General features: G+C 38.7%; 3 protein-coding genes across 3 annotated transcripts; all 3 read left to right on the forward strand.

Annotated features, from left to right (window-relative positions):
- Window positions 1-15,447: 15,447 nt before the first annotated feature.
- LOC140847639 (olfactory receptor 5AN1-like) lies at window positions 15,448-20,460 on the forward strand. The gene is made up of 2 exons (XM_073228356.1): window positions 15,448-15,458; window positions 19,533-20,460. The coding sequence occupies exons 1-2, from the start codon at window positions 15,448-15,450 to the stop codon at window positions 20,458-20,460; spliced, it is 939 nt and encodes a 312-aa protein (XP_073084457.1).
- A 14,346-nt stretch (window positions 20,461-34,806) lies between these two features.
- Window positions 34,807-35,745, forward strand: LOC140847612 (olfactory receptor 5AN1-like). The gene has a single exon (XM_073228325.1). The coding sequence runs from the start codon at window positions 34,807-34,809 to the stop codon at window positions 35,743-35,745; it is 939 nt and encodes a 312-aa protein (XP_073084426.1).
- A 28,200-nt stretch (window positions 35,746-63,945) lies between these two features.
- Window positions 63,946-64,899, forward strand: LOC140847640 (olfactory receptor 5AN1-like). The gene has a single exon (XM_073228357.1). It carries the CDS (start codon window positions 63,946-63,948, stop codon window positions 64,897-64,899), a length of 954 nt encoding a protein of 317 aa, XP_073084458.1.
- The last annotated feature ends 7,190 nt before the right edge of the window (window positions 64,900-72,089 follow it).

Here is a 72,089-nt window from a genome sequence, read left to right on the forward strand (position 1 = left end):
TTCATTCTGGGAGACTTCAACACACCACTCACTCCAAAGGACAGATTCACCAGACAGAAAATAAGTAAGGACACAGAGGCACTGAACAACACTCTAGAACAGATGGACCTAATAGACATCTATAGTACTTTACATCCAAAAGCGACAAGATACACATTCTTCTCAAGTGCACATGGAACATTCTCCAGAATAGACCACATACTAGGCCACAAAAGAGCCTCAGGAGATTCCAAAAGATTGAAATCCTACCAACCAACTTTTCAGACCACAAAGGCATAAAACTAGAAATAAACTGTACAAAGAAAGCAAAAAGGCTCACAAACACATGAAGGCTTAACAAACACGCTCCTAAGTAATCAATGGATCAATGACCAAACCAAAATGGAGATCCAGCAATATATGGAAACAAACAACAACAACACAAAGCCCCAACTACTGTGGGATACAGCAAAAGCCATCTTAAGAGGAAAATATATAGCAATCCAGGCATATTTAAAGAAGGAAGAACAATCCTAAATGAACGGTCTAATATCACAATTATCAAAATTGGAAAAAGAAGAACAAATGAGGCCTAAGGTCAGCAGAAGGAGGGACACAATAAAGATCAGAGAAAATATAAATAAAATTGAGAAGAATAAAATTAGCAAAATTCAATGAAACCAAGAGCTGGTTCTTTGAGAAAACAAACAAAATAGAGAAACCTCTAGCCAGACTTACTAAGAGGAAAACAGAGTCAATAGAAATCAACAGAATCAGAAACGAGAAAGGAAAAATCATGACGGACCCCACAGAAATACAAAGAATTATTAGAGACTACTATGAAAACCTATATGCTAACAAGCTGGGAAACCTAGAAGAAATGGGCACCTTCCTAGAGCAGAAATGAATAGTTCAAAAATTCATATGAAAACGTCAAAGACCGCAAATAGCTAAAGCAATCCTGAGAAGGAAGAATAAAGTGGGGGTGATCTCACTCCCCAACTTCAAGTTCTACTACAAAGCCACAGTAATCAAGACAATTTGGTACTGGCACAAGAACAGAGCCACAGAACAATGGAACAGAATAGAGACTCCAAACATTAACCCAAACATATATGGTCAATTAATATTCGATAAAGGGGCCATGGACATACAATGGGAAATGACTGTCTCTTCAACAGATGTTGCTGGCAAAACTGGACAGCTATGTGTAAGAGAATGAAACTGGATCACTGTCTAGCCCCATACACAAAAGTAAATTCGAAATGGATCAAAAACTTGAATGTAAGTCATGTAACCATAAAACTCTTAGAAAAAAACATAGGCAAAAATCTCTTAGATATAAACATGAGTGACTTCTTCTTGAACATATCTCCCCGGGCAAGGGCAACAAATGCAAAAATGAACAAATGGGTCTATATCAGGCTGAAAAGCTTCTGTACAGCAAAGGACACTATCAATAGAACAAAAAGGCATCCTACAGTATGGGAGAATATATTCGAAAATGACATATCTGATAAAGGGTTGACTTCCAAAATATATAAAGCACTCACACACCTCAACAAACAAAAAGCAAATAACCCAATTAAAAAATGGGCAGAGGAACTGAAAAGACAGTTCTCTAAAGAAGAAATTCAGGTGGCCAACAGAGACATGAAAAGATGCTCCACATCTCTTGTCATCAGAGACATGCAAATTAAAACCTCAATGAGATATCATCTCACACCAGTAAGGATGGCTACCATCCAAAAGACAAACAACAACAAATGTTGGAGAGGTTGTGGAGAAAGGGGAACCCTCCTACATTGCTGGTGGGAATGTAAATTAGTTCAACCGTTGTGGAAAGCAATATGGAGGTTCCTCAAAATGCTCAAAATAGAAATACCATTGGACCCAGGAATTCCACTTCTAGGAATTTACCCTAAGAATACAGCACTGCAGTTTGAAAAAGACAGATGCACCCCTATGTTTATCACAACACTATTTACAATAGCCTAGATATGGAAGCATCCTAAATGTATATCAGTAGATGAATGGATAAAGAGGATGTGGTATATATACACAATGGAATATTACTCACCCATAAGAAAAAAACAAATCCTACCTTTTCCAACAACATGGATGGAGGTAGAGGGTATTATGCTCAGTGAAATAAGCCAGGGGGAGAAAGACAAGTACCATATGATTTCACTCATATGTTGAGTATAACAACAAAAGAAAACTGAAGGAACAAAACAGCAGTAGAAGCACAGAACCCAAGAATGGACTAATAGTTACCAAAGGGAAAGGGAGTGGGGAGGATGGGTGGGAAGGGAGGGATAAGGGCGGGATGAAAAGAAAGAGGGCATTACGGTTAGCATGTATAGTGTTGGGGGGCACAGGGAGGGCTGTGCAACACAGAGAAGACAAGTAGTGATTTTACAGCGTCTTACTATGTTGAAGGACAGTGACTGTTAAGGGGGATGTGGTGGGTACTTGGTGAAGAGGGGAGCCTAGTATAATGTCCTTCATGTAGTTTTAGATTAATGATACCATAAACCCCCTCTAGAAACAGACCTTACTGAATAGGGACAAGTGACTTGCCTGATATGTAATTCACTTATGGGGATAAAAGTGTCCACCAAGGTTAGGAAAATAATGCACGAATGAAATGAGAATTTCAACCAACAGTTACTAAGTAGAAGACATTATCAAATAGAATCACATAGATGCAGAATAAGATTTCAAAAATTCAAAACAAATTCAAGAGCATATGGGATAAACTAGAAAAATACTCAATGAAATTGAAGATAGGTCAATGCAATTCATCCTTTTAGATGATCAAAAAGAATAAAGAATGAAAAAAGTGAAGGTAACTTAAGGGACTTAGGGAAACCATCAAACAAACACATCAATATTTACATTCTAGAAGTCTCAGAAAGTGAAGAGAAAGTAAAATGGATGAAAGCTTATTTCAGTAAGTAATGGTTGGAAATATCCCCGACCTGGAGTAAAAACAGACATCCAGAGCTAGGAATCTCAGAGTACTCCAAATAATGTAAATCCAAGAAGAACCATACCACAATGTATTATAAATAAAATATAGTAATATAAAAACAAGGCATCTTAAAACAGAAAGACAAAAACAACTTGTTATGTACAAGAGTACCTGTGGAAGACTATCAGTAAATTTACCAGCAGAAATTTTCCAGGCCTAGGAAGGTGACACAATATATTCAATGTGGTGCTAAATACCTGCCATCCAAGAACATTATTATTACCTGGATAAGCTGTCCTTCATAGTTGAAGGAGAGGTAGAGAGTTTTCCAGACAAGGAATTCTAAAGATTTCATTATAAGTAGACTGGTTTTGAAAGACATTCTAAATGGACTTCTTCACATAGAAGTGAAAACTTGCCAATTAGTAATAGGAACCATATGAAAATGTAACTCTCACTGGAAAGGTTAAACTAGTTAACTTCAGATACACTAATGTTATTGCAGTTGTATGTCCCTTATAAATCTAGTATCAAAAATGAAAGACAAAAGTAGAAACACAACTGTAATCATAAAAATCTGTTAGTGGATACAGAAGATAAAAAAAGATGTAGGTTTTTCCATCAAAAACATAAACTATCAAGCCAGAAGGGTAACACTGTAGTTTTAGTATGTGTTAGAGCTCAAGTTGTTTTCAGCTTCTATTTGACTGTTTTAACTATAATAGATGTTTTATATAAGCCTCATGATAACAAAGAGTCAAAATCTCTAGTAAATACACAAAGAAAAAAGAATTTAAGCGTACCCGTAGAGTAAGTCACCAAGGAAGAGAGCAACAAGAGAAGAAAGGAGCCAAATGATTACAAAATAGCCCGAAAACAATGAAAAAAATGACAATTGCAAGTCCACACCTCTCAATAATACTTTAAATGTAACAGGACTTTCTTCAGTGAAACACATTGAATGTATGAATATATGGAAAAACAAAGCCCAACTGTGTGCTGCTTATTAAAGACTCATTACAGTTTTGGAATCACACATACACTGGAGGTGATGGGATGAAAAAAGAAACTGCATGTGAATGGAGACCAAAATAACCAGAGGTAGCTATAATTACATCAGAATAAATAGACTTTTAGGCAGAGATTGAGAAGAGGCAAAGAAGTTTATTATATAATAATAGTAAAGTGGTCAATCCAACAGGAGAATATAAGATTTTAAGTATTTATGTCTCCTATAGAGGAGCACCTAGATACAGAAGATAAGTCTTAACAGAGATGAAGGGAGAGCTAGACAGCAATACAATAAGAGCAGAGAGCTTCATTACCTCACTTTCTACAATGGATCGATCATCCAGATGGACTGCCAGCAATGAAACACAGGACTTAAATCACATGTTAGGACAAATGGACTTAATAGATATTTACAGACATTTCATCTAAAGGAAGCAGCATAGACATTGTTCTAGAGTCATTTGGAAGCTTCTCCAGGATAGATCATATGTTAGGGCACAAGACAGATCTTAATCTATCTTTAAGAAGATTGAAATCATATCAAGCATCATTTCCAACCACAATGGTAAGAAAGTAGGATTCAAGTAAATAAAGAAAATTGGAAGATTCATAATATGTAGAGATTAAGCAGGAGGCTATTGAACACCAGGATGTCAGAGAAGTATAAAAAGAGATACAAAGTAATATCCTAGTTGAATGAAATGGAAATACAACATACCAAAGTTTATGGGATGCAGCAAAACAGTTCCAGCAGGAAATTCATAATGATGAATACCTGCATTAAGAAGAAAGGTCATTCAAACAACCTAACATTAAGAGAAGACAAGTAGTGATTCTACACCATTTTGCTATGCTGATGGACAGTGACTGTAAAGGCGTCTTCTTGGGGGGACCTGGTATAGGGGAGAGCCTAGTAAACATAATATTCTTCATGTAATTGTAGATTAATGATAACAAGAAAAAGGAAAGAAAAGGGGGATTACTCCCTGATAGGATAAAACTAACTGTAAATCAATGATTAAAGCATGCTTTAAATATCCTTAATTTTGATCATTTAAAGGGTGTCATATGATCAGATATGGAAGTACATTTTTTTCATAATATTCCATTCTCTTAAAAAAAAAAGCAGTTCCTGTGTAGTGATCTCCAATAAGTTCTTCACAATGATATAAAGGGCATATCGAAGTGTGGGCAAAGGGTTTGTTTGTGTTTATACAGAGTATCAAAGCTTAATTTGGCTACCCAGAAAATGAATTAAGATACGATATGAAGAAGAACTTCCAACATCAACATTCTCTGGAAGAGTCATTCCAGAAGATGAACATCAAAAACTTCAATGAAGATTCCGGCACTGCTGCAGTTGTAGCTGCATTCATCCCACCGGTTCCTGGACTTGCTATTGGAATGAAGAAGGAGATATCTAAGCTGGCCTGTCCATACAGTAAAATTACAAATTTGACTGGATCTATACTGTCAGAACTCAACCAAGAATTAGGAGAAGTGCAAGTTGCAGTGCTCCAAAATCTTGCGACTACAGACCATCTACTGTTAGAAGAACATATGGGATGTGAACAGTTCCCAGGAATGTGTTGTTTTAATTTGCCTGATTTTTCTCAAACTATTGAAATTCAGTTAGACAATATCCATCATATCATTGGTAAGTTTTCACAAATGCCTAGGTGTGCCTAACTGGTTTTCTTGGTTTCACTGGAGATGCCTGGTAATTGTATGTCTGCTTTGGTTATGTAGCTGTATTCCTATTATGTTAATGTATGTGTGCAATTTAATAAGTAGTTTAAAACCTATACATGCTCATGTTACTCTACAAAAAGATATGTCAAAGAAATAATCAATCTTCCCATGTTTTCTTCTGCCTGCTACTTCTATAGCTTTTCTTCTTCCTTCCTAATTACAACCCTTAAGTAGAATTCGTGCCTCATAATGAAATTCCTGAGTATCATAATTCTTCCAAGTGGTAAAGATACCTCAAGACAAATGCTGGGCATAAAAGCCACAGGGCATAAATCTGCAAAGAAGTAAAAAGCTAACCTTTTCAAACAATATTGCTTCTCTCTCACTTATCAACTTTACATTTCCCTGTATGGCCCTGGAAGATGACTGGTTAGCCAGAGACGAGTAAGATTCCTCAAGGGAGGAACAACCTAAGACAGGCACAGTCACAGGGGGGCCATCAGGTGAAAAATTGGGGATCAACAGAGGTGAGGCTTAGAACCCCCCCCCCCCATATTGAGAGAAATCTTCTGCATCCGTGGATGCTTTGTTGCCCTTGTCTAGCTTGGATTGATACTTAGTCTATAGGCACACACCTGATCATCTACATTTGCCCTCTTACAGCACTAAACTATATTTTCTTCCTTTATCTTGCATCTACCTACCACTTCAGCATTTTATTAAAAATAATAATAATAATAACAACAATAATATGGGAGAAATGTGGGATTCACATATAAATCAAGTATAAAAATCAAACGAATATTCATATTTGACCTGATTGTTTATAGTTTATAATGCGTGATCAAAACTGAAAGTTTCTGTGATGACTGCCCTTGTACTGTTCATCTGGAATTCACTATGTAAGAATTTGTTCACCATGTAAGAACTTGTTCGTTATGCTTCAGAAGATTGGAGACTGTTGAGAACTAGGCTTGGGGTTGATTAATGATTGTGCATTGAGTCCCCTATACAGAATTTTGTTTTTGTTAACAACCATTTGATCAATAAATATGAGAGGTGCCCTGTCAAAAAAAAAAAAAAAAGAAAAAAAACAACCTAACATTATAATGCATTTAACTAGTACTAAGTAGTAGAAGGAAGGAAATAACAAAGATCAGCATGGAAATATATATAAACAAATTATAGGAGATTAGAAAAGATTAATGAATATAAGGATGTGGCTTTTAGAATGATAAGCAAACCAGACAAACATTTAGTTTTAGTCATCATGAAAAAAAAAGACCGGACTGTAATACATAAAATCATAAATGAAATGGGAGACATTACAACTAATACCACAGAAATACAAAGCATAAAAAGAGACAACCATGAACAACCATAAACCAACAAACAGGTCCATCTAGGATAAGTGGACAAATGGTAAAAACATTCAATTCACCAGGACTGAATCCTGAAGAAACAAATCTCAACAGATCAATTAGTAAGAAGACTGAGTCAGAAATCAAAAACTTCGTAGAAGCCACAAAGTATCTGGAACTAAATGGCTTCACTGGTTAAGTTCTACCAAACATTTAAAGAAGAATTAATTGCAATGCTTCTCTAACTCTTTCTAAAAGTAGAAGAAGAAGTAACACTTCTAAACCCATTTTATAAGGGCAGCATTTAAATGACACCAAAAACGGACATGGACAGTAATAGAAAAGAAAGAAAAGTTCAATATCCCAGTGAACATTGGTGCAAAAATCCTCATATAAATATTGGCAAACTGAATTCAGTAATACATTAAAAGGTCATATACCATGATCAGATACAGTACATTGCCCCCCATGACTTATTTATAACTGAAAGTTCGTACCTTTTGAGTTCATTTAAATAAACTCCCCTTAAAATTATAAACAATATTTGTGGGAATGATATTAAGTAGATACTGTAACTCAAGGCTTAGCCATGCACCATATGTTGGAAAAGATTCCAATTCAGAACATCAAAATTATATCTAGCATTAATGGAAGACATGCTGTGTATGACACCCTCCAATAAGTGCTGTGTAATCATTATCTAATTTGATTATCTCCATGAAGAGCAGTAATGAAGTAGCTACTACTATCAGCTCTACGTTATATGTGCCAGTACTGAGGTCAGGAGGGGTAAATTTGCTCATGGTCACAAACCAGCAAGTGGATAGTCAAAATTCAATGCATTGCGGCTGATGCCAATGCTCATGTTGGACCATCAAAAGTCATGATTCTGTCATGAATTAATTTTACTGTACTCATTATTGAGTGGATTTTCTCACTTTTGCCTAGGAAATAATGCCATGTCTGCCCTACAGGTTTGGTGTGATGATTGATTAAGATCAGATATTTGAGAAAATGTGCTTGTGTGTGTGTGTGTGTGTGTGTGTGTGTGTGTGTGTGTGTGTGTGCGTGTGTGTGTGTGTGTGTAATGGGAGTGTTTTATAAATTTTTATAAACAGTGAGGTATCCACAGATCTACTTTACTGTGGTGAAGCTGTTTTACCAGCTAGCTGTGTCATGTTCATGGAATATTTTATCTCTTCTTGTTTCAGATTCCTCATCTGGAAATTGAAGGTATCAGACTAGCTGATCCCTTGGTACATAGCAGGTCTTCTGACCCAACATTCATTAAAAAAATAGTTACTATCATGAGATCATGATAGGACCACGGGGTACTGGGTGATGGTATCAGAAGGGACGTGAAAAAGTGGGGCATGAGATTAGCTGGGAGAAAACCTCCATGACAGCCATGTCTCCAGAGAGCAAGAACCTGGGGACTTTCCTTCCTCTGACTGTCTTTTCTAATGACACCTCTGCCCTTAACAACACATTTGAGAGGAATCCCAGGTGTGGGCATCTCTCTCGCTGTGAGTGGACAGCCAGTTTATAGACTAAAGCTCCTGTCTTGCAGTGTAATCTGAGAAAACCCTTTTGGAAAAGAAATAAGCAGTTTCAACCTTTGGCGAGAATTCTGTGTACTTGAGGGATCTGGGTCAAGGTGAGAGGGCGAGATTAGCGGGCTCAGTGGATTCCATGTCCTCTCAATAGCCGTGGGATCCTCCTGGTAGGACTGTGCGGACGAGGTTTGTGGTCCTCAGTGTCCCCGTTTGTCAGTCTCCCTCCCCCTCGACCCCACACCCTCCACTTAGGGCTCTTCCTTGGGTTTTCTCCTTATCCATGTTGTCTGTCCTTCTGTGGAAAGACTAACCTCTTATCTAACATTTCAGGTATTACTCTGGGGCGAGAGGCAGGTGTTGAGCTCTAGTTCTTCAATTTCTTATTTATTTAGTTTTGTTTTGGTATCATTTATCTACAATTACAAGAGCAACATTATGGTTACTAGACTCCCCCCATCATCAAGTCCCCCCCACAAACCCCATTACAGTCACTGTCCATCAGCGTAGTAAGATGCTGTAGAGTCTCTACTTGTCTTCTCTGTGTTTCACAGCCCTCCCAGTGCCCCCACCTACATTATGGCTGCTAATTGTAATGCCCCCTTTTTTCCGCTTCTCCCTCCCTTCCCTCCCGTCCTCCCCAGTCCGTTCCCTTTTGGTAACTGTTGTCCATTCTTGGGTTCTGTGTGTCTGCTACTGTTTCATTGCTTCAGTTTTTTCCTTGTTCATATACTCCACATATGAGTGAACTCATTTGATTCTTGTCTTTTTCCACCTGGCTGATTTCACTGAGCATAATGCCCTCTAGCTCCATCCATGTTGTTGCCAATGGTAGACTCTTAAGGATGTGATCTTGAACTCTGTTGCCTTCTGTTTTTTGTCCTTTAATAGGGGGAAATAAGATCATCTAGAAGCTAATAGACAGGGTCTCTAAAGGATAAGAAAATTTAGAAGGTAGTAAATGAAGACTTAATCAAAAATAATAATTTACTGAATTATAGGGGAATATCCTAAACTGGAACATTCTTGTCTGTTTCCCAACTTTAACCATCACAAAGACCCTTTTAATGTGATTTTTCCCTGGAGGATTATTCTGTTTTTATAATAATGACAATTAACTTGGTGTCCATTTAAATTTATACCTTTGATTCATAATTTCTGAGTAGGGAATGACAAGCTAGTCGCTACATAATCATATGACAGGGAACTCATGTATAATTTCATTCCTCTGAAATATTGCAAATAGTTCTGTTTTTTCATCTTTGAAAAACCTGGCATAGTACGGAGGCACTAGCTGGGTGACACAATCTCAGAGATGCTGCACCTGAGCACAGGTAGTGTTGCCCTCTTTTACCTTCTTTTACTTCTGTTTCCTTCATTCAGCGACATCCCAACTTAACACTACTTTACTCTGCACAACCTTAAAAACTGACTATGTCCTTAGTTGATAAGAATGGAAGAGTTTTGTATAGTTTTGTTCTATATCCACAAAGTAAAATTCCCAGCATATTGACATCAGTCATCTTTTCTACTCCAATGAATTAGTCAACACTTGGACAAAAATTAATCAAAGAGAGTGATTATATTTTGAATGTTTCCCCTTTTTCTCTAGCTTACCTTATTTTAAGAACATATGTTTTCAGGGTCAACTTTATCATGAGTAATAAAACAACCCACCGCTCCTCACTCTTTGTGGACCCCTGATGCCTTAGACAGAGGGCATTTAGTTGTGGCTGCCTCTGCTCCCAGAATGTAATAAGAAGGTGAAGAATTTTAGTGCAAGTGCTTAATCAAAGTTTGAATTATTTTTACGGATTTGATCTGTTATGTTAGTGTTTTTGGAAATGGTACGTGTGGCAGTCTATATTTTGAAAACATTTTCATTGAATCTTACTCCTCTTGTATAAAACATTTGACAAATGACTTGGCAGCATTCTATTCAAAAAGTAGGAGAAATATTTCCAAAGTCAATAGAAATGAAGCAAAGTAAGATATTTTTACTTCCACATCCAAAACAGCTTCAAAGAACCATTTATTAGTATACTCAATATGTATTTACTGTTAAATGCAATTATCAGTAATATTAGTAAACCAGAGTCATATTAAATAAACCAGGTCCACTAGGCCATGTACTGTACCTCATCAGTATTATCATTTCAGCTGCGTTGGTGCTGGTCGAGCACAGAAAGTGGCATCAGGAGTTGATGATCCATCTGAGTGTGAGATAATGGAGCAATACAAGATGGAAACAAAGATGATCATTTATTAACAATATTATTGATATTGTGCTAGAGACATCCTCTTCAGTAATAACTATATGAAGAGCTCCTGATGCTTCAGTGTTAGTTCTGCCTTATTTTTCCTTCATAGGGAGGAAAGACAATAGGAATGATAATTGCTTACGTTTATTTAGCCCTTATTGTTTTAAGCCCTTTACGGCATTGAATCCATGCAGCAACCCTATGAGGCGCTAAGCACTACAGCCCTGCTTATACATGAGGCAGCTGTAGCACAGAGAGGGTAATAACTTTCTAAGAGTGCTATGCCAGGAATTAAAAGCCAGGAATGTGTGAAGTCTTCCCTCTGATCCTTTCTCCATCATTTCCCATCTCACTCTCCCTCTGTCTCTCTGTGCTGACTATTAAAGATTGTGGATTTACATATACTAATAGATTTTCTACTTATAAATAAAGGAGTTGTAGACAATGGAAAATACAAGTATAGAGAAGAAAATAAAAATCATAACACTCATTATTTTGGTATTTGTAATTCGTTCATGGGTGTGTGTATGTGTGTGTGTGTGTGTGAGAGAGAGAGAGAGAGAGAGAGAGAGATTGTATAAGCAATTGTTTCCTCTAGTCAGGTGGGACTATTTTGTGCCATCATCAGCAGTATATGACAATGCATAACCTTTATTGATTTATGCTATTTGTACTAAAGTCATTATTACATTGTCCATTTCATGTTTTGTTACTGTTTTCCCTATTCAGCAACTATATTTCAAGAGTGTTTTACATGAGTGGGTTTTTCTGCTCTAACCTGATTTTAAATCGCTAAATCTTATTTTGTTCTATATTTTCTGTTCTGGTGTTTTATTTCAGATATATCATTCCCATCCAAGATTATGTAAATGCTTACCAAGTCTTTATCCTTCTCTATCAGTTGAAATATAACTTAAAAAAAACTACTAAGTTTATGACATATTCAATTTTTACTAATATTTACCATTTTTTCTGAAATTTCAGATATTATTATGGCACTTTTCTAATTTTACAAGAATCATGAATTATCCATCTTTATTAAGCTTTTTAATACTTGAACGTACAAGACTTTTTATTTATTTTTTAAATACTTTCATATTTCATTTCTTCCATTTTTTAAAAAATGATACTATACTTGACATACAGTATATTAGTTTCAGGTGTGCAGCATAGGGATTCAACAGTTTTACGCTTTATGAAATTCTTACCATGATAAATGTGTTTACCACCTGTCACCATATGATTATTGACTCTATTCACTATGCAGTACTTTTCATACCATGAATTATTTATTCTGTAATTGAAAGTTTGTGCCTCTTTATCCCATCACTCATTTCACCTAATCTCCCACCGCTTATGTCAACCACCAGGTTGTCTTCTGTATTTATGGTCCATTCCTGGTTTGTGTTTTGCTTGTTTGTTCATTTCAAATACTTTTCATATTAACCTTTGTCAAAGTTTTCTTGGCTATTCTCAGTGATTCACCCTTTCACCTCAAGGAAGTAAGAAAAGTTATGGAACAGAACCAACAGGTTCTATCTATTATGAATCTGTTAGTAAGTTCTAGGCAGCTGAGTGTATCAACAAAAAATATGAAATAAACCTATCAAGTACTTGGGCATTGAAATTACCCACTTGGACTCTTTCTCTGCATCAAGGCCCGTCATAGCGTGATGTTGGTTGTCAGCTGACGTAAGGAGACTCAAACTCAAGCAAGCCTGATATGAAATCATTTACCTGGCTTGTACTTCATGGCCTCAGGTGATTTGACATGCTTCTGTCCGAGGTCAGAATCTACGTCTGCCTCTAGGTTCTGATGCCTGAGGCTGCCTGCAAGGCTGATGATCTCTCGGGAAACTCCCCAGATTGACCCATAAAGCTCTAGTACTCCTGGCATTCCTATCAATAGGGACAACAGTCACTCATGGTTATCTGTAAGCAATCAATGATAATAATAGCCAACACCTATCAAAACAGTTACTAGGTACTAGACTGTGTGCTGAGCATTTGTATGAAGTTTCTCCTGTAACCCTCCCAGGAACAGGATGGTTCTGGATCTCTCATTGTTCTCACTTATTGTAAGTGGTCAGTGTTAGTGTGTTTAAGCCATTGGGACCGGTACACAGAGCAAGAGGGTATCAGAAGGAAAACTCGAACGTCTTAATCTCTAACTACATTCCAATGCTATTCCTTATGTATCAAAATACTCTAAATGATAATATATTGGGGTCAACAGTGAGCTATACCAGCCTCCCTTTTGTGTACTTTCTATGAAGGCTTCCCTAGTACACATATTCTATAACTTCATTGGTCACACATGCTGTGCCCCAACAAAATATTATCAGAGTTATAAACTGTGATATAATTTCCTGACCAATTTGGAGATCAAATTCTAAATACATTTACACAAGTTTGAGAAATTATTACTAAACGGGTAAATGTGGGTAAAATTCCAATATTCCAGAATCTCTCACTTGGCCTCAGTGCCTCTCCATATCAATAGGTGTTACCAAGGGGTGGAGAGAAGTACTTCATTTCCAGATCACTAGATGACTTCAGAGGAGGTGGAGAGTGAGCGCACACATGGACCAGAGAGGTTTGGTGGGGCCGGGCAGCTGGGTCATGAGAGACATGGGCCACCACAATTAGACGGCCGCTTGGAAGCTATAAACAGGTTTCTTCCACTTCATTTCTCTCTTTTACTGATTCTGGCTTCAAAGATTATTTCCCCCTGGCTTGGAACATGTATTCCCCCTGGAGTTTTCATGGTGGTAGTTGGCAGGAACTTTGAAACAGTAATGTGTATTCATGGGTGTGATACTTGGGCAGGCTGCCCCTAGAGATGTTGGGGAGAGACGCAGAACCCATTGTGAATGGTGGGGAGGCCCCTTAGCTGTGGAGGGTGCAGCTTCACCTGAAGCCACATCTATGGGCCTTCCACATGGGAAGCCCCTAGTAGGGACCTGGTATAGAGGGAAACACCTTCTAAACAGGTGGTGCCTTCTCCAGAAATGGGGAAGAGTTGAGACACCAGAAGCTGTGGAATTAGTCCTCCATGAGATGGAGATAGAAGACTGCTTAGAGGCCCTAAGTGGTTGTGTGGTGGCTGGGATTGTGTGATGTTTGTTTCTCAAGATATTGGAAAGGTTATTGAGGAGAGAGGCACACTTAGGCATTGCTTGGAGGAGCTGGACGATGACCTATGGGACGCCCTTAAGAAAGAGAGACACTTCTTGGGCAGTCAGGTTGTGCTCCTGAAACACACGTTATCAGCGAGGGAGGAGGCAGCAGGAGAACCTGTGGTGCAGGGGGCCATGGGGGTGTGGGAGGAAGGAGTGATGTCCTCAGTTGTTGAGACAGATCAAAGCAGCAGGAGCCTGGGGAGGGTAAGTGGGTTGGAATGAGGGCAGAATTGTTGCCAAGGACACCACCAAAGGCACTAGCCCCTCCTGTATTGAAGGCCCACCTGGTGTTATTAAGTAAATAAAATGCAATAACTGTGTGCTCCTCAGAGGGAGGAGTGGCCCCCTCCCCAGGTTGTGGAGCACTGCATGCTCAGCCCCTGTACCCAGGATGAGCTGGTGGACGTGAGTGTCTGTTACAGGCAGAAGCCCTCGGAACCTCTGCCTACATAGCCTGTATATATCTGGGTTTTGAGGATGGAAAACATTGTTATGTTGGGTTCTGAAATGAGTAGACTCGCTTCCCTGATGACTCATCCTTCTCTATCTCAGTGGTTGCAAACTGCCTGTCACATCTCAGGGAATCAGGCACATCTGGATTGGCTGACAGCAGCCATCAGGGCACTTTGGCCTAATCAGGGTTACTTACCATACTTACCCACTAGCTGGGTAACATATGCAGAGCTCCAGCAGGTACAATGGGAGCTGCGCATGAAAAATATCATCTATAGTATGGACCCCCAGGGCCCTGATGAGGAGTTGTTCACTGTAGGAATGATAAATCTGGTGCTCCACACAGCTTCCCCATCTCTCTTTGGGTCCCTAGTGACTATTCTTGCCGCCGCCCCCCACCCCTGTAGCGCAACCCATAAGTGAGGTTAGCTGTACTTTAGCAGATATGGGGAAGGTTGAAAATAAGAGCATGGAACGAAGTTCGGGCTATGACTGAAAGGAGAGGTGGAAAGCGCCCCGTGAAAGTCTCAAGGACACAGGTATTGGTTGGTTTGATAAAGGCAGGGGTAGTGAAAGAAAAATTTGATGGGCAGCCCAAAGGAATCTTGTTAGAACTGTGGCACCAATTAAAGCCAGAGAAGCAGTTTCAGCTGCTGAGGTCCATGACATGAATCCAGAGGCAATGCCCCATGTCCGGCCTGGGTCCTTACAAGACGTGCTGGGGGACAGTACTCAGGCTCTGCCAGGGCCCTTTTCCCCACAGGAGGAGGACTGGGCATTACGGTTTGACTGCGTATGGTGGGGTCAAGGCTCCCACCTTGGGGGACATGGTGGGGCCTGGAGGCCACATGTAGAAATAGCAATTCATTGGTTCCCCATGAATTTACAATATACTCTGGTGCTGGTGGACACAGGAGCTGAATATTCTCTGATTTAAGGGGAAACCAGAGCATTTTCCTGAGGCCCCTGTGCTGATAGATGGCTATGGGGTAAGGCAATTAGAGTGATGAAAGCCCAAATCCCTTTGGATTTAGGGTGTGAACCCCAAAGGAGTGTACTCTGTACATTTCCCCCATCCCTGAATATATTTTGGGGGTGGATATCCTTTAGGGCCTATGGTTACAGACCACTGCAGGTCAGCTCAGACTGAGGGAACATGTGGTAAAGGCAGTTCTGTGGGGACATGCTAAGCACCCACCTGCAGCTCTGCCTGTACCTTAACAGATGACAAATAGTAAGCAGTATACATTGACTGGGTTTCACAAGGAAACTGGGGGAACTCTACAGGAGTTGAAGAAGGGGGGCTTCATAAAGTTCCCTCATAGACCTTTTAATTCCCCACTGTGGCCGTGGAAATGCCGGACAGCTCATGGCATATGACCTTGGATTACAGGGAATTGAGTAAAGTTAAACTGCCTTTGCATGCTGCTGCCCCTCTATAGCAGCCTTTATGGACACACTGTCATGAAATAGGGACATATCATTATGTTGTTTACCTTGATAATGCTTTCTTCTCTATTGACATAGCACAGGAAGTCAGAAATAGTTTTCCTTCATGTGGGAAGGACAGCAGTGGGGATTCACTCTCCTTCCATGGGGATACCTCCACAGTCCCACCATTTGTCATGGGCTTGTAGCCCAGGACTGGGCCACATGGAAGAGAGCATAAACTGTCCAGCTGTATCACTACATTGATAATATTATGCTCATGTCTGATTCTCTTGAAGATTTAGAAGGAGGAGTTCCTAGACAGCTGTAACTGGAGAAAGGATGGGCTGTGAACAGCACCAAGGTTAAGGAACCTTCTTAGATAGTAAATTTCTTAAAGGTGTATATAGTTGGGTAAAACCAAAGTTATCCCACAAGCAGTCACAGAAAAGTTCCATGCTTTCTCTACCCCTGCAACTGTGGCAGTATTACAAGAGGTTTGGGGATCTTTGGGCTACTGGAGAGGGTTTCTCCCACACTTGGCACAAATTCTGAAGCCCTTATACTGGTTGGTACAAAAAGTCTTCAGGTGGGACCGGGATGAAACCTGTGGAGCTGCTCTTACTGCTTCTAAGTGAGCGATCAAGGCTGTACTGGCCTTGAGTGTAATGGACTCATCAAGGCCCTGTGAGCTAGATGTTCATGTAACCAAATATGGCTGTGGATGGGGCATTTGGCAGTGGCTTGAATGGAAACACCAACCTATTGGATTCTCTTCACAAGTATGGAAAGGAGCAGAGGCCCAGTACACCTTGATAGAGAAGCAACTGGCTGCTGTGTACCACACTTGGCTAGCTGTGGAGGCCATCAATGGAACAACTCTGATGAAAGTAATAACTACCTGTCCCATTGCAGGGTGGGTGCAAGACTGGAACTAAAGGCTGTGGAGTGGTGTGGTACAGACACCTACAATGGCCAAATGGGACACATAATTAGAGCAGTGTAGCACACTTTCCACTAGCCCCTGATATGGAGAATTCTGATGCTTGTCTGGGCATATGATAGTAGCCATTGGTATCCAAGAGTCCTCTTCTGGAGGGAAAAGCCCTGTACTTGAAGATGCTTGGTACCCAAATTGCTCCAGTCTCAGGCAACCCCTTAAGTGGAGGGCTGTGTCTTTCCATCCTAAGACTGAGACAGTATGGATGGAGGATGGAGAGGGGAATAGCAGCCAATGGGGTGATGTGTGGGCCGTATGGCTAGTGATCAGCCAGGAGCATTCCCCCATAGTTGTCTGCACTGACAGCTGGGTCGTCTACCAGGGTTGACTGTGTGGCTACTGCCATGGTCCTGTGCCAACTGGATGGTTGGTCACATGCCCCCTTGAGGGCAAGAGTTGTGGCAAGACTTATGGGCCTCTTGTCAGACCAAGACAGTTACTGAATACGATGTGACTGATTATTTGCCTTTGGCATTCCCAGGGAATGATTAAGGAGACACATTGGCCCAGATGTGTTTGTTGGCTAGAAGGAAAGCCTGCCACTGATGTTGTCCAATGGTTACATCAGTGTTTGTTCCATGTGGGGCAAAAGATTATGTGGGATGTATGCTATGACTTGTGTGGACACAGCTACTGGACTGTTGATTGATCTTCCTGCACATCGTGCAGATCAGCAAACCACCAAGGAGGCCTAGAGCATCTCTGCGGCCTTAGGCTGGCTGCAGGTCACTGAGAATGATCAAGGCACCCACTTTAGTGGACATGCATTTCAAGAATGTGTGCAGTAGTTAGGGATAAAGTGACAGTTTAATGTACCATATAACCATACAATGGCAGGGTTGATAGGGAGGTACAATGGTTTTTCAAAGTCTGGCCCAAGTTCATACAACAATAGTCTATGGTGCTGGTCAGTGCACTTACAGGCAGTGCTATGTCATTTGAATGAGAAGCCCCAAAAAGGAGCCTTGAGGTCTGTGGACATGCTAACACACATTGCTGCCTCTCCTGTAAAACTGTATGTGCAAACTAAAGGGGAGTTATTGAAGCCAGGATATGGCCAGCAGAGCAACATCCTGCTGCCATCCCTACTGCACTAAACCCTAGAGACTCTGTTGAGTGGATGTGATTCTGGACATTTCAACATATGGATCAACGATGGTTGGCCTTTCTGGCACCTTGGTGAAAAGGCCTGGAAGCTGGCCTCCTGTGTGTTCCTGGAGTAACAGCAGAGTGACCCCCAAAGATCACATAGTGCACCCAAAACACCCGGGAGGTAAGAGCATCTTACAGGGAAGTTTTGTTTTATCATTATGCCCAGTGCATACACCTCCCAGAGCCCTGTACAGTGACCCATCTGTAACCCTCACAGGGAGGGGGTGTAAGTGTGGTGTACTAGACCAGGACGAGATCCCTTTCCTGACACTGTCCTGTCACGGGACCACTCTCTTGCATGCATCCTCCTGATGGACAAGACTTTCCCAGGCGGGTGTCATTCAAACATGTATCCTATTGCCCTTAAGGTTATTTTCTTCTATAGTTCCTGTGTCCGTGACCGACTTACTGGCTGCAGCTGCTGAGTGATAATTACTCTGAACTCCCTACCTGTTCAGCTACTGGCTCCTGTGGGAAGGGCAAGCCAGGGACTTAATCTGTATGGAACTTTGAACCTAGCTGAATCCTTGAGGATTATCTTGTTTTTATTGCCGCTGTTATTGTACGTTATTAGTCTGGTTACAGTGCTCTAGTTTTCTAGCACACTGGCTGTTACCGATGATGGGGAGCAAGTAGATTGTGAGGTGAGATTTCTGGAAGGGTGTACTGTGTATAACATTGCAATATATCCAGAATGTCTGGCTCGGCCTTAGTGCATTTCCATATCAATAGGTGTTTCCAGGGTGTGGAGAGAAGTGTTCCATCTTCAGATCACTAGGTGATTACAACGGGTGTGGATAGTGAGCACATACCTGGACTGGAGTGGTTAGGTGAGGACTGGCACCCGGGTCACGAGAGACACGGGTGAGCAGAAGTTATAAGCAATAAACAGGTTTATCCCATTTTATTTCTCCCTTTGAGTGGTGTTGGCTTCAAAGGTTATTTGCCTCAGGTAGGCAACATATTTCCCCTTGGAGGTACAGTAAATGTTTTTCTTATGGATACTGGAAAAAATTTTTTAAGAATTTATCAGTATGACCATGGAGAACAGAAGGGCTCTTACAAATTTAACCTGGATTGATGCCACATATGCTTTTCTTACCAGAAAGCAAGTTTTACAATGCATAAAAAGAGGTTTTTTTTAAAAAAACATATTTTCATCACTTATTTCAATGTATAATAATCACAGAATTTCTATTCTTTAAAATATTCTTCATCAAATTTTTAAATACCTCTTTCAATTCTCATGGAAACTCATGTTTTAGTTGAGAACTTGATGCACTGTACAGGTACTCCTAGATAATGTGAGATAAAAGCTGCTGTGTTTCCACCAGAGCAGTGAGCATTTCCCTTTTTCTGGTGCTCAGTGGAGGAAAAAGGTGGCACATGTGAGAATTGTAATGCTACCACATTTGACTTGAGTCAGCAATGAATTGTGTTGTCTCTTTTCTGATCTTAGGAGCAGAAAGGCTATGTTTAGGAGAGGAAATATTACAGAGATCACCTACTTCATCCTCTTGGGGTTTTCAGATTTTCCCAGAATCAAAGCAGTGCTCTTTGTTGTGTTCCTGGTGATCTACGTTACAACTCTGGCTTGGAACCTGAGCCTCATCATCTTAATAAGGATGGATTCCCACCTCCACACACCCATGTACTTCTTCCTCAGCAACCTGTCCTTCCTAGACATCAGCTATGTGACCTCCACAGCCCCCAAGATGCTCTCTGACTTCTTCCTGGAACAACATACTATCACCGTTGTGGGTTGTGCTGTTCAGTACTTCTTCTCTGCAACCATGGGAGTGAGTGAGTCTTGTCTCATGACAGCCATGGCCTATGACCGCTATGCTGCCATTTGTAATCCACTTCTCTACTCATCAATCATGTCACCCACCCTCTGTGTTGGGATGGTGCTGGGATCCTATGTGGCTGGACTCTCTGCTTCTTCATCCCAGCTGTATGTCATTCTTCAACTCCACTTTTGCGGACCTAATGTCATCCAGCACTTCTTCTGTGACATGCCCCAACTGTTAGTCCTGTCCTGCTCTGACACTTTCTCTGCCAAGCTCCTACTTGCTATCTTAACAATGATCTTTGGGATAATAAATGCCCTTGTTGTCATGATATCCTACGTCTATATTGTCATCTCCATCATGAAGATCACTACAGCTAAAGGCAGGTCCAAGGCTTTCAACACCTGTGCTTCTCACCTGACAGCAGTTTCCTTCTTCTATATCTCAAGTAGCTTTGTCTATTTGATGTCCATCTCTGGTGGGTCTTCTACTTTTGACAGATTCACATCAGTCTTCTACACAGTGGTGATTCCCATGTTGAATCCCTTGATTTACAGTCTGAGGAACAAGGAAATCAAAGATGCCTTGAAGAGGTTGCAGAAGAAGGGAGGCCATTACTGAGTTCACTGATTCTGACATTTTTTAACATATTATTCCTTCAGAATCATCTTAACCCGCAATACTGAACATATGAATCAACCATTACAAATTTCACACTGCCTTCAGACACAGAAGGTTTTATTTGACATAAGTTATACACCAAAATGTACCAATACATGGTACAGATCCACACACACATAAGATTTTTAAGTCTTGGAGCTTCATTACTTTCAGTCTATACGAGGAATGGTCTCATTTTTTATTAATCCTTCCACGTGTATTTGTGAAACATCAAGGTTTAAAAACTTTTGGCCGCTTCTTGATTCTGAAACTGAACCCTGAGAAAAACCTGGCACAGGCTCCAGGAGTGTAAAATCCCTGTCTGATAATTATTCTAATGGAACTACATGATGGTGATTAATGTTTTTTTCTGTGTCTGTTCCGATTTGGAGTAAACAGAGATAGGGTTTGGGCATTAGGACAGAAAGAAAGCTATAAAATTGATCTGATTATGCCTCCTGGAAACAGCAGCCTCAGACAGCTAATATTTGTGTAAGGCCTCTTTCAGTGCTAACCATCTAATACATTTTTGTTCATATCCTCATGTCTACCAGCTCTAGTCTATGGAAGGAGGAAATTCCAACCATATAATATCCCAACAGAATCATAAAGTTGCATAAACCAAAGGATGTGGACACTGCAGTGCCATTTACTTATGAGTCTAGTGATTTAGTTTCTGGCATTTAGTTTCCAGTGGGGGTCTTTGATTGAGATATTTTCAAATTCCATGTCACAGCCAATAGTTGTTTCTGAGAGTTTGCATTCAAACCTCTCTTTCTTTCCTGTATTAAATTCAGAAAATTTACCTTGTTTTAAATAGTCAATGGTTCATCTTATCAAATATATTCTGATATGTCAGCACCGGTTCATGTTTGGTAAGGGGAGCCTTGTGTGAGAGTTCATTGTTATCACAGAGCTACTGAATATTCAATATTGCCAAAAAGAAGAATAAATAGGGTAAACTGGTATACATCTTCTCTTATTGTCCATGTTCTTCATTTTATGTTTTAATGTTTTATGTTTAAAAGGGGTGATATAATAGATGGCGTAGAATGGTTAGAGTTACTTTAATTCTGATATGTTCCTGAAGCCCTTAAATACCAAGGAAGAAAATAGACAGTAGGATAGGCAGGGTTCTCACCTCCGGCCGGGTTATATAAAGCTTCTAGTCTTCGTGGTCTGTTAAAAAGAATAACATATTTAATAGCACTGACTATTGATGTGCCTGATTGATATTGGACTTGAATAAGCTTATACGAAACAGATGTCATTACAATACATACTATCTTTGGCAAGTCATTTGCTCTTAATGTTGTTTTGGGTCTCAGTTTGATGAGTGATATGAGTTATTTTATTTAATAAAGGAATATAAGTGAAGAAGTATTTGAAGGTTTTACCAAATCTTTCATGAGCTTCCACATGGGCAGAATTGAGAGAAGTGAAATTTTTGCACCACTGGGAAAGTATGTGAGGGCTTTCACCCAGCCATGGAGAGAATGCAGTGTGAATAAATCTGTAGGCCCATGCTCTCTGAAGAACTGCTTCTTAAAAATGTATAAAAATGTGTGACAAGTCTGTCTGTAAGGGTTCTTGAGGTCTTGCTCATGAGACAGAACTCTGTGAGGTTTATAGTAGCATATGGAATATAATTACTATGCAGAGCATTAGATCTCCAGATTTATTTGTCTTTGAGTTCAAGTGTGTATACTTTAATAGCATCTCCTCAATTCTCTTGTTCTCAAGCTGCTTGTAACCACCATTTTATTCTCTACGTCTGTGATTATGACTTTTAAGATTCCACATATTAATGATATTGTACATTAGACACATTATTCTCTGGCTTATCTCACCTGGCATAATGATCCCAAATTCCATCCATGTTGTCAGAAATTATAGGATTTCCTTACTCTCATAGCCCTGTAATACTCCACTGTTTGTATCTGCTGTGTCTTCTTCACCCATCATCCACTGACAGGCACTTTAGTTTTTTCTGCATCATGGCTCTCGTGAATAATGCTCAGTAAGCATGTGGGTGTGGATATCTTTTAGTATCCTGTTTTTATTTCCACTATATATATAGACCAAAGCAGAATTGCTCTGTCATAAGGCATTCCCATTGCTGCCCTTTGAGTAAACTCTACACTACTTTTAATAGTGGCTAAAAGAATTTAAATTCCCGAAAGGAGTATATAAGGGCTTATTTTCTACACGTCCTCACCAACGCGTGCCAACCCTTGTCTTCTTGATGATGCCATTCTGAAGGTGTGAGGTGGGTTTCATTTTGGTTTTTTGCATTTCCCACGTTGTTTGTGTTGTTCAGCACATTTGTTATATATGGCTTTTACTATCTTGAGGTATGTTCCTTTATTATCCAATTTTTTGATTGATTTAATAATGAAAGTGTTGTATTCTGTTAATAATTTTTCAACTTCTTTTCAGATGATCGTATGATATTTGTCTTTCTATTAATGCAGTGTATCAAAGTTAATCATTTTTATATATTGAACCATGCTTGCATCTCAGGAATGAATTATTCTTGATCATGATGTATGATATTTTTGATGTGTTGTTGAAATACATTTATTAATATTTTGTTAAGAGTTTTTGCATCTACACCATCAGAGCCATTGGTGTGTAGTTCTGAGTTCTCCCAGCTTCTCTTTGAGTAGTAAAGAAGTTGGACCCAATAGCCAGTGTCCCAACTTTCAAGAGTCTGAGGGATGAAACCCAAAAACATCGAGTTCTGAAATCCAACTGGACTTAAATCCAGGAGACCCACAGATTGGAGCATAGCGACATTTCTCCCCGATTTTCTCCCAGGTCTTAGTAAAGGGACAGCATTCAGAAACATCCAACTTCCAGCATCTCAATGGAAAAGATCTATTTGCTTATTGTAAAAGCTGCAGACCATGTGTGAGGCTTCTAATTTAACACACACCTACAGACAGATTGCCAGCCCTGCTGGAGACCAGGGAGGTCTGCAAGTGTCATCTTCACATTTTCATACTTTCCCACTCCAGGTCACCAGTCTCTCCTGGGAAGGAGCCTGTGCACACACCTGGTGCCCAAGTTTTTGTGATTGCTGCTCAGAGGTACATCCCATGTCAGCCTGGCCCTGTTGGTCATTAGCACTTCCACAAGAGTCCCAGGGATTGCAGCCCACAAGAAAATAGTTCTTAACTGATTATCATCCCCAGAGATTAGTGCAGAGGATATAGAAAGAAACATCCAAGTCTAGTATTTCTCCAAAATAAATCTATTTCTGTTCCTTCAAAATGCTTCCTGAGTGTCTGGTACCAGTCACCCTGCATCTAGTTCTTGAAAGAGATCCTCCATTTCAGGTCACTAACAGTTCTTCTTATGCCATGAACTTCAAGAAGCTACTGGGAAGAACAAAGGTTCCTGGGAAACCACAAAGGACTGAGAGATAACTATGAGGTAGGGCCTGGATGGATGATAACTTACATCTACACAAGATAGCATTTGTGGACTACAGGAGGTGGCTCTTTTATTTATTTATGGAACCCAACACAGAGAGTTAAGAAAAATGAAGAAACAGAGCAAACAAACAACGAAAAAAAAGAAGATAAAACTCTAGAAATAGACTTTACTGAAATAGGGAGAAGTGACTGTCCTGATAACCAGTTCACTTATGAAGATAAAGGTATTCCCCAAGGTTAGGAAAATAATGTATGAACAAAATGAGAATTTCAGCAAAGAGTTGCAAAATAAAAGAAATAGAATCACATAGATGCATAGTAAACTGAAAAATTCAAAATAGATTCAATAGCTTATTGGATGAAGTAGAAAAATACTCAATGAAATTGAAGCTAGGTCAATGCAGTTCATCCTTGTAGAAGAGCAAAAGAATAAAGAATGGAAAAAGTGAAGATAGCTTAAGGGACTCATGGGACACCATCAAACAAACACATCAATATTTGCATTCTAGAAGTCTCAGAGGGGAAGAGAAAGTGAAATGGGTGAAAGCTTATTTCAAGAACTAATGGTTGAAAATATCCCTGACCTGGGGAAAAAACAGACATCCAGATCTAGGAATCTCAGAGTACTCAAAATAATGTAAATTCCAAAAAGAACCAAACCAAAATGTATTATAAATAAAACATAAAAATATTAAAACAAGGAATCTTAAAACAGAAAGAGAAAAACAACCTGTTATGTACAAGAGTACCTGTGGAAGACTATCAGTAAATTTTCCAGCAGAAATTTTGCAGGCCTAGGAGAGAATAGTACAATATATTCAATGTGTTGAGAAATATGCCATCCTAGAACAGTCTACAGGATAAGCTGTCCTTCACAGTTGAAGGAGAGATAGAGAGTTTTCCAGACAATGAACCCTAAAGATTTCATTAACAGTCTATTTATTGGTTTTGCAAGAGATTCTAAATGAACTTCTTCACGTAGAAATGAAAACTTGCCAGTGATTAATATGAACCATATGAAAATGTAACTATCACTGGAAAGGTAAAACTAGTTATGTTCAGATACACTAATGTCATTGTAGTGGTATGTACCTTATAAATCCAGTATGAAGAGTGAAAGACAAAATTAAGACACAACTATAAGCACAAAAGTTTGTTACTGGATAGACATGATAAAAAAAGATGTAAGTTTTTGCATCAAAAAGATAAAATGTGGAGTCAGAAGGGTAACACTGTAGTTTTAGTGTGTGTTAGAGCTTAAGTTGTTTGCAGCTTCTAATTGACTGTTATAACTATAACAGATGTTTTATATAAGCCTCATCATAACAAAGAGCCAAAACCTCTAGGAAATACACAAAGAGAAAAGAATTTAAGCATAGCAGTAGAGAAAATCATTAAATCACTGAGGAAGAGAGCAAAAAGAGAAGAAAAGAATGGAAGGATCACAAAACAGCCAGAAATCAATGAGCAAAGTGACAATGGTAAGTCCACACCTCTCAATAATACTTTACATGTACCAGGACTTTCTCCAGTGAAACACATTGAATGTCTGAATATATGAAAAAACAAAACCCAACTCTGTGCTGCTTAACAAAGACTCATTACAGCCTTGGAGGCACAGATAGACGGGAGGCGAAGGGATAAGCAAAGAAACTGCATGGAAATGGAGACCAAAGAGAGAGAAGATAGCTATAGTTACAACAGAAAGGACAGACTTCTAGGCAGAGACTGAGAAGAGACAAGAAGGGTATAATATAATAATAATAAAGTGGTCCATCCAGCAGGAGGATATAGCATTTGTCAGTATTTATGTCCCCTATAGAGGAGCACTTAAATAAAGAAGACAGATATTAACAGAGATGAAGGGAGAGCTAGACAGCAATACAATAAGAGCAGAGAGCTTCATCACCCCACTTTCAACAATAGATCGATCATCCAGATGGACTGCCAGCAATGGAACATTGGAGTTAAGCCACATGTTAGGACAGATGGACTTACAGATATTTACAAGCATTTCATCTAAAGGAGGCAGCATAGACATTGTTCTAGAGTGATTTGGAAGCTTCTCCAGGATAGACCATATGTTAGGCCACAAAACAGACCTTGATATATTTAAGAAGATTGAGATCCTATCAAGTATCCTTTCCAACCACAATGGTAAGAATTCAAGTAGAAAAAAAAGCTGAAAGATTCATAATATGAGGTGATTTAACAATATGCTATTGCACATCAGGGGGTCATAGAAGTCATCAAAAGAGACAGAAAGTAATGTCCTAGTTGAATGAAACAGAAATATAACATACCAAAGTTTACGGAATGCAGCAAAGCCATTCTAGATAGGAAGTTCATAATGATGAATACCTCCATTAAGAAGGAAAGTCATTAAAACAACCTAAGATTATAATGTATGTAACTAGAACTAAGTAGTAGAAGGAAGGAAATAACAAAGATCAGAGTAGAAGTACATATAATCAAACTGAAGGATAGTAGGAAACATTAATGAAACTAAGCACTACCTTTTTAAACTGATAAACAAAACAGGCAAACATTTAACTATACTCATCAACAGAAAAAAATACAGGACTGAAATACATAAATTTATAAATGAACGAAAAGACATTCAAAGTGATACCACAGAAATACAAAGCACAATAAGAGACTACCAGGAACAATTATAAACCAACAAACAGGTCCAGCTAGAAGAAATGGACAAATGGTAGAAACACAGAGTTCACCAAGACTGAATCATGAGGAAATAAAAAACCTCAACAAACCAATTAGCAAGAAGATTGAATCAGTCATCAAAAACTTCCTACCAGAATTTCAGAACCAAATGGCTTCACTGGTGGAGTCTATGAAACATTTAAAGAAGAATTATTGAGAATCCTTCTCAAATTCTCCCAAAAAGTAGAAGAGGATGTAACACTTCTATACCCTTTTTATGAGGGCAGCATTTAAATGATACCAAAAATGGACATGGACACTAATATAAAGGAAAGAAAAGTTCAATATCTGAATGAATATAGGTGCAAAAGTCCTCATAAAAATATTGGCAAACTGAATTCAACAATTCTTTAAAAGGTCATACACCATGATGGAATACAGTACATTGCAACCCATGACTTATTTATAACTAAAAGTTTATACTTTTTGACTCCATTCAAATGAGCACCATTAAAAAAAATGAACCAGGCAATAATTGTAGGAATGATGTTTTATTGATATATTAACTGAGGGATTAGCAATACAGCATTAATATATTGGAAAGAATTCCAATTCAGAATGCCAAAATTATATCTACTATTAATAGGAGGCATGCTGTGTGTGACACACTCCAATAAGTGCTGTGTAATCATTATCTAATTTGATTATCTCTATGAAGAGCAGTAATGAAGTAGCCACTACTATCAGCTCTACTTTATAGGTGCCAGTAGTGAGGCAGGAGAGGTTAATTTGCTCAAGGTCACAAACCAGCAAGTGGAAAGCCAGAATTCCACCCACCTTGTCTGATACCAATGTTCATATTGGAACCATCAAAAGTCACATTTCTGTCATGAATTAATTTTATTGTATCCCTTATTGCCTCAGTTTCCTCACTTATGCTTAGAAAATAAGGCCATGTCTGCCCTACAGGTTTGCTGTGATGATTAATTAAGATCAGGTACTGGAAAAAATGTGCGTGTGTGTGTGTGTGTGTGTGTGTGTGTGTGTGTGTGTGTGTGTGTGTAATGGGGGTGCTTTATAAACAGTGAGGTACCCACAGATCTGCTTCACTGTTCTGAAGCTGTTTTACCAGCTCGCTGGCTGTGTCACGATCGTGGGATATTTCATCTCCTCTTGCTTCAGGTTCCCCATCTGGAAACTTAAGGTATCAAACTAGATGATCCCTAGATACACAGCAGATCTACTGACCCCACATTCGTTAAAACAAAATCTACCATCATGAGATCATGAGAGGATCACGGGGAACTGGGTGATTATATCAGAAGGCACGGGACAAATTGGAGCATGAGATTAGCTGGGACAAAACTGCCCTGACAACTATGTCTCCGGAGAGCAAGTACCTGTGGGCTTTTCTCCCTCTAACTGTCTTTTTTCCTGGCACCTGAACAACACATTTAAGAGGACCCTCGGGTGTGGGCATCTCTCTCACTGTGAGTGGACAGCCAGTTTATAGACTAAAGCTCCTGTCTTGGAGGGTAATAGGGCTCACTGAGAAACCCCTTTTGGAATAGAAATAAGCAGTTTCAACCTTTGGTGAGAACTGTGTGTTCCTGAGGGATCTGGGTCAAGGTGAGAGGGTGAGATTAGAGGGCTCATTGGATTCCGTGCTGTCTTGATAGCCGTGGGATCCTCCCGGTTGGACTGTGCGGACGAGGTTTGTGGTCCTCAGTGTCCCCGTTCCTCAGTCTCCTTCCCCCTCGCCCCCACACCCTCCACTTAGGGCTCTTCCTGGGGTTTTCTCCTTATCCATGTTGTCTGTCCTTCAGTGAAAAGATTAATAACCTCTTACCTAACATTTCAGCTGTTACTCTGGGGTGAGAGGCAGGGGTTGAGCTCTAGGTCTTCAGTTTCTTAAGGACGTGATCTTGAACTCTCTTGCCTCTGTTTTTTCACCTGTTAACTGGGATAATAGGATTATCTGGAATATAATAGGCAATACCTCTAAATGCTAACAAATTTTAGAAGTTAGTAAATGAGGACTTAATAAAAATTAATAATTTACTAAATTATAGGGGGATATCCTAAGTTTAAATATGTTTGTTTCCTAACTTTATCCATCCCAAAGACCCTTTTAATATGATTTTTCCTTTGAGGGTACTGCTTTTATAATAATGAAAACTTTATTGCCATTTAAATTTTAGCTTTGATACATAATTTCTGAGTAGGGAAAGACAAGTTAGTTACTACATAATGATATGACAGAGTATTCTGGTATAATTTCATTTCTTTGAAATATTGCAAATAGTTCTCTGTTGTCATCTTTGAGGAGCCTGATATGAAGGCAGTGGCTGGTTGACACAGTCTCAGAGACGCCCCACCGAGCACAGGTAGTGGTGCCCTCTTTCACCTTCTTTTACTTGTATTTTCCCCATTCAGCGACATCCCGTCTTTCTTAACCCCACAGTATACTCTCCACAACCTTGTAAACTATGTCCTAAAGAGAGAAGGCTGGAAAAGTTTGTATTAACTCTATCCACATAGTAAAATCTCCAGCATATGTACATCAGTCATCTTTTGTATTCCAACTTTTCATGAGTTAGTGAACACATGGAAAAAATTAATCGAATAGAGTGATTATATTTAGAATGTTTCCCCCCTGTTTTTGGCTTACCAGATTTTAAACTTATGTTTTCAGGGTCAGTTTTATCATAAAGAAGTAAAACAACCCACCACTCCTCACTCTTTTTGGGCCCCTGATGGGTTAGACAGAATGCATTTAGTTGTGGCTGCCTCTGTTCCCGGAATGTAATAAAGTGAGGAATTTTAGTGCAACCTCTTGATCAAAGCTTGAGTTATTTTCACAGATTTGATCTATTATGTTAGTATTTTTGGAGATGGTATGTGTGGCAGTGCATGTTTCCAAAACATTTTCATTGAAACGAACTCCTCTTGGATAAAACATTTGAGAAATGACATGGCAGCACTCTATTCAAAGAGTAGCAGAAAGATTTCAAAGAGTAGCAGAAAGATTTCCAAGTCCATATAAACACAGTTGAGATGACGCAAAGCAGGATATTTTTACTTCCACATCCAAAACAGCTACAATGAATAATTTATTAGTATAGTCAATATGTATTTACTGTTAAATGCAATTACTAATGTGTTAGTATAGCCAGATTCTTGTTAAATAAACCAGCTCCACTAGGCCATGTACTGTACCTCATCAGTATTATCATTTCAGCTGCATTGGGTGGTGGTGGAACATAAAAAGTAGCATTAGGAGTTGATAATCCATCTGAGTGGGAGATAATGGAGCAATACACGATGAAAACAAAGATGATCATTCATCAACAATATTCTTGTGTTAGAGAACATCTGTTTCAGTAATAATTATATGAAGAGTCCCTGATGCTTCAGTATTAGCTCTGCCTTATTTTTCTTTCACAGAGAGGAAAGACTGTGGGAATGATAATTGCTAACATTTATTTAGGTCTTACTGTTTTAAACCCTTGATGCTCTTCAATCCTTGCAGCAACCCCATGAGGTGGTAAGCACTATAGCCCCGTGTATACATGAGGCCACTGGAGCACAGAGCGGGTAATAACTGGCTAAGAGTCCTATACCAGGAAATAAAAGTCAGGAAAGTCTGAAGTCTTCCCTCTCATTCTTTCTCCATCACTTTCCCGCTCTCTCACTCTCCTTCTGTCTCTCTGTGCTAACGATTAAGGATTATGGATTTGTGTATCTTAATAGATTTTCTAATTATAAATGTAGGAGTTGAAGAAAATTGAAAATACAAGTATAAAGAATACCAAAATCATACCACTCATTTTGGTATTTGTAATTGGTTCATGGGTGTGTGTGTTAGAGAGAGATTATGTAAAGCGTTTTTTTTCTTCTAGTGAGGTGGAAGTATTTTGTGCAATCATCAGCAATATACGACAATGTGTATCCTTCATTAACTTATGCTTTTTATATAAAAGACATTACTACATTGTCTTTTTTTTTGAGAGGGCATCTCTCATATTTATTGATCAAATGGTTGTTAACAACAATAAAATTCTGTATAGAGGACTCAATGCTCAATGTACAATCATTAATCCACCCCAAGCATAATTCTCGTCAGTCTCCAATCTTCTGAAGCATAATGAACAAGTTCTTACATGGTGAACAAGTTCTTACATAGTGAATAAGTTCTTACATGGTGAACAGTACAAGGGCATTCATCACAGAAACTTTCTGTTTTGATCACATATTATGAACTATAAACAATCAGGTCAAATATGAATATTCGTTTGATTTTTATACTTGATTTATATGTGAATCCCACATTTCTCACTTATTATTATTATTATTAATTTTTAATAAAATGCTGAAGTAGTAGGTAGATGCAAGATAAAGGTAGAAAACATAGTTTAGTGCTGTAAGAGAGCAAATGTAGATGATCAGGTGGGTGCCTGTAGACTAAGTGTTAATCCAAGCTAGACAAGGGCAATAAAACATCCACGGATGCAGAAGATTTCTCTTAAAACAGGGGGGTGAGGTTCTAAGCCTCACCTCTGTTGATCCCCAATTTCTCACCTGATGGCTCCCCTACGACTGTGCCTGTCTTTGGTTGTTCCTCCCTTGAAGAATCTTACCCGTCTCTGGCTAACCAGTCATCTTCCAGGGCCATACAGGGTAATGTAAAGTTGGTAAGTGAGAGAGAAGCCTTATTGTTTGAAAAGGTTAGCTTTCTACTTCTTTGCATATTGATGCCCTGTGGCTTCTATGCCCAGCATTTGTCTTGAGGTATCTTTACCACTTGGAGGAATTATGATTCTCGGTATACTCTATATGAGGCACGAATTCTATTTAAGGTTGTAATTAGGAAGGAAGAAGAAAAGCTATGGAAGTAGCAGATGGAAGATAACATGGGAAGATTGATTATTTCTTTGACATATCTTCTTGTAGAGTAACTTCAGCATGTATAGGTTTAAAACTACTAATTAAATTGTGTACACACTTTAACTTAATAGGAATACAGTTACATAACCAAAGCAGACCTATAATTACCAGCCACCTCCAGTGAAACCAAGAAAACCAGTTAGGCACCTTAGGCATTTGTGAAAACTTATCTATGATATGGTGGATATTGTCCAGCTGAACTTGAACAGTCTGTGAGAAATCAGACAAATTAAAACAACCCATTCCTGGGGACTGTTCACATCCCATATGTTCTTTTAACAGTAGATAGTCTGTAGTTGTAAGGTTTTGGAGCGCTACAACTTGCACTTCTCCTAATTCTTGGTTGAGTTCCAACAGTATATATTCAGTCAAATTTGTTGTTTTACTGTATGCACAGGCCAGCTTAGATATCTCCTTCTTCATTCCAATGGCAAGTCCAGGAACCGGTGGGATGAATGCAGCTACAACTGCAGCATCGCCTGGATCTTTGTTGAGGTTTCTTGATGATCATCTTCTGGTATGACTCTTCCAGAGAGTGCTGATGCTGGAAGTTCTTCTTCATATCGTATCTTAGTTCATTTTCTGGGTCGCCAAATTAGGCTTTGATCCTCTGTATAAACACAAACAGACCCTTTGCCCACACTTTGATATTCCCTTTATACCATTGTGTAGAACTCATTGGAGGTCACAACACAGGAAATGCTTTTTCTTAAAAAGAAAGGAATATTATCATAAAAATGTACCTCCATAGCCAATCATCTGACACCCTTTAAGTGATCAAAATTAAGGATATTTAAAGCATGCATTAATCATTGGTTTACAGTTATTTTTATCCTGTCAGGGAGTAATTCCCCTTTTATTTCTTTTTTTTTGTTATCATTAATCTACACTTACATGAAGAATATTATGTTTACTAGGCTCTCCCCTCTACCAGGTCCCCCCTTTAAACCACTTTACAGTCACTGTTCATCAGCATAGCAAAATGTTGTAGAATCACTACTTGTCTTCTCTGTGTTGTACAGCTTTCCTCTTTCTCCCACCCCCCAACATTGTCTTTTTTTATTGTTTTGGAACTCTTTTTTTCCCAATTCAGCAACTGTGTTTCAAGGGTATTTTACTTAAGTGGATTTTTCTGCTGTAACCATATTTTAAATTGTTAAATAGTATTTTTTCTTTATGTTTTCTGTTTTGGTGTTATATTTCAGATAGATCATTCCCATCCCAAGATTACTTAAAAGCAAAATAAGTGTTTATCCTTCGCTATCAACTGAAATAATAACTTAAAAGGGAGTTCTAGTTTTATTGTATTTTCAATTTTTACTAATATTTCCATTTTTCCACAATTTCCGTGTGTTCTTATGATGCTTTTCTACTTCTACAAGAATTATAAATTGTTCATGTTTATTAAACTTTTTAGTATCTGAAAGTACAAGGCTTTTTATTTACTTCTTCAATTTTTATATTTAAACCTTTTTCATTTTTAAAAATTATAGTATAGTAGACATACACTATATTAGTTTCAGGTGTGCAGCATAGGGATACAATTTTATGCATTATGAAATCATACCACTGTAAATGTAGTTACCATTTGTCACCATACAGTTATTGACTCTATTCCCTATGCTGTACTTTTTATCCCATAAATTATTTATTATACAATTGGAAGTTTGTTCCTCTATCCCATCACCTATTTCATCCATTCCCCTACCCCAACCTTTTACGACAACCACCAGTTTGTTCTCTGTATTTATGGTCCATTCTGATTTGGGTTTTGCTTGTTTGCTCATTTCAAGTCCTTTTCCTTATTAATCTTTGTCAAAAATTTTCTTGGCTATTCTCAATGATTAACTCTTTCATTTCAAGGAAGGTCAGAAAATTTATGTATCATAACCAAGAGGTTATATCTATTGTGAATCTGTTACTAAGTTCTAACCAGCTGACTGTATCAACAAAAAAATATTAAAAAGAACTATGAAGAACTTGAGAATTGAAATTTTCCACATGGACTCTTTGTCTGCACCAAGACGTGTCATAGCGTGATGTTTCTTGTCAACTGACCCAAGTGGACTCAAACTCAAACAAGCCTGATATGAAGTCCTTCACTGGCTTGTATCTTCATGGCCCCAGGAGATTTGCTTCTACCTGAGGTCTGAATGTATGTCTGCCTAGAAGTAATGATGCCTGACTGCCTAGAAGGCTGGTGATCTCTCAGGAAATTCGCTAAATGGATCCATAAAACTCTAGCAGCCCTGGCATTCCTATCCAGGGGTACAACTGTAATTCATGGTTACCTGTAATCAATTAATGATAATAATAGTAAACACCTATTGAAACAGTTGCTATGTAGTAGATTGAGTGCTGAGCATTTGCATGAATTTCCCTACAGCCCTCCCAGTAACATGATGTTTCAAGGCCTCTTATTGTTCTTATTTATTGTCAGTGGTATATCTTAGTGTGTTTAAGCCACAGGGGCAGGTACATAGAAAAGGAGGGTATCAGAACAAAATCTCCAAAATTTGAACATTGAACTGTAGTCCCATGCTATTGCTCAGGTAGAAAAACACCTTAAGTTAATAATATATTGAGGTCAGTAGTTAGCTATACTAGCCTCCCTTTGGTGTACTTTCTATGAAGACTTCCATAAGAACATTTATTCTATAACTTCTTTGGTCACACATGCTATGCCCTACAAAAATATTATCAGAGTTATAAATTGTGATATGATTTTCAGGCCAGTTAGGAGATGAAATATTCAATACATTTGCAAAAGTTGAGAAATTATTACAAACAAGGTAATCATTTTTCTCATGCATCATGGGATCAATTTTTAAAATTTATCAGGATGCCCATGTGGGACAGAAGGTCTATTACAAATTATTACACTATTATTATCAGAAAGTGCAGTTATATAATGAATAAACAGAAGTCTTGAGAAAACACTTTCATCAATGATCTCCATGTACAATAATCACAGATTTTCTAGTGTTTCTAAAAAATTCTCCATCAAGTGCTTAAATATGTCCTTCAGTTCTCATAGGAATTCATGCCTTAACTGAGAACCTGAAGCACTGAGCAGGTACTCGACAATGTGAGATGAAAAGCAGCAGTGTTTACAGCAAGACAGTGAGCATTTCCCTTTTTCTTGTGCTCCATGGAGGAAAAAACGGGCACTTAGGAGAATTGTAATGCTGCCATTTCCGTTGAGTCAGCGGTGCATTCTCTTGTCTCTTTTTTTGATCTCAGGAGAACTGAGGCTATGATTAGGAGACGAAATATTACAGAGATCACCCACTTCATCCTCTTGGGCTTCTCCGATTTTCCCAGAATCAAAGCAGTGCTCTTTGTTGTGTTCCTGGTGATCTACGTTACAACTCTGACTTGGAACCTGAGCATCATCATCTTAATAAGAATGGATTCCCACCTCCACACACCCATGTACTTCTTCCTCAGCAACCTGTCCTTCCTAGACATCAGCTATGTGACCTCCACAGCCCCCAAGATGCTGTCTGACTTTTTTCAGGAACAGCATACCATCACTCTAGTGGGTTGTGCTGTTCAGTACTTCTTCTTTTCAGCCACAGGACTGACTGAGACTTGTCTCATGACTGCCATGGCCTATGACCGCTATGCTGCCATTTGTAATCCACTTCTCTATTCATCAATCATGTCACCCACCCTCTGTGTTAGGATGGTGCTGGGCTCCTATATGGCTGGCCTCTCTGCTTCCCTATCCCAGTTGTGTGCCATTCTTCAGCTCCACTTCTGTGGTCCTAATGTCATCCACCACTTCTTCTGTGACATGCCCCAGTTGTTAGTCTTGTCCTGCACTGACACTTTCTTTGTTCGACTCTTGGCTGCTGTATTAATAATATTCTATGGAATAATAAATGTCGTGGTTATCATAGTATCCTATGGCTATATCATCATCTCCATCATGAAGATCACTACAGCTAAAGGCAGGTCCAAGGCTTTCAACACCTGTGCTTCTCACCTGACAGCGGTTTCCCTCTTCTATACCTCAGGTATGTTTGTCTATTTGAGGTCCAGCTCTGGTGGTTCTTCCAACTTTGACAGATTTGCATCAGTTTTTTACACAGTGATGATTCCCATGTTGAATCCCTTGATTTACAGTCTGAGGAACAAGGAAATCAAAGATGCCTTGAAGAGGTTGCAGAAGAAGGGAGGGTATTGCTAACTTAACAAATTCTGGTATTTTTGCAGATTCATCCTGTCAGAATCCTCTTAACCCACAATACTGAGGCCATGAATAGACTATAAGAAAATTCATACTGCCTTTGGACAGACAAGGATGATTTGACAGGTTCTATGGCCAAAGGAACAACATCTTACTCAAATCCAGGCAAAGACAATGAGTGTAATTCTTCGAGCTTCTCCAGTTTCCCCCTCCATGAAGAGAGGCTTCATTTATTAATATACCCTAAAATATAGATGAAACATTCAGATTCAGAAACTTCTATTTTTTTCTTTTGAGAATGAGGCCTGTTTAATGACAGCCTTCTGACTGTAAAGGCGAGATACCTGACAGAGGCCCAGGAATGTAGGAACACAGTCTCCCACATGTTCTGATGCAACATAATCCAGACATTATAGTGATCCATGCTTGCTGTGTGTTTCTGACCGGAATGGGAATGAACCATGGCAGATGAAGTGCCTTTGGACAAACAAAGCTATACAGTTGGCCTGGTTGTACCTCCTTGTAGGGAAAAGGAAGATTGCTTAGGTCTGTATTGGGGCAAACTCTGCCAATAAACAGAGCTTGAAGAGACTCTTAAGAGAGTTTGACTCCTCATAATGTGCTCAGATCATGGCCTGTTCAGGGAACATTGGAACAGTCAGTTGTCTTGCAAGGTTGCATGAAATCATAATAAATGAGGCTTTTATAATAATAGTTACAGAAGCTGTTTGTACTAGAGTATAAACAGGAGCCCTAGGGCCACACCATGAAGCCTCACACATGGAGGGGATGCTCTGCCTATCATCATTGTCCCAAAGTGGGTCAGGATGGCTGTTTTCATGGGCTTCCCAGCTGGTGCAACTCAGATGCTGCTGAGTGCATCTGGTGAAGATTTTTATTCTTAGTTGTATTTCCCATTTATCTGCTTGTCTTCATGCTTTGCAGTAAACGTTTCTTTCTTTAATGTATTATTGCATACAATCGCATTTCTGCCTTATCAGATCCTTTGAACCTTATCTTTGGCTAAACACTTCTGGAAACACCAATCTGAGACAGCTAATATTTTTCTAAGGCCTCTTTCAGAACTAACCATGTAACAATGCTTAAGCTCCATCCTCATCACCGCCAGCTGCCATCTAAGGAAGGAGGAGGTGACTTGAATCACAAAGAGGAGTGAAATGAAGAATGTGGTCCCTTCAGTGCCATTTACTTATGATTCCGATGATTTAGTTTCTTGGATCTAGTGTTTAATGAGGATTTCTCATGGGAGATGACACTCAAAATCCACGTCATAGCCAACAGCCATTTCTGTTATTGTGGGACTCAAACATCTCTCTTCCCCATTAAATCTAGAAATGTACCTTGGTTGACATAGCTGATGGTTCGCACTATCAAGTCACTTCTGATATTTCAGTATCTGTTCATTTTTGGTAGGAGGAGACCTATGGGAAATATCATTGTAGTAATAGAGTTACTGCATATTCAGTGTTGCTGAACTAAGAATAAATATGACAAACTGTATATGTTCTTTCCTGTCATCTGTGTTTGGCATTTCTTGTCCTAGAGATTTATGGTTGTATGAGGTGATAATGAATGGAGTAGAATGGTTAGAGTTCATTTAGTACTGATATTTTCCAGAAACCCTCAAGGCTCAGGAGAGGAAATAGTAATGGGATATGTATCATTCGCAGATCTAGGCAATTTCCTCTGTCTGAGGAAGGACACACAACTTTGGGTGATTGTAGTCTGGTTAAAAAAACCTGGAACATGTACAATGATACTTGCTATTAATTTGCCAGATTGGCCAGGCATGAACAAACTGACACAGAACAGATGTCATTACTTTTACATATTATCCTTGGAGATTCATTGGATTCTTACTGTTGTTTTGGGATCTCAGATCTGATGGGCCACATGAATAGCTCTGTTTAATGAAGGACTGTAAGTGAAGAGGTGTTTGAAGGCTTTTCCAAGTCTTCCATGAGACTCCACATGGGCAGGGTCGAAAGAGTGGAATTATTGATCCTCTGGGAAAGTTTGTGAGGGCTTTCCTCCTGACAAGGAAAGAATGTGGTATGAATAAAGGATGTGTGGTCCCTGTGCATGCATAGGCATGCTTTTTGAAGGATTTCTCTTTAAAATGTGTGAGAATGTGTGAGAAACCTGTTTCTAAGCGGCCATGAGGACTTTCTCGGGAGATAGACCTCTGTTAGGTTTATAATACAGTGTCGTTGATTCTAATCACTATGCTGTGCATTCAGTGTCCAGATTTATTCATCTTCTAGTTGCAAGTTAATACCGTTTCATAACATCTCCTCAAGGGTTCTGTCCCCCAGCCCCAGGTAACCACAATTCTACTCTCTATTTCTTTGAATTTGACTTTTAAGAGATTCCACAAATAAGTGACATCATACAGTATTTGCCTTTTTCTGGTTTTATTGCACTTAGCATAATGATCCCAAATTCCATCCATATTGTCACAAATGGTAGCATTTCCTTTGCTCTTGTGGTTCAATTATATTCCACTGTTAGTGTATGCCATGACTTCTTCACCCATTCACACACTGATGGACACTTTTTTTCCGTATCTTGGCTATTGTGAGTAATGCTGCAGTAAACATGGGAGTGCAGATATCTTTCTGATATCATTTTTTCATATGCAGTGGCCATATACACAGACGTGGTATTGTTGGACTGTATGGTTGTACCATTGTAAAAGTTGAATTAACCTCCATGCTAATAGTGACTTAAACCATTTACATTCTCATCACAAAGTGTACATCACCAACCCATGTTATCTCTTGTCTTCTTGATGTTGGCCATTCTAACAAGTGTGAGGTGATATCTCATTTTGTTTATCCTTTAATTTTGCATTTCTCTGATTATTAGTGATGTTGAGCACCTTTTCATATACTTGTCGGCCATTTGGATGTCTTCTTGTAAAAATGTCTGTTCAGTTTCTCTGTCCATCCTTTATTTGGTTTGTTTGTTGTATTATTATTGAGTTGTTTGAGTTTTTTGTATATATTGGCTATCAATGCCTTGTCTGATATATGGTTTGCAGATATTTTCTGCCATTCTCCAGGTTGTCTTTTCATGTTGTTTCTTTTCTGTGCAGGAACATTTTAATTTGATGTCCCACTTGCTGAATTTTGCTTTTGTCGCTTGTTTCTTTTTTGGTGCCATATCCTAAAAAATTATTGCCAAGGTCAATTTCAAGGAGTTCTTTCTCTGTCTTTTCTTCTAGGAATTTTATGCTTTAGGTGTTTCTTTCAAATATTTAATATATTTATGGTTATTGTTTGTGACTGGTGGAAGATGGTGGTCCAATTTCATTATCATGCATGCTTATCCAGTTTTCCAACACCATTTGTTTAAGAGACTACTCTTTCTCCATTGAGTATTTTTGCCTTTCTATTCAAACACTGTTGGACTACACATGCAGGGGTTGACTGTTCGACTCCCTATTTGTTACACTGGGTTATATGTCTATGTTTAAGGTAGGTCATATTGTTTTGATTAGCAAAGCTTTGTAGGACGGTTTTAAATCAGAAGTGTGATGCTTCCAGGTTTGTTCTTTTTCAGAATTGCTTTGGTATTGAGTGTCCTTTGTCGTTTCATGCAAAGTTTAGTATTGTGTTTTCTGTTCTTGTGAATGATGCCATTAGAATTTTCATAGAGATGATGTTGAATGTATAGTTGTTTTTCAGTACTGTGAGTACTTGACAATTATTAACTTAGTTTTGTGATTGCTGCTTAGAAGGTACATTACTCGTCAGCCTGGCTCTTTGGGTCACTGGGGCTTACACTCTTGTGTTCCTGAGGTCTGTAGCCCACAAAGAAACAATTGTTAACTACCATCCCCAGGGATTAGTGCAGAGGGCAAAGAAGGAAACACCCAACCCCAGTATTTCTCCAAAAGAAACCTATGTACATACTTTCAAAATGCGTCCTGAGTGTCTGGTCCCAATTACCCTGCATGTAGCTGTTGAATGGGATTCTTCCTTTGGGTCAGTGACAGTTCTTGTTATGCCATAACTATAAGGAGCTACTAAGAGGAATGAAGGCTGCTGGACACCACAAAGGATTGAGAGATAATCATGAGGTTGGGCCCAGATGGACAAGATACCCCTTGCAGAGTAGGAGAGGTGGCTATTTTATTTAAGGCACATAAACCAATACAGAGAATCTAGAAGAATTAAGAAATTGAGACACATGTTCCAAACAAAAGAACAAAATAAAAATCTAGAAATAGACCTTATTGAAATAGGGATAAGGAATTCCATTTCTGGTGATAAAGATATCCACCAAGGTTAGGAGAATAATGCATGAACAAAATGAGTTTCAATAAATAGCTGCAAAATATAAGAAATTATCAAATAGAAATCACAGAGATTCAGAAAATATAATGAAAATTCAAAGTGGATATTCAATCGCACACTAGAGGAAATATAAAAAAGGATCAGTTATATTGAAGATAGGTCAGTGCAAGTAATACAATCAGAAAAGCGAAAAGAATGAAGACTGAACAAAATGAAGATAGCTTCAAGGATTTATACAGATCAATATTTGCATTATGGAAGTCCCAGAAGATGATGAGACAGAGAGAGAGAGAGAGAGAGAGAGAGAGAGAGAGAGAGAGAGAGAGAGAGAGAGAGAGAAAGAGAACGCTTGCAAAGCATTTTCAAGAAATAATGGCTTACTATTTCCTTAACTGAGGAAAAAAGCAGACATCCAGATCTAGGAATCCCAGATGATTCCAAATAATGTGAATCCAAAGAGAACCATACTCAGATATCTTATGGATAAGATATCTTACAGAGAAGTAAAGTTTAGATACTCAAATATTGTCATTGTAGTGGTATATCACTTACAAATCTAGTAAGAAGATTGAAAGGCATAAGTAGAAAAATAACTATAACTACAATCATTTGTTAGTGGATACACAAGACAAAAAAGATATAAATTTATGCATCAAAAACATAAAATGTGGAGGTAGGAGGGTAGGTATGTAGTGTTAGAACTCTGGGAGCCTGAGACTCCTGTCACTAGTGGAGGGCCAGCAGGCTCCATTGGTTCCTCTGAGACCCAGCACAGTGCTGGCATTTAAACAATTTACCAGTATTGGGAAATGTGCCAAAGGGTCAGTGGCTGGAGGGAGGTCTCTTCAAGGAGAAAGGGCAGGTGGATGATGCTTCCCCAGCCCTCCCTAAGCCCAAGTGTTCAGGCATTCATGGGAACCAGCTCCAAACATGCCATTTCCCTCACTGGCAGCTCAGCCCTTAGTCGCCCGCCCCTGTGACCTGCACTGCCTACACAAAAGATGTAGATTATTATATTGTCTTTAAAGTGTGGAGGATGAAGAAGAATAAAAAGTAGTACACTTAGATTGTATTTGAAATAGATTGACCATAACTTAGTATATAATTTTATATATGTAGGAAACTATCAATGAACCTTATGGTAACCACAAACCTAAAGCCTATAATAGGTACAAAAAAATTTAAAAAATAAATGTAAGCATAACACTAAAGATAACCATCAAATTAGGAGAACAGTATAAGAGAGGGAGAAAGGAACAGAGAAGAACTAAAAAAAACCAACCGGAAACCAGTTAATAAAATGGCAGACAGTAATTATCTATCAATAATTACCTTAAATGTAAATGGACTGAATACATCAACAAAACACATAGAGTTGCACAATACATAAAGAAACAAGACCCATTCCAATGCTGCCTACCAGAGACTCATTTCAGACCCACAGACATACACAGAATGAGCGTCACGGGGTAGAAAAGATATTTCATGGAAATAATAGGGAGAAATAACCCCAGGAGTACCAGTACTTGTATCAGACAAAACAGATTTCAAAAGAAAGAAAGTAAGAAGAGACAAAGAAGGTCATTACATGATGATAAAAAGATCAGTCCATCAAGAGAATGTAACTATTATAAATATCTGGGCACACAACATAGGACCACCTAAATATGTGAAACAAATACTAACAGAACTAAAGAAAGAAACAGACCACAAGTCAATCATATTAGGGGACTTTAACATACCACTTACATCAATGGACATGTAAATGAGACAAAAAATAAATAAGGAAACAGAGGCATTAAATAACACATCGTATCAGATAGACTAAATTGTTACATACTGAACATTCCACCCAAAAACAGCAGGATACAAAATTTTCTGAAGTGTACATGGAACATTCTCCAGAGTAGACCACATATTAAGACACAGAAAGACCATATAGGTAGATCACATATTAAGACACATACAACAAATAATTTAAAAAATACTGCAAACGTGTTAAGCATATTTTTAGATCACAATGGTATGAAACTAGAAATAAATTACATGAAGAAAACAAACCCACAAACACATGGAGGCTAAACAACAATGTTTCCATATAATCAATGGACCAGTGAACAAATTAAAACAGAAATCAAGCAATATATGGGTACCAATGAAAACAAAAATTCAACAGTCCAAAATTTGTGGGATACCACAAAAGTGGTTCTATGAGAGAACTACATGGCAATACAGGCCTACCTCAAGAAATGAGAACAATCCCAAATAAGCAGTATAAACTCAGAGTTAAAGAAACTAGAAAAAGAAGCACAAATGAGTCCTAAAGTCAGTAAAAGGAGGGACATAAAAAGATCAGAGCAGAAATGAATAAAATGGAGAAAAATGAAACAATAGAAAAGTCCATGAAACCAAGACCTGGTTCTTTGTGAAGATGAAGAAAATAGACAAACTCCTTCCCAGACTTATGAATGAAAAAAGAGAGGGGACACAAACAAAATCTGAAACAGGAAAGGAATAGTTACAACTAGCACCTCAGAAACATAAGAAATGATTAGAGAATTCTATGAAAAATTATATGAGAACAAATTGGACAACCTAGATCAAACAGACAAATCCTTAATAAAGTACAAACTTCCAAGATTGACCCAGGAAGAAGCACAAAATCTGAACAAACTGATTGCCAATAATGAATGTAAACTGGTAATCAAAAAGCTCCCAAGAAACAGAAGGCCATTATCAGATGGCTTCACAGCTGAATTCTACCCAACAATTAAAGAAGAGCTAATACCTATCCTTCTTAAAGTATTCCAATAAATTGAAGAGGAGGGAATACTTCCAAACTCATTCTATGATTCCAGCATCATTCTAATACCACAACCAGGCAAAGACACTACCAAAAAAAAAAATTATAGATTGATAACCCTGATGAACATAGATGCAAAAATCCTCAACAAAATATTAGCAAACAGAACTCAAAAGTACATCAAAAGGATCATCCATCCTGACCAAGAGGGATTTATTGCAGAGATGCAAGGGTGGGACAGTACTGGTAAATCAATCAATTGCTACACCACATTAACCAAAAGAAGGATAAAAATCACATGATCATCTTAATAGATGCTGAAAAAGCATTGGACAAAATTCAACATCTATTCGTGATAAAAACTCTCAACAAAATGGATATAGAACATACACACCTTAATGTAATAAAGGCCATATATGACAAACCCACAGCCAACACCATACTCAACAGTGAAAAGCTGGAAGCTTTTCATCTAAGATCAGAAACAAAACAAGAATGTCCACTCTCCTCACTTTCATTCAACGTAGTACTGGAGATCCTGGCCATGGCAATAAGATAACACAAAGAGATAAAACATATTCAAACTGGTAAGGAACAAGTTAAACTGTCACTTTTTTCAGACAACATGATATCATACATAGAAAACCCCAAAGACTCCACCAAACCACCATTAGAACTAATAACTGGATTCAGCAAAGTTGCACAATACAAAATTAATACACAGAAATCTGTTGCATTATTGTATACTAAGAGTGAGCTGGCAGAAAGAGAAATCTGGAAAACAATTCCACTTATGATTGCATCATAAAGAATAAAATACCTAGGAATAAGACCAACTAAGGAGGTGAAAGACCTGTGCTCTGAAAACTATAGACACTGATGAAAGAAATTGAAGACACAAATCAATGGAAATACATGCCTTGCTCATGGATAGGAAAAATTCATCCTGTCAAAATAGCCATCCTGCTCAATGCAATTTACAGATTCAATTCAATCCCTATCTAAATGTCAATGGCATTTTTCAATAAACTACAGCAAATAATCCTAAAATTCATGTGAAACTACAAACGACTCCAAATCAGCAAGACAATAGTGAGAAAGAAAAACAACGTTCGAGTATTGCGCTCCCTGACTTCAAGCTATACTACAAAGCTACAGTAATCAAAACAGTATGGTACTGGCACAAGAACAGGTTCATACATCAACGGACCAGAAAAGAAAGCCCAGAAATAACCCCATGCATATGTGGTCAGTTAATGTATGATATAGGAGCCATGAATATATAATGAGGAAAAGACAGCCTCTTCAAACTGGTGTTGGGAAACCTGGACAGCTATGAGAAAGAGAATGAAACTGGATTACTGTCTGACTCCTTTCACAAAAGTAAACTTGAAATGGATTCAAGATCTAAATATAAGACATGAGACCTAAAACTCTTAGAAGAAATCATAAGCAAAAGTCTCTTGAGAATAAACATGAGCAATTATTGTCTGGACCCATCTCCCAAGGCAAGGGAAACAAAAGCAGAAGTGGACAAGTGGGACTACATCAAACTAAAAAGCTTCTGTACAGCAAAGGATGCCAGTAATAAATAAAAAGGTAACCTACATCATGGGAGAATATATTCATAAATGATTTATCTGATGAGTTAACATCCAAAATATATAGAGAATTCGTATGATTCAGCTCCAAATTAATAATAATAATAATAATAATAATAACTTAATAAATGGGCAGAGGACCTGAACAGACATTTTTCTAAAGAAGAAATACAGATGGCCAATAAACACATGAAAAGATTCTCTATATCCCTAATTATCATGGAAATGCAAAGAAAAAACACAATGATATATCACCTTACCCCAGTTACAATGGCCGCTATCCAAATACAAGAAATAGTAAGTGTCAGCAAGGATGTGGAGAAAAGGGAACAGTCCTACAGTGTTGGTGGGAATGTCAATTGGGGCAGCCACTGTGGAAGGCAATATGTAGGTTCCTTAAAAAACTAAAAACAGAAATACCACATGACCCAGTAACCCCACTTCTAAGAATTTAGCCAAAGGAAACAAAATATCTGATTTTCAATAGATGAATATAATTAAAAGAGGAAGTGGTACATGTATACAGTGCAATATTATTCAGCCATGAAAAGAAGAAATCCTGTTGTTTGTGACAACATAGATCGATCTAAAGGGTATTATGCTAGGTGAAATAAGCTAGGTGGAGAGTGAAATATACCATATGATTTCACTTACATATGGAATCTAAAAAAAACAAAGTGGACAAAATAGCAGTAGACTCTTAGACACTGAGAAATGACTGGTGGTTACCATGGGAGAGTTTGTGGGATGGGGTGGGTGAGGAAGATAAAGAGACACAGAATCTCAGTCATAATATAAGTTTGTCACAGGGCTGGAAGTGCAGCATAGAGAATATAGTCAGTGGTTCTTTAACATCTTTCTATGTTGACAAGTAGTACCTGCTCTAGTTAGGGTGAGTGTTTAGTAATATGTGTAACTGTTGAGTCATTGTGATATATATTTGAAACCAATATAATATTGTATATTAACTATTTTTCAATTAAAAAAGAAAGTGATAAAGAAGGCACCCCATTTACCTCAGTAGGAATGATATTTGGGCAGGGGTTTTGACTTCTATAAGGAAGACGGGTCAAAATATATGTGACCTTGTACACGTCTCAAAAATAGCTGGTAGAGAGGAAGGGAAAATGTGGCTTCCTTGATTCCTGGTGCCACTTTTTTTTTACCTGGGACCCACATGTGATCTGCCTTAGTGCCACTACATTTAATTCAGTGTAAAAAGTCATTTCCATGATAGACTCAAGTAGATAAAATCCTAGATTTTGAGAATAGAGGTTCTGACAAATGTCACATTAGAGAAACCACTAGAAGCTAGGAAGCCATACAGAGTCTTTCCTTCACTGATTTTCTTGATTGAGTTTTGCTGTTAAATGTGTTTATACTTTAATACAAATAATGTATAAAATTAAATGTCCAGATTAAAAATAATTTAAGAGGAAACACATTTATACCTTTAATCCAGAACAGAGATAGAGAGAGAGCATTAGTGAGAGAGGGAGGAGAGATGGAGATTGCTCTGTTTAGCCCTGAGTAGCCTGCTTCTCTCCTCCTTACTGCTTGAGCCTCCTTGTGGAGTGAATTGTGAAGAAGAGATGGGAGAGAGCAATGGTGGAAGGAAGCGGACATTTTTAAAGGTTGGGGAGATTCTCAGAGCTAGAAAGAAGGTAAAATCGCCACGTTCTGGGCACAGATGGGCCTGGAGCTGCTCCTAGTAGCTTCCTTCAGAAATGATGAATTTGTGGTGAGTCTAAGGAGGGGGGGACCCGAGTCCCAGAAAACTGAACCTCTGTGTTCCTTCTTAGAGCTTCAAGCTTTTCTTTGCTGCTCTCATTTTTATTTTATTTTTTTGTTTTTTACTTGTGGTGTGATTGGCATACAACATTATATCCATTTTAGGTGTACGGTATGATTCGGTATTTATATATTACCAAATGAACATCACAGGAAATCTAGTTAACTTTGGTCACCATACACAGTTACAGAATTATTTCTCCCTGGGGTGAGAACATTCAAGATGTAATTGGCTGCCCCAATTGACATTCCCACCAACACTGTAGGACTCTTCCCTTTTCTCCACATACTTAGCAACTTTCAAATATGCAATAGAGTATTACTAAGTGTAGTCATCATGCTGTATATTATATCCCCATGACTTATTTATTTATTTATTTGTTTTTATTTTGGTATCATTAATCTACAATTACATGAGCAACATTATGGTTACTAGACTGCCTGCATCATCAAGTCCCCACCACATACTCCATTACAGTCACTGTCCATCAGCCTAGTAAGATGCTGTAGAATCACTAGTTGCCTTCTCTGTGTTGTACAGCCTTCCCTGTGCCCCACCCCTATGTTATGTCTGCTAATCATAATACCCCCTTTTCCCCCTTGTCCCTCCCTTCCCACCCATCCTCCCCAGTCCCTTTCCCTTTGGCAAATGTTAGTCCTTCTTGGGTTCTGTGAGTGTGTTGCTGTTTTGTTCCTTCAGTTTTTGCTTTGTTCTTATGCTCCACAGATAAGTGAAATCATTTGATACTTGCTTTTTATCCACCGGGCTTATGTAACTGAGCATAATACCCTCCATGTTGTTGCAAATGGTAGGATTTTTTTTCTCATGGCTGAATAATATATTCCATTGTGTATATGTACTACATCTTCTTTATTCATTCATCCATTGATGGACACTTAGGTTGCTTCCATTTCTTGACTATTGTAAATACTGCTGCGATAAATGTAGGGGTGCATATGTCTTTTTCAAAGTGGCTGCTGCATTCGTAGGGTAAATTCCTAGGAGTGGAATTCCTGGGTCAAATGGTATTTCTATTTTGAGATTTTTGAGGAACTCCGTACTGTTTTCCACAATGGTCAAACTAATTTACATTCCCACCAGCAGTATTGGAGGCTTCACCTTTCTACACACATCCTCGCCAACATTTGTTGTTTGTCTTTTGGATGGTGGCCATCCTTACCGGTGTGAGGTCATATCACATTTGTGGTTTTAATTTTGCAGTTCTAAGATTATTAGTGATGTGGAACATCTTTTCATGTGCCTCTTGGCCATCTGAATTTCTTCTTTGGAGAAGTGTCTGTTCAGATCCTCTGCCCATTTTTTAATTGGCTTATTTGCTTTTTGTTTGTTGAGGTGCATGAGCTCTTTATATATTTTGGATGTCAACCATTTATCGGATCTGTCATTTATGAATATATTCTTCCATACTGTAGGATGTCTTTTTGTTCTACTGATAGTGTCCTGTGCTGTACAGAAGCTTTTCAACTTGATATAGTCCCACTTGTTCAGTTTTGCTTTTGTTTCTCTTGCCAGGGGAGATATGTTCATGAAGTTACTCATGTTTATGTCCAAGAGATTTTTGCCTATGTTTTTTTCTAAGAGTTTTATAGTTTCATGATATACATTGAGGTCTTTGATCCATTTTGAATTTACTTTTGTGTATGGGGTTAGAAAATGATACAGTTTCATTCTCTTGTATGTAGCTGTCCAGTTTTGAAAACACCAGCTTTTGAAGAGGCTGTCATTTCCCCATTGTATGACCATGGCTCCTTTATTGTGTATTAACTGACCATATATGCGTGGGTTTATATCTGGGCTCTCTAGTCTGTTCCATTGGTCTATGGGTCTGTTCTTGTGCATGTACCAAATTGTCTTGGTTACTGTGGCTTTGTAATAGAGCATGAAGTCAGGGAGCATAATAACCCCCACTTTATTCTTCCTTCTCAGGATTGCTTTGCCTCTGCAGGGTCTTTTGTGGTTCCATATGAATTTTAGAACTATTTGTTCCAGTTCATTGAAGAATGCTGTTGGTATTTTGATAGGGATTGCATTGAATCTGTAGATTGCTTTAGGCAGGATGGTCACTTTGACAATATTAATTCTTCCTAGCCAAGAGCATGGGATGAGTCTCCATTTGTTAGTGTCCTTTTTAATTTCTCTTAGGAATGTCTTGTAGTTTTCAGGGTGTAGGTCTTTCAGTTCCTTGGTTAGGTTTATTCCTAGGTATTTTATTCTTTTTGATGCAATTGTGTATGGAATTATTTTCCTAATTTCTCTTTCTGCTAGCTCATCGTTAGTGTATAGGAAAGCAACAGATTTCTTTGTATTAATTTTGTATCCTACAACGTTCTGAATTCAGACATTAGCTCTTGTAGTTTTGGAGTGGATTCTTTAGGATTTTTTTATGTACAATATCATGTCATCTGCAAATAGTGATAGTTTGACTTCTTCTCTACCAATCTGGATGCCTTGTATTTCTTTGTTTTGTCTTATTGTCATAGCTAGGACATCCAGTACTATGTTGAATAACAGTGGGGAGAGTGGGCATCCCTGTCTTGTATCTGATCTTAGGTGAAAAGCTTTCAGCTTCTCTCTGTTAAGTATGATGTAGGCTGTGGGTTTGTTATACATGGCCTTTATTATGTTGAGGTACTTGCCCTCTACATCCGTTTTGTTGAGAGTTTTTCTTATGAATGGATGTTGAATTTTGTTGAAAGCTTTTTCAGCATCTATGGAGATGATCATGTGGTTTTTGTCCTTTTTGTTGATGTGATGGATGATGTTGATGGATTTTTGAATGTTGTAACATCCTTGCATCCCTGAGATGAATCCCACTTGATCATGGTGTATGATCCTCTTGATGTATTTTTGAATTCGGTTTGCTATTATTTTCTTGAGTATTTTTGCATCTATGTTCATCAGGGATAGTGGTCTATTTCTTTCTTGGTCAGTCTTGGAAGGTTGTATTTTTCTAGGAAGTTATCAATATCTCAAAGGTTTTCCAATTTGTTAGCATGTAGATTTTCATAGTATTCTCTAATAATTCTTTGTATTTCTGTGGGGGCCGTCATGATTTTTCCTTTCTCAATTCTGATTCTGTTTATGTGTGTAGATTCTCTTTTTCTCTTAATAAGTCTGCCTAGGGGTTTATCTATTTTGCTAATTTTTTTAAAGAACCAGCTCTTGGTTTATTGATTTTTTCTATTGTTTTATTCTTCTCAGTTTTATTTATTTCTTCTCTGATCTTTACTGTGTCCCTCCTTCTGCTGACCTTGGGCCTCATTTGTTTTTCTTTTTCCAGTTTCAATAATTGTGAGTTTAGACAATTCATTTGAGATTGTTCTTCCTTCTTTAAATAGGGATGAATTGCTACATATTTTCCTCTTAGAACTGACTTCTCTGCATCCCACGGAAGTTGGGGCTTTGTGCTGTTGTTGTCATTTGTCTCCACATATTGCTTGATCTGTGTTTTAATTTGGTCATTGATATATTGATTATTTAGGAGCATGTTGTTGAGCCTCCATATGTTTGTGAACCTTTCATTTTCTTTGTACAATTTATTTCTAGTTTTATACCTGTGTGATCTGAGAAGCTGGTTGGTAGAATTTCAATCTTTTTGAATTTACTGCGGCTCTTTTTGTGCCCTAGTATGTGATCTACTCTTGTAAATACTCCATGTATTTTGAGAAGAATGTGTGTTCTGCTGCTTTTGGGTGTAGAGTTCTGTATATGTATGTTAGGTCCATCTGTTCTATTGCATTGTTCAGTACCTCTGTGTCCTTACTTATTTTCTGTCTGGTTGATCTGTCCTTTGGGGTGAGTGGTGTATTGAAGTCTCTGAAAATGAATGAATTGCAATCTATTTCCTCCTTTAGTTCTGTTAGTATTTGTTTCATATATGTTGGTGCTCCTGTGTTGGGTGCATATATATTTATAATGGTTACATCCTCTTGTTGGACTGCCCTTTTTATCATTATGTAATGTCCCTCCTTGTCTCTTGTGACTTTCTTTGTTTTGAAGTCTATTTTGTCTGATACAAGTACTGCAACACCTGCTTTTCTCTCCCTATTGGTTGCATGAACCAACTTTTTCCATCCCTTCACTTTTAGTCTGGGTATATCTTTGGGTTTGAGCTGAGTCACTTGTAAGCAGCATATAGATGGATCTTGCTTTTTTTATCCATTCTATTACTCTGTGTATTTTGACTGATGCATTTAGTCCATTTACATTTAGGGTGATTATCAATAGATATGTACATATTGATATTACAGGCTTTGGATTCATGGTTTCCAAAGGTTCAAGGGTAGCTTCTTTCTATCTAACCATTTAACTTAACTGTCTTATTAAGCTATTATAAACACAGACTGATGATTATTTATTTCTCTCCCTTTTTATTCTTCCTTCTCCATTCTTTATATGCTAGGTTTTTTATTCTGTACTCTTTTGTGTTTCTTTTACCTGCTTTTTGGATAGTTGATTTTATTTTTTGTGTTTAGTCAGTATCTGCTTGTTCTGTTTTCTTTGCTGTGATTTAATTTTCTCTGGTGACATCTATTTAACCTCAGCAGTGCTTCCGTCTAGAGAACTCCCTTTAAAATACCCTGTAGAAGTGGTTTGTGGGATGCAAATTCCCTCAACTTTTGCTTGTCTGAAAATCGTTTAATACCTCCTTCAAATTTAAACAATAATCATGCTAGATACAGTGTTCTTGGTTCAAGGCTCTTCTGTTTCATTGCATTAAATATATCATGCCATTCTCTTCTGGCCTGTAAGGTTTCTGTTGAGAAGTCTGATGATAGTCTGATGGGTTTTCCTTTGTAGGTGATCTTTTCTCTCTCTCTGGTTGCCTTTAATACTCTGTCCTTATCTTTGATCTTTACCATTTTAATTATTATATGTCTTAGTGTTGTCCTCCTTGGGTCCCTTGTGTTGGGAGATCTGTGGCCTTCCATCATCTGAGAGACTATTTCCTTTCCCATCTTCAGGAAGTTTTCTGCAATTATTTCTGCAAAGACACTTTGTATCCCTTTTTCTCTCTCTTTTTCTTCTGCTTCCCCTGTAATGCAAATACTGTTCTGTTTGGATTGGTCACACAGTTCTCTTAATATTCTTTAATTCTAGATATCTTTTTATCTCTCTCTGCCTCAGCTTCTCTGTATTCCTGTTCTCTGATTTCTATTCCACTAACAGTCTCTTGCACCTCATCCAGTCTTCTCTTAAGCCCTTCTTTTAATTGTTGCATTTCTGTTATCTCACTCTGGACTTCATTCCTTAGCTCTTGCATATTTTTCTGCAGTCCCATCACCGTGGTTATGACTTTTATTTTGAATTCTTTTTCAAGAAGATTGGTTATATCTCTCTCACCAGGCCCTCTCTCTGGGGTTGTCTGAATGATTTTTGAGTGGACCAGATTCTTCTTCCTTTTCATGGTGATAGAAGTGGTTTCAGGCAGGTAGCACGCATTTCAGCTGGGAGAACAAAGTCCGTTCCTGCTTGCCGGTTGCTTTGCCCTTCTGCATTGCCTGTGCCGTCTATCCACACACCAGGATGCTGTCTCTGGGATAATATCCTGAGCTGCTGTGGACAGGGTGGCCTTAGGCCTAGCCTAGAGCACTGCAGGTGTTCACGGCCATGCCCGGTGTGATCTCCTGCAAGAACAATGTCCCTTCATGCCTTCTGGACCTTGTTCTGGGTTCCCCTGCCAGTCTCTGGGATAATATCCTGAGCTGCAGTGGGTGGGGCTGCCCTCAGGATATCCTAGCACGCTGTGCGCAGAACTGTGCCCACACAGTGTGCGGGCACACTGTGAATGGTGCCCCTTCATGCCTTCTGGACCTTGCTCAGGCTTCCATTGCCTGTGCTGGTTACCCTTACTCTGAGAGGCAGTCTCTGGGATAATCTCCTGATCTGCCTTAGGCGAGGCGGCCCTCTTGCTAGCTTAGAGCACTCCAGGGGGTTTCAGCCATGCTGCGTGTGCTCTCTAGCAAGAACGGAACCCCTTTGTAGCCTCCAGACCTTGCTCTGGCTTCCTCTGACTGTGTCGGTTACCCACACACTGGGAGCAGACTCTGGGATAATCTCCTGAGCTTCCATGGGCAGGGCAGCCCTCAGGGTAGCCCAGTGCACTGAGAGTGTTGGCAGACATGCCTGGGTGTGCTCTCCTGCAAGAAAGGCACCTCTTCATGCATTTCGTACTTGCTCTGAATTCCTCCGTCTGTTCCGGTTAGCTGTGCAGTGAGAGCAGACTCCGGGTGGTTGATGTGGGTGGGGCTATTCTCTGGCTACTCTTCAGCTGTGACATGTCAGCTGGTATAATTGCAGCACTAGCTTGGGGGAATGAATTACTGGTTGTTACTGCTGTGAGGGGCTTTGGGGCTGCTTTAACCCCCAGGGGGTTAGGGGGCCTGAAGTTCCTCAAGATTCCCAGCCTGTTGTGCTGAGTGTGCTCTGACCATTTTGCCTAGCTATTGAGCCCTTGTACCTTTAAGACGTTTGAAAACTGCCTGCTTTCCTTTTGTCCCAGGGGAGCTGGCTGTGGGGACCCACTTGCAGTCTCCATCTCGACTTTTACTTTTCCGTTTCTCTAATATCCAATGTATGTCTGTGCTCCCGGTGCACATTACTAGAGCTGGTTATTTAGCGATCCTGTGCTTCCACTCGCTCCCCACTCTGACCGTTTTCCTCCAGCCAATGAGCTGGGGTGTGGGGAGTGCTCGGGTCCCACTGGGTTTGCCTTTGTATGTTGCCCTTTTCGTAAGATTCTGAGTTCTCACAGATGTAGATGTAGCCCAGCTGTTGTACTGTATGTTCTGGTTTCTCTTTTAGGAATAGTTGTATTTGTAGCATTTTCAAATATATATATAGTTTTATGAGATTTCTCCACCCTACTCAATCTGTGATCTTGAGCCTTTGACTTAGTTATTTTATAACTGGAAATTTGTACCTTTTGTCTACATTTAAATGAGTTCTTCTTTCAAAGAAGGGAAGAAACCATAATTGTGAGAGTGATATTAAGTAGGTATTTTAAATGAAGCATCAGTAACGCGGTATGGTATCTTGAAAAGGCCTCCAATTCAGAACACATAAATTACACCTACTATTAATATTAGACATATTATGTCCTATACACTCTGATAAGTGTTTTATAATCATTATTTTTTCACTTATGCATGGGACATAATGCCAAGACTCAAAGAGTTATTGTGGTGATCGATTCACGTCAGGTGTTTTAGAAATGCCCGTACGTATATATCTAAAATGAAAGTGCTTTGTAAATAGGAAAGTATTCCCAGACCTATTTTACTGATATGAGGCTCTTTTACCAGCGAGCTGTTTCATGCTTGGCAAGTCCCTTAGCTCCTCTGACTTCCGATTGCTCTCTTGGAAATTGAAGGCATTGGACTCGATGATCCCTACATCATCTCCAGCTCTAATGACTCCAAGTTTGTTAAAAGGAAAACTACCATCATGAGCTCATGATTGGACTATGGGGAGGTAGGGAATGGACCCCAGAGAGATGTGGCAAAGTGGGAATGAAATGAGCAGGGACAGAAACTCCATGACAACCATATCTCTGGAGAACAAGTTCCTGGGGCTTTTATCCCTTTGCTTTTTCTCTTGGCACTACTGCCCTTGACAACACATTTGAGAGAACCCTGTGTGGGCATCTCTCTGGCTGTGAGTGGACAGCCAGTTAGTGTAATGCTCTTGCTTGGAATGTAATAGGGATCACCGGGAAAACTCCTTTGGAAAAGAAATAAGCAATTTAACCTTTGGTGAGAACTCTGTGTTCCTGGGAGATCTGGGTCAAGGTGAGAGGGCAAGATTATAGGGATCAGTGGATTCTGTGCTGTCTCAATAGCCATGTGGTCCTCCTGGTAGGACCTGTGTGGACGAGACTTGTGGTCCTCAGTGTCCCCCGTTCGTCACTCTCCCTCCCTCCACCTCCACACCCTCCACTTAGGACCCATCCTTGGGTTTCTTCTTACCCATGCTATCTGACCTTTAACGAAAAGATTAATATCTTAACCAAAATTTTAGGTATTGCTTTGGACTGAGGGATAAAAATTGAGTCCTCATTCTATAGTTTTTTAAGGACGTGGTCTTGAACTCTGGTACCTTCTCTTTTTTCACCTGTGAATGAGGATAATATGATCATATAGTATCTATTGAGACAATGTGTATCGAACAGAACGCTGAATAAAAAGTACTAATTTAATGAATTTTGGGAGAATTTCCTAAGATGAAAACATGCTTGTCTGTGTTTCCTAACATCATCTATCCCGGAGAACGTTTCATTTAAGTTTTTTGTTTGAGGAATGGGTTTTACAATTATAGCAATTAATATGATATATATTTAAGTATATAGCTTTGATTCATGAGTTCTGTTTATTAACAGGCAAGCTGATCACTGCATAACGACAGGACAGAGTGCTCATGTATATTTCCAGTGGCCTTTTGAAATACTTCAAATAGTTCTCCATTGTCATCTTTGGAGACTCTGGGCTATGCAGGCACTAGTGCAGGTGACACAATCTCAGAGATGCCCCACCCAAGCACAGGCAGAGCTGGTCTGTCTCTCTTAGATTCTTTTACTTACAGTTTTCTTCATTCAGCAGGATCCTGACTTTCTTAACCTAATTTTGTACCCTGCACAACCTTGCCAACTGACCATGTCCTTAGTAGGTCAGATTGGAAAAGTTTTGTATTAACTATATCTACTTAGTAATATCTTCAAGCATATGAATGTCAATCACCTTTTCTTCTGCAAAATGTCTTGGGAAATGCTGAGCACATGGAAAAAGTGAATCAAAGAGAGTGAGTATGTTCAGATTTTTTTCTCTTTTTCTCTAGCTTGCCAAATTTGAACAAGGTAACATTTTCAGGATCAAATTTTTCATAAATAAATAAAACAATCCATAATTCACTTTTTTGGGGGAAATGTACATAGAATACATTTAGTTTATGGGTACTACTGTTATCAGAATATGATACAAAATGAGTAATTTCAGTGTGACTGCTTCATCAAAGGTTGAATTATTTTTCCAGACTTCATCTATCATATTAGTATTTTGGAGATGTGTGTGAGAGGATACAATTTTAAAAGATTTTCATTGCCTCTAACACATCTTGGATAAACAATTGAGAAATTACATGGCAGGACTCTATGCAAAGAGTAGCAGAGAGATTTCAATTTCATCAAACCATAATTGATAAGATATGTGTATTTTTTAAATGTCACACTCAAAACTATCTTTGTGATCTGAGGAGCTAGTTGGCAGAATTTCAGTCTTTTTGAATTTACTGAGATTCTTTTTGTGGCATAGTATGTGGTCCATTCTGGAAAATGCTCCATCTGTATTTGAGAAGAATGTGTATCCTGCTACTTTTGGATGTAGAGTTCTGTACATGTCTGTTAGGTCCATCTTTTCTATTGCATTGTTCAAAAGCTCTATGTCCTTACTTATTTTCTGTCAGATTGATGTGTCTTTTGGGTGAGTGGTGTGTTGATGTCTCCTAGAATGAGTACATTGCATTCTATTTCCTCCTTTATTTCTGTTAGTATTTGTTTCACATATGTTGTTGCTCCTGTGTTAGGTGCAGTTATATTTATAATGGTTACATCTTCTTGTTGTACTGCCCCTTTTATCATGTAATGTCCTTCTTTGTCTCTTGTGACTTTCTTTGCTTTGAAGTCTATTTTGTCTGATACAAGCACTGCAACACCTGCTTTTCTGTCCCTATTAGTTGCATAAACTATCTTTTTCCATCCTTTTACTTTTAGCCTGTGTATATCTTTGGGTTTGAGGTGATTCTCTTGTAAGCAGCATATAGATGGATCTTGCTTTTTTCTCCATTCCATTACTCTGTGTATTTTGACTGGTGCATTTAGTCCATTTACATATAGGATGATTATCTATAGATATGTCCTTATTGATATTACAGGCTTTGGATTCATGGTTTCCAAAGGTTCAAGGGTAGCTTCTTTCTATCTAACCATCTAACTGAACTGTCTTATTAAGCTATTATAAACACAATGTGATGATTCTTTATTTCTCTCCCTTCATATTCTTCCTCCTCCATTCTTTATATGTTAGGTGTGTCAGTCTGTACTCTTTTGTGTTTCCTTTGACTCCTTTTTGGATAGGTGGTTTTATTTTTTACCTTTAGTTTGTATCTGGTTGTTCTGTTTTCTTAGCTGTGATTTAATTTTCTCTGGTGACATCTATTTAGCCTTAGGAGTGCTTCCTTCTAGAGCAGTCCCATTAAAATACCCTGAAGAGGTGGTGTGTGGGACGCAAATTCCCTCAACTTTTGCTTGTCTGGAAATTGTTTAATCCCTCTTTCAAATTTTAATGATAATCGTGCTTGATACAGTGTTCTTGGTTCAAGGCCCTTCTGTTTCATTGCATTAAATATATCATGCCATTTTCTTCTGGACTGTAAGGTTTCTGTTGAGAAGTCTGATGATAGCCTGATGGGTTTTCCTTTGTAGGTGATCTTTTTTCTCTCTCTCTGGCTGCCTTTAATACTCTGTCCTTGTCTTTGATCTTTGCCATTTTAATTATTATGTGTCTTGGTGTTGTCCTCCTTGCATCCCTTGTCATGGGAGTTCTGTGTACCTCTGCAGTCTGATAGGCCATTTCCTCTCCTAGTTTGGGGAAGTTTTCAGCAATTATTTCTTCAAAGACAATTTTTATCCCCTTTTCTCTCTTCTTCTTCTTCTGGTACCCCTATAATGTGAATATTGTTCCTTTCAGATTGGTCACACAGTTCTCTTAATATTCTTTCATTCATAGATATCCTGTATCTCTCTCTCTCTCAGTTTCTCTGTATTGCTGTTCTTTGAATTCTATTCCATTAACAGTCTCTTGCACCTCATCAAGTCTACTCTTAAGCCCATCTTTTGATTGTTTCATTTCTGTTATCTCCCTCTGGACTTCATCCCTTAGCTCTTGCATATTTTTCTGCAGGCCCATAACCATTGTTATGACTTTTATTTTGAATTCTTTTACAGGAAGATTGGTTATATCTGTCTCAGCAGACCCTCTCTCTGGGGTTGTCTGAGTGCTTTTGGAGTGGACCAGATTCTTCTGCCTTTTCATGGTGATAGAAGTGGTTGCAGGCAGGTGTCGTGTGTGTCAGCAGGGAGAACAAAGTCCCTTCCTGCTTGTTGGTTGCTTTGCCCTTCTCTGCTGCCTGTGCCACCTACCTGCACACTGGGAGGCTGTCTCTGGGATAATAGCCTGAGCTGCAGTGGGTGGTGTGGCCCTCAGGATTGCCTAGCACACTGTGGGTGGTCGGATCTGCGCCCACACAGTGTGCAGGTACACTGTGAATGGTGCCCCTTCATGCCTTCCAGACCTTGCTCCAGCTTCTGCTGCCTCTGCTGGTTACCCACACACTGAGAGCAGACTCTGGGCTAATCTCCTGAGCTGCCATGGACAGGGAAGCCCTCAGGATAGTCCAGTGCACTGAGGGTGTTGGCACACATGCCTGGGTGTGTTCTCCTGCAAGAAAGGCAGCCTTTCATGAATTCTGGACCCTGCTCTGGCTTCCTCTGTCTGTCCCGGTTAGCTGTGCCCTGGTAGGGGACTCTGTGTGGTTGCTGCAGGTGGGGCTGTTCACCGACTGCTCTGCAGTGGTGGCTGGTCAGCCGTTTTGCTTGCAGCACTAGCCGGGGGGAATGAATGGCTGGGTGCTTATTGCCGTGCTTTGGGGATGCTTTACCCTCCAGAGGCTAAGGGGGCCTGAAGTTCCTCAAGTTTCCTCTCCTGACGATTTTCTCCGGTTGTTGAGCCCTTGTCCCTTTAAGACTTTTGAAAACTGTCTGCTTTTCTTTTGTCTGAGTGGAGCCGGCTTTTGGGACCCATTCGCAGTCTCCATCTCGAATTTTACTTTCCCGTTTCTCTAATTCCAGCACACCATGCAATGTGTGTCTGTGCTCCTGGGGAAGATTACTAGGGCTGGTTATTTAGGAGATCTGTGCTTCCACCTCCTCCCCACTCTGATTCTTTTCTTCCCACCAGTGAGCTGGGGTGTGGGGAGTGCTCAGGTCCCACTGGGTCACGGCTTTTTATCTTATCCTTTTCATGGGATGCTAAGTTCTCACAGATGTAGTTGTAGTCTGCCTTTTGTACTGTATCTTCTGGTCTCTCTTTTAGGAATAGTTGTATTTTCAAAAATATGTATGGTTTTGGGAGGAGATTTCTGCTGCCCTACTCATGCTGCCTTCTTGAGCCTTTGACCTAGTTATATTATAACTGGAAATTTGTACCTTTTTTAAAAAAATTTTATTTTGGTATCATTAATGTACAATTACCTGAAGTACATTATGTTTACTAGGCTCCCCCTTCACCAAGTCCCCTCGACATCTCCGTTCACAGTCACTGTCCATCAACATAGTAGGATGCTGTAAAATCACTACTTGTCTTCTCTGTGTTGCACAGTGCTCCCCGTGTCCCCCCCTACTATTCACGTTAATCATAATGCCCCCTTTCTTTTTTTTCCACCCTTATCCCTCCCTTCCCACCCATCCTCCCCACTCCCTTTCCCTTTGGTAACTATTAGTCCATTCTTGGGTTCTGTGATTCTGATGCTGTTTTGTTCCTTCAGTTTTGTTTTGTTGTTATACTCCACATATGAGTGAAATCATTTAGTACTTGTCTTTCTCCGCCTGACTTATTTCACTAAGCATAAAACACTCTAGCTCCATCCATGTTGTTGCAAATGGTAGGATTTGTTTTTTTCTAATGGTAATGTTCCACTAGTAATATTCCATTGTGTATATGTACCACATCTTCTTTATCCATTCATGTACTGATGGACATTTAGGTTGCTTCCATATCTTGGCTATTGTAAATAGTGCAGCGATAAACATATTGGTGCATCTGTCTTTTTCATACTGGAGTGCTGCATTCTTAGGGTAAATTCCTAGAAGTGGAATTCCTGCGTCAAATGGTATTTCTATTTTGAGCATTTTGAGGAACCTCCATACTGCTTTCCACAATGGTTGAACTAATTCACATTCCCACCATCAGTGTAGGAGGGTTCCCCTTTCTCCACAACCTTGCCAACATTTGTTGTTCTTTGTCTTTTGGATGGTCGCCATCCTTACTGGTGTGAGATGATATCTCATTGTGGTTTTAATTTGCATTTCTCTGATGACAAGCAATGTGGAGCATCTTTTCATGTGTCTGTTGGGCGTCTGGATTTCTTCTTTAGAGAACTGTGCATTCAGCTCCTCTGCCCATTTTTTAATTGGATTATTTGCTTTTTGTTTGTTGAGGCATGTGAGCTCTTTATATATTTTCGATGTCAACCCTTTATCAGATCTGTCATTTACGAATTTATTCTCCCATACTGTATGATACCTTTTTGTTCTACCGATGGTGTCCTTTGCTGCACAGAAGCTTTTCAGCTTGATATAGTCCCATTTGTTCACTTTTGCATTTGTTTCCCTTGCCCGGGGAAATATGTTCAAGAAGAGGTCACTCATGTTTATGTCTAAGAAATTTTTGCGTATATTTTTTTTCTAAGAATTTTATGTTTTCATCACTTTTTTCAAGTCTTTGATCCATTTCGAATTTACTTTCTGTATGGGTTAGACAGTGATCCAGTTTCATTCTCTTCCATCTAGCTGTCCTGTTTTGCCAGCACCATCTGTTGAAGAGACTGTCATTTCCCCATTGTATGTCCATGGCCCCTTTATCAAATATTAGTTGACCATATATGTTTGGATTAATTTTTGGAGTCTCTATTCTGTTCCATTGGTCTGTGGCTCTGTTCTTATGCCAGTACCAAATTGTCTTGATTACTGTGGCTTTGTAGTAGAGCTTGAAGTTGGGGAGTGAGATGCTCCCCCACTTTTTTCTTCCTTCTCAGGATTGCTTTAGCTATTTGGGGTCTTTGTTGTTTCCATATGAGTTTTTGAGCTATCTCTTCCAGTTCATTGAAGAATGCTGTTGGTAGTTTGATAGGGATTGCATCGCATCTGTATATTGCTTTGGGCAGGAAGGCCATTTTGACAATATTAATTCTTCCTAGCCAGGAGTATGGGATGAGTTTCCATTTGTTAGTGCACTTTTTATGGAAATTTGTATCTTTTTATTACATTTAAGCGAGTTCCTTTTTCAAAAAAAGGAAAAAACCATAATTGTGGGAGTGATCTTAAGTTGGTATTTTAAATGAAGCATCAGTAAGACAGTATGGTATGTTGAAAAGGGCTCCAATTTAGAACACATAAGTTACACCTACTATTAATAGAAGACATATTGTGGATTACACAGTCTGAAAGTGTTTTATAATCATTTTTTTTCACTTATGCATGGGATATAATGCCAAGATTCACAGTGTTATTGTGATGATTGATTCACGTCAGATGTTTTAGAAATGCCCATATATATATATCTAAAATGAAAGTGCTTTGTAAATAGGGAAGTATTCCCAGACCTATTTTATCAATATGAGGCTCTTTTACCAGCGAGCTGTTTCATGCTTGGCAAGTCCCTTAGCTCCTCTGACTTCTGATTGCCCTCTTGGAAATTGAAGGCACTGGACTCGATGATCCCTAGATCATCTCCAGCTCTAATGACTCCAAGTTTGTTGAAAGAAAAACTACCATCATGGGCTCATCATTGGACTATGGGGATGTAGGGAATGGACCCCAGAGAGACGTGGCTAAGAGGGGAGGAAATGAGCAGGAATAAAAACTCCGTGAGAACAACATCTCTGGAGAGGAAGTACCTGGGGCTTTTCTCCCTCTGCCTTTTTCTCCTGGCACCACCGCCCTTGACAACACATATGAGAGAACCCTGTGCGGGCATCTCTCTGGCAGTGAGAGGACAGCCAGTTAATAGTGTAATGCTCTTTCTTGGAGTGCAGTAGGGAATACCGGGAATCTCCTTTGGAAAAGACATAAGCAACTTCAACCTTTGGTGAGAACTCTGTGTTCCTGGGAGATCTGGGTCAAGGTGAGAGGGCAAGATTAGAGGGATCAGTGGATTCCGTGGTGTCTCAATAGCCATGTGGTCCTCCCGGTAGGACCTGTGTGGACGAGGCTTGTGGTCCTCAGTGTACCCCGTTCATCACTCTCCCTCCCTCCACCTCCACACCCTCCACTTAGGGTCCTTCCTTGGGTTTCTTCTAATCCATGCTGTCTGACCTTTAATGAAAAGTTTAATATCTTAACCAAAATTTTAGGTATTACTTTGGGGTGAGGGATAGAAATCGAGTCCTAGTGCTATAGTTTTTTAAGGATGCGGTCTTGAACTCTGTCACATTATCTTTTTTTTCACTTTTAAATGAGGGTATTAAGATCATATAATATCTGCTGGGACAATGTCTATTGAGCTTAACACATTTCAGAAGTTCATAACTGAACTCTGAATAAAAAGTACTAATCAAATGAATTTTGGGAGAGTTTCCTAAGATCAAAACACGCTTGTCTGTGTTTCCTCACATCATCCATCCCAAAGACCCTTTCATTTAAAATTTTTGTTTGAGGAATGGGTTTTACAATTATAACAATTAATATAATATATATGTAAGTATATTGCTTTGATTCATAAGTTCTGAGTATTAACAAACAAGCTGGTCACTACATAACGACAGGACAGAGTGCTCATGTATATTTCCAGTGGCCTTTTGAAATACTTCAAATAGTTTTCCATTGTCATCTTTGGAAACTCTGGGCTATGGAGGCACTAGTGCTGGTGACACAATCTCAGAGATGTCCCACCTGAGCACAGGCAGATCTGGTCTGTCTCTCTTAGATTCTTTTACTTACAGTTTTCATCATTCAGCAGGATCCTGACTTTCTTAACCATATTTTCTAGCCTGCACAACTTGCCAATTGACCATGTCCTTAGTAGGTCAGATTGGAAACAGTTTGGATTAACTATATCCACATAGAAAGATCTTCAACCACATTAATGTCAATCACTGTTTCTTCTGCAAAATATCTTGGGAAATGCTGAGCACATGGAAAAAGTGAATCCAACAGAGTGAGTATGTTCAGATTTTTTTCTCTTTTTCTCTAGCTTGTCCAATTTGAACAAGATAACATTTTCAGGGTTAAGTTTTTCATAAATAAAAGAATCCACAGTTCACTTTTTTTGGGGAGCTATGATGAAGTACATAGAATAAATTTAGTTAAGGTCACTGCTGTTATCAGAATATGATAAAAAATGAAGAATTTCACTGTGTCTGCTTCATCACAGTTTAAATTATTTTCCAAACTTAATCTATCATGTTAGTATTTTGGAGATGTGTGTGAGAGGTTATAATTTTAAAAGATTTTCATTGACTCTAACTCATTTTGGATAAACAATTGAGAAATTATATGGCAGGACTCTATGCAAAGAGTAGCAGAGAGATTTCAATTTCATAAAACCATAATTGGTAAGATATGTGTATTTTTTAAATGTCATATCCAAAACTGTTTAAACACAGCAGGATGGGAAGTTTTCTCTTGATTTGTTGTTCTTCATTTTATGAATGCATGTGGTTTGTCTTCATGGCTCCAGGTGATTTATTTGCTTTCCCATGAGGTCTGAGTCTACATCTGCCTAGAGGCAATGATGCCTGAGTGTCTGTAAGGGTGATGATCTCTCAGGAAATTCTCTGCTTTAACCCATAAAGCTCTACGACCAATGGAATTCCCATCCATGAGAACAACTGATACTCACGGCTATCTGTAAGCAATGATGTAAGAGCCAACTTCTATTGAAACAATTATGTGTGCCAGATTGTGTGCTGAGCACTTTGGTGAATTTCCTCATATATATAACCCTCCAGTACCGTTATGGTTCAGGAGCTCTCCTTGTTCTCGCTTATCATAAGTGGCCAATCTTAGTGTGTTTAAGCCACTGAGACTGGTACATGGAGCAAGAGGGTATCAGAACAAAAACTTCAAAGTCTGAACCTCTCACTAAAGCCCCATGCTATTCCTCAGGTAGCAAAATAGTCTAAGTTGATAATATATTGTGATCAATAGTGAACGGTACTAGCCTCCCTTTGGTATATTTATATGAAGGCATCCCTAGAACATTCATTCTGTAACTTTATTGAGCTCCCATGCTGTGCCCTCTACAATATTATGAGAGTTATGAATTCTGATACAAGTTTCAGTTCTAATTGGAGATGATACATTAAACACATTTATATAAACATTTGGGAAAATTTTAGTAACAGGGTAAATAATTTTTTCATGGATAATAGAAGAAACTTAAAAATCTGCTCAGAAGACCATGTATAACAGAAGTCCTATTTCAAAATTATATATTTTGATGCTGCTCATGCTTTTGATTATATAAATAATTGTCAGAGGTGTTTAAAAAACTTTTATTTTCATCAGTGATCTCTACTTCATATATAAGAATCAGTTTAATAAACACATATATAATAATCTATTGTTTTTATAGTCTAAGTCAAATTTCTACATATATCTTCAATTCTCATGGCACCTCCTGCATTAATAGAGAACCTGACACTGAACAGATACTCCTTAACAGTTCGAGATGAAAAGCCAAGGTTTTTGCACCAGGACAGTAAGCATTTCCCTTTTTTCTGGTGCTTCGTGAAGGAAAAAAATGGCACATAGGGAATTGTCGTGCGGTCACATTTCACTTGAGTCAGCAATGCACTCATTGTCTCTTTTCTGATCTTAGGAGCACCAAGGCTATGATTAGAAGAGAAAATTTTACAGAGATCACCCACTTCATCCTCTTGGGGTTCTCAGATTTTTCCAGGTTCAAAGCACTGCTCTTTGTTGTGTTCCTGGTGATCTACATTACAACTCTGACTTGGAACCTGAGCCTCATCATCTTAATAAGGATGGATTCCCACCTCCACACACCCATGTACTTCTTCCTCAGCAACCTGTCCTTCCTAGACATCTGCTTTGTGACCTCCACAGTCCCCAAGATGCTCTTTGACTTCTTCCAGGGACAGCATACTATCACCCTATTGGGTTGTGCCATTCAGTACTTGTTCTTTACAACCACAGGACTGACTGAGACTTGTCTCATGACAGCTATGGCCTATGACCGCTATGCTGCCATTTGTAATCCACTTCTCTACTCATCAATCATGTCACCCACCCTCTGTGTTGGGATGGTGCTGGGATCCTACATGGCTGGAATCTCTGGTTCTGTATCCCAACTGTGTGCCATTCTTCAACTCCACTTCTGTGGGCCTAATGTCATCCGCCACTTCTTCTGTGACATGCCCCAGCTGTTAGTCCTGTCCTGCTCTGATATTTTCTTTGCCAAAATCTTACTTTCTATATTAGCAATGATCTTTGGGATAATAAATGCCCTCGTTGTCATTATATCCTATGTCTATATTGTCATCTCCATCATGAAGATCACTACAGCTAAAGGCCGGTACAAGGCTTTCAACACTTGTGCTTCTCACCTGACAGTAGTTTCCCTCTTCTATACCTCAGGTAGCTTTGTCTATTTGTATTTCAGCTTTGTCGGGTCGTCCAATTTGGACAGACTTACATCAGTCTTCTACACAGTGATGATTCCCATGTTGAACCCATTGATTTACAGTCTGAGAAACAAGGAAATCAAAGATGCCTTGAAGAGGTTGCAGAAGAAGGGTGGGTATTGCGGACATCACAGATTCTGAGATTTTTATATATATTATACCTTCAAAATTGTCTGAATGCACAATACTGAGCATATGAACAGACTGCTACAAATTTCACACTGCCTTTGGACAAAGAAGGTTTAATTTGATGTAGGTAATATACCACATTTGACTAAGAGGTGATACAAGTCCACACAAACTGTATATGTTTAAGTCTTGCAGCTTCATAACTTTCAGTCTACATGAGGGGAGGTCTCTTCATTTATTAATCGGTCCACATGTATTTGTGAAACATTAAGTTTTAGAAACTTTTGGCCTCTTCTTGATTCTGATACTGAGCCATGAGAAACACCTGGCAGAGGCCCCAGGAGTACAAAACCCCTGTCTACTAAATATTTTAATGCAATGACAGAGATTGATATTTTTTGTTTCTGACCCGAGGGAAAGTAAACAGAGGTAGGGTTTGGACATTTGTATGGAAACAAAGCTATGCAGTTGGTCTGATTTTGCCTTCTGGAAACACCAGTCTGAGGCAGGTAATGTTTGTTTAACTTACATCAGACCTTTCTTTAAGGTCTCTTTAGTGGTAATCATCTAATAAAGTTTTGGTCACAACCTTATCTCCACCCGCTGTAATCTTTGAAAGAAAGAGTTTGTTTCGATCATAAAGTTGAATGGACCGAAGGATGTGGGCCCTGCAGTGCCATTTACTTACGAGTCTAATGATGTAATTTCTGGCCTTTAGTGTCCAATGGGGATTTTTGTTGGGCGATGCATTCAAATTCCATGTCACAACCAATAGTAGTTTCTGAGACTGTGAGACTCAAACCTCTCTTTCTTTCCTGCATTAAATCCAGAAAATTTACCTTGGTTTACATAGCCAGTGGTTCACACTATCAAATTGTTTCTAATATTTCAGCATCTGTTCATATTTTGTAGGAGGAGACTTGTATGAGAATTCATTGTAATAATAGAATACTGATATTCAATATTCCTAAACTGAAGAATAAAGAGGGAAAACTGGTATACATCCTCTCCTGCTGTCCATTTTCTGCTCTAATGATTTTTGGTTATATGAGGTGATATAATAGATGGAGTAGAATGGTTAGAGTTACTTTAATTCTGATATGTTTCTGGAAGCCTTAAAGACCATGAGAGAAAATGAATAGTAGGATAGGCAGAGTTCTCACCTCTCGACAGGTTTTACAAATGTTTTGGTCTTTGTGATGTGATTAAAAGTGTAGCAACATACGTAATAGCGCTGACTATTGATTTGCCTGATTGATATCAGACTTGAATAAGCTGATCCAAAATAGATGTCATTACAATTACAGATTATCTTTGGCAATTCATTGGATCCTTAATGATATTTTGAGTGTGAGTTCTGCTCAGTGAGATGAATTATTTCATTTAGTCAAGAACTGTAAGTGAAGAGGTATTTGAAGGCTTTGCTAAATCTTTCAATGGTTTCCACATGGGCAGGACTGAGCTGAGGGAAATTACTGCACCTCTGGGAAAGTATGTGAGGGCTTTCCTCCTGCCCAGGAAAGAAGTGCAGTACGAACAGATGTGCGGCCTCTGTGCCGCCATAGGCGTGCTATCTGAGGCATTGCTTCTGAAAAATGTATAATAATGGGTGACAGGTCTGTTTGTATGGGGCCATGAGATCTTCCTTAGGTGACGGACCTCTGTTAGGTTTACAAGACAGGATTTATTAGCTCTTGTGAAAAATACTGCAATAAATGTGGAGGTGCAGGTATCTTTAAATATCCTGTTTTTATTTCCACTGCATATATACGCAGAAGTAGTATTGCTGGGTCATATGGCAGCCCTATTAATAGCAATTTGAGGAATTTCATACTATTTTTAATTGTGGCTAAAAGAATTTACATTCCCCAATGAGTGTATAATGGTCCGTTTTCTACATGTCCTCACCAACATGTTATCTTTTGTCTTCTTGATGGTGGCCATTCTACAGGTGTGAGGTGAACCTCATTTTGGTTTTGCTTTTACATTTCTTGTGTTGTTTGTGTTGTTCAGGACGTTTTCACATACCTATTGGCCATTTGGTTGTCTTCTTGAAAAAATTTCTCTTCAGTTCTTCCGCCCATTTTTTATTAGCTTGTTTGTTGTTTTGTTCTTGAGTTGTATGAGTTCTTTGTATCTATGGGTATCAACCCCTTATCTAATACACGGTTTACAAATATTTTATGATATATGGTTCACAAATATTTTGTACCATTCTGTGTGTTGCCTTTTCATTGCTCCTTGATTGCTTCTTTTGTTGTGCAGAGGTTTTTTAGTTTCATGTAATCCAATTTGTTGATTTTTCCTTTTGTTCCTTGTGCTTTTGGAGCCATATCCTAAAAGTTGTTTCTGTGACCAATGTCAAGGAGTTCATTTCCTATCTTTTATTCCAGAAATCCGTTAGTTTCTTAAAGTGTCAAATCTTTAATTTATTTCTGGTTAATGCTTGTGAGTGGTGGACGATAGAAGTCCAATTTCATTCCTACGCATGTAGTTATTTCATTTTCCCAACACCATGTTTTATAGAGATGAGCCATCCCTATTGCACATTTTTTACTTTCTTACACATATTAGAATATGTTCCAAACAAAACAAGATAAAACTCTAGAAACAGACCTATACATGCAAGGGTTTATTTACAGACTCTATTTGTTTTGTTGGCTTATCTATTTTTAAGGTAGGCCCATATTGTTTTGGGTAGCAAAGCCTGTGGCCTAATTTGAAGTCATGTATGTGATGCTTCCAGTTTTGTTCTTTTTCAGAAGTGCTTTGGCTATTGAGTGTCTTTTATGGTTTCATGCAAATTTTAGTATTGTGTTTTCTATTCCTGTGAAAAATGCCATCAGAATTTTGATAGAGATTGTGTTGAATATAGAGATGGGTGTGAGTAATATGGACATTTGAAGAATATTGATTTTCTTCCAGGAACACAAGTTATCTTTCCATTTGTTTGTGTCTTCAATTTCTTTCAGCAATTATTGTGCTTTTCACACTACAATCTTTTACTTAATTGATTAAGTTTACTACTAAGTATTTTATTGTTTCTCATGTTGTGGTGAATTGGATAATATTATTTACTTCTTTTCCAGATGTTTTATTGTTAGTGTATAGGAATGCAACTGGTTTCCATATGATGATTTTATTCCTGCTACATAATGAATTTGCTCCAACAGATTATTGTTTGAATATCTAGGACGTTTTTTAATATAAGAATATATCATCTTCAATAATGACAATTTTCCTTTTTTTTTTGTGGAGATGCCTTTCATTCCTTTCTTTGCCTGATTGTTCTAGCTAGGACTTCCAGTACTGTGTTGAAAAGGAGGAGTGAGATAAGGCATACGTGTTTTGTTCTTAATATTAGAGAACAAATTTCAATCCTTCTATTTTCCATATTATGTTAGCTGTGAGTTTGTGGTATATGGCCTTAATTGTGCTGTGGTATGTTCCTTCGAATATCCAATTTGCTGAAGGTTTTATTTTGTCAACAACGTTTTTTTAGCATCTTTTGAGATGATCATATGATATTTATCTTTTATTGTATTAATGCACTGTATCCAATTTATGGATTTTTATGTTGTGAACCATCCTTGCAAATCAGGGATGAATTCATCTTGATCACGATGTATGATCTTTTTGATATTTTGTTGAATTAAGTTTATTAATATTTTATCAAGAATTTTTGCATCTGTATTCATAAGAGCCATCGGTATATAGTTTTGATTTCTCGTAGTGTCCTTATCTATATTTGATATAAGGATAATGTTAACGTCATATATAGTTTAGCATAAGGCTTGGGGTTAATGTTAGGATTAGCTTTATATCTTTTTTTTTCTTAGTCTAGGAAAGGTTTGTCAATTTGTTTACCTTTAAAACACTACCTTTTAGTTTCTTTACCATTTCTTTCATTATCACCTTTAATCCATTTATTTCCACTGTGATCTTTGTTATCTCCTTACTTATGCAAACTTTTGCATGGTCTGTATTTTCTTATCTATTTCCATGATTTCAGAAGTTAATTTGTTTATGTGACTCTCTTAACTGTACTTTTGTTGATGTGTGGATGCTGAGTTTCAGTTTTCAAAAGGGGACAGGAGGTTCTGGTTCAGGTAAGTAGCCCAGGTGGACCCTGAATTCATCTCTTCCCAGAAACACAGAAAATCTACAGTTCCATACAGTGCAATTTTCTCTGAGAGAGAGTCATCAGCTAGCTGACTCTTGCATGATGTGAAAATAAGGAAAAAGCCCATGTTGAGACAGGGAGGACAGATAGAGAGTCAGTCTCCACGGTAACCCCATCCCTGGGCACAGTCATATGCAACTCCCACATTCTCCTTGAATAGTGAAGAGGTTGATCCAACAGCCAGTGTCCCAACAATGAAGATTCCTTCTGAGGGATGATGCCCCAATAACTTCTAGGACTGAAAGTCAACTGGACTTAAATCCACAGGGCCACAAAATTAGAGCATAGAGACATTTCTCACGGATTTCCCCCCATGTCTTAGTGCAGGGGTAGCATTCAGATACATCCAGCTCCCAGCACCTCAGTAAAAAGACTTATTTGCATATTCTAAAAGCTGCAGACCATGTGTGAGGCTTCTAATTTGACACACACCTCCCAACAGAATGCAATCTTGTCTGGAGACTAGGGCAGTCTGCAGGTGCCAGCTTTGCATAGCCTCCCTGCCCCACTCCAGTTCACCAGTCTCTCCTGGGAAGGAGCTTGTGGACATGTTGCCCCAGTTTTTGTGATTGCTGTTCAGAAGATACATCCCATGTCTGCCTTGCTCTATTTTTTACTGGGGCTTGCACTCATGTGTCGCAGAGGTCTGTAGCACACAAACAAATAGTTCTTCACAGACTGTCATCCCCAGAGCTTAGTGCAGAGGGCATAGAAAGAAACACCTATCCTCAGTATTTCTCCAAAATAAATCTACTTACCTACTTTCAAATGCTTCCTGCGTGTCTGGTCCCAATTACCCTGCCTCTAGTTGTTGAATGAGAACCCTCTCTTTTGGGTCACTGTGGTTTATGCACAGAAAGCAATACAGAGAATATGGAAAAATGAACAGAGGAATATGTCCAAACAGAAGAACAAGATAAAACTCTAGAGACAGACTCACTGAAATAGGGATAAATGATTTACCTGATGAGTAGTTTCATTTATCGTGATAAACATTTTCACCAAGGTTAGGAGACTTTACATGAACAAAATGAGCGTTTCAATAAAGGGTTACAAAATACTAGAAATTATCAAATGGAGTCACATAGATGCAGAGTAAAGTAAACTGAAAAATTCAAAAGAGATTCAGCCATACTGGGTAAACTGGAAATAGAATCAATGAAATTGAAGATAGGTCAATGCAATTCATCCTTTTAGAGGAGCAAAAAGAATAAAGGATGAAAAGAATGAAGATGGCTTAAGAGACTATTAGGACACCATCACATAGATCAGTATTTTCATTATAGAAGACTCGGGAGGTGAAGGGAGAGTGAAATGGATGAAAGTTTATTTCAATAAGTAATGGTTGAAAATATCCCCTACCTGGGGGAAGTAATGGACGCCCAGTTCTAGGAATCCCAGAGTAGTCTAAATAATATAAATCCAAAAAGAACCACACTATAGTGTCTTATAAATAAAATATAAAAATATGAGAAGAAAAATGTTCAACTGACCGAGAAAAACACCTTGCTATATACAAGAGATCCTAAGGAAGAATATCTGTATGTTTTCCAGCAGAAATTTTGCAGGCCTAAGAGTGAGTGGCACAATATATTCAATGTGTTGAGAACTATATGCCATCCAAGGATAGTCTGCTGTGATAAGGTGTCTTTCATAATTGAAGGAGCAATAAGAGTTTATCAGACAAGGAAACCTAAAGACTTTACAGATTCTTTTTACAAGAAATTCTAAATGACTCACTTTATGTAGAAATAAAAATATTCTAATTAGTAAGAGGAGACATATGAAAATGTAAACCTCACTGGAACGGTAAAAATAATTAAGTTCAGATATGCTAATGCAATGTGGTGGCATATTACTTATAAATCTAGTATGAAGAGTGAAAGTCAGAAGTAGGAATATAACCATAATCACAATAAAGTGTTAGTAGATACATGAGGTAAAAAACATGTAGGTTTTACATCAAAAACATAAAATGTGGAGGCAGGTGGGTAACAATGTAGTTTCAGTATGCGTTAGAGTTCAAGTTGTTTTCAGCCTCTAATTGTTAGAACTACAATAGATGGTTTATATAAGCCTCATGATAACAAAAAGTCAAAACCTCTAGCAAATACGCAAAGGGAAAAGAATCTAAGAATAAGAGTAGAGAAAACCATTATGTCACTAAGGAGGGGAGCAAGATAAGAAAGAAGCCAAAGGATTACCAAACAGCCAGAAAAGAATGAAAAAAGTGACAATAGTAAGTCCACACCTCTCAATAAGACTTTCACTGAAAAAGGACTAAGTTCTCCAGTGAAACACATCGAATGTCTGAATATATAAATAAACAAAGCCGAGCTCTGTGCTGCTTACCAAAGCCTCATTACTGCTTTGGAGGCACAGACAGACTGAAGGTGAAGGGATGAGAAAGAACTGAATGGAAATGGAAACCAAAAAAAGCAGAGGTAGCTATAGTGACAACAGAAAAAGAAGACGTTAAGGCATTGACTGAGAAGGGACAAAGAAGGTCATCATATAATAATAAAATGGTCATCCAACAGGAGGATATAGGATTTGTAAATATTTGTGCACCCAATAGAGGAGAGCGTCAACATAGAAGACAGATATTAACAGAGATGAAGGGAGAGCTAGACAGTAGTACAATAAGAGGAGAGAGCTTCATTACCGCACTTTCAACAGTGGATCGATCATCCAGATGGAATGCCAACAATGAAACACTGGACTTAAATCACATGTTGGGACAGATGGACTTAACAGATATTTTCAAGCATTTCGTCTAAAGGAGGCAGCATAGACATTGTTCTAGAGCGATTCAGAAGCTTCTCCAGGATAGATCATATGTTAGGCCACAAAATATGTCTCCATATATTTAAGAATATTGAAATCATATCAAGCATCCTTTCCAACCACAATGGTAAGAAAGTAGAATTCAAGTAGAAGAAGAAAACTGGAAAAATCATAATGTGAGAAGATCAAACAATATGGTAGTGAACACCAGGATATCAGAGAAGTAATCAAA

This window comes from Manis javanica, unplaced genomic scaffold (assembly GCF_040802235.1).
Source record: "Manis javanica isolate MJ-LG unplaced genomic scaffold, MJ_LKY HiC_scaffold_25, whole genome shotgun sequence".
NCBI classification, from domain to species: Eukaryota; Metazoa; Chordata; class Mammalia; order Pholidota; family Manidae; genus Manis; species Manis javanica.

What these genes read in the sequence shown, in the direction of transcription:
- LOC140847612 (XM_073228325.1), top strand. Translation starts at nt 34,807, where the DNA reads ATGATTAGGAGACGAAATATTACAGAGATCACCCACTTCATCCTCTTG.
- LOC140847640 (XM_073228357.1), top strand. Translation starts at nt 63,946, where the DNA reads ATGATTAGAAGAGAAAATTTTACAGAGATCACCCACTTCATCCTCTTG.